The sequence below is a fragment of the Malus sylvestris genome, chromosome 10, assembly GCF_916048215.2.
Source record: "Malus sylvestris chromosome 10, drMalSylv7.2, whole genome shotgun sequence".
Classification (NCBI taxonomy): Eukaryota; Viridiplantae; Streptophyta; class Magnoliopsida; order Rosales; family Rosaceae; genus Malus; species Malus sylvestris.
Genome location: NC_062269.1, coordinates 10,069,073 through 10,141,161, shown reverse-complemented (window position 1 = coordinate 10,141,161; position 72,089 = coordinate 10,069,073). Strand labels below are relative to the sequence as shown.

General features: G+C 37.1%; 4 protein-coding genes and 1 non-coding gene across 6 annotated transcripts; 2 read left to right on the top strand and 3 right to left on the bottom strand.

The window, feature by feature from the left end:
- Positions 1–1,005: 1,005 nt before the first annotated feature.
- LOC126585998 (uncharacterized) lies at positions 1,006–3,114 on the bottom strand. Of its 2 annotated transcripts, none has more exons than XM_050250651.1 (3): positions 2,851–3,114; positions 1,421–1,615; positions 1,006–1,312 (listed from the first exon to the last, which is right to left on the bottom strand). In XM_050250651.1, exons 2-3 carry the CDS (start codon positions 1,601–1,603, stop codon positions 1,220–1,222), a joined length of 276 nt encoding a protein of 91 aa, XP_050106608.1. In that variant the 5' UTR covers positions 1,604–1,615; positions 2,851–3,114; the 3' UTR covers positions 1,006–1,219. The 2 variants fall into 2 exon arrangements, with proteins under 2 accessions (XP_050106608.1, XP_050106607.1); XM_050250650.1 differs by having other exon boundaries at positions 2,861–3,112.
- Positions 3,115–31,649: 28,535 nt separating this feature from the next.
- LOC126584206 (uncharacterized) lies at positions 31,650–32,300 on the bottom strand. Its single transcript, XM_050248666.1, has one exon. The coding sequence runs from the start codon at positions 32,298–32,300 to the stop codon at positions 31,650–31,652; it is 651 nt and encodes a 216-aa protein (XP_050104623.1).
- A 13,905-nt stretch (positions 32,301–46,205) lies between these two features.
- On the top strand, positions 46,206–48,430 carry LOC126585995 (uncharacterized). Its single transcript, XM_050250647.1, has 4 exons — positions 46,206–46,842; positions 46,983–47,072; positions 47,705–47,772; positions 48,104–48,430. The coding sequence occupies exons 1-4, from the start codon at positions 46,225–46,227 to the stop codon at positions 48,240–48,242; spliced, it is 915 nt and encodes a 304-aa protein (XP_050106604.1). The 5' UTR covers positions 46,206–46,224; the 3' UTR covers positions 48,243–48,430.
- A 5,553-nt stretch (positions 48,431–53,983) lies between these two features.
- On the top strand, positions 53,984–58,323 carry LOC126585996 (nardilysin-like). Its single transcript, XM_050250648.1, has 8 exons — positions 53,984–55,365; positions 55,679–55,743; positions 55,958–56,227; positions 56,491–56,694; positions 56,799–56,906; positions 57,035–57,096; positions 57,571–57,670; positions 58,015–58,323. Exons 2-5 carry the CDS (start codon positions 55,690–55,692, stop codon positions 56,814–56,816), a joined length of 546 nt encoding a protein of 181 aa, XP_050106605.1. The 5' UTR covers positions 53,984–55,365; positions 55,679–55,689; the 3' UTR covers positions 56,817–56,906; positions 57,035–57,096; positions 57,571–57,670; positions 58,015–58,323.
- LOC126588108 (small nucleolar RNA Z279/snoR105/snoR108) lies at positions 54,309–54,416 on the bottom strand. Its single transcript, XR_007611332.1, has one exon. It is a non-coding gene; the product is annotated as a small nucleolar RNA Z279/snoR105/snoR108 (small nucleolar RNA).
- Positions 58,324–72,089: the final 13,766 nt, after the last annotated feature.

The window sequence follows — 72,089 nt, the reverse complement described above, 5'->3', positions numbered from 1 at the left end:
TAATGATGGAAACTGTCTACTTTTAGATCACTCTTTAAGGATTAAGTCTGCAAAGGTCAACTAAATAAAAAAAATCGTTTAACCATTTAATTAACGTTATCACAATTTCAGTGTTTGAGTGAGAAACATTGTCCATCTATTTATTGGATAACATTAGATAGCTAGACCATTCCAATTTTAGTTAATTTTTTGCATAGATTAAAATAAACTGAAATGATTGGATTCAAGGAGACATTTTAGAATTACAACCAATGAGATAATTATTTGCCTCGTATATTTATAATCACAATTGGTCAGATGTTGTTCTCGTTCCATTACAAGTTTCACGAGCCTTGAAAACCAATTGACCTAAATTAACCATTTGGACCATTTGATGTAGTTCTTACTTGAATTAGAGATCAAGTGATGTTTTTGTTCTTACCTGAATCAGCCAAAGCTATATTGACGGAGATTCAAAACATCGACGGGTCTCGGCCCTCAGGGTTGTCCACAATATCTAGTGTCTGCTTGTGTTTGAAGGCGAGCGGACTCGAACAACTGACATCCAACACCATAGAGGCCAACCATAGACCAAAACTTCCCCGAAGCACAGCTTACAAATGGTATGAGTTTGGTCCTTATAGCTTGTGTGAAGTTCCATTTTTCACTCATCGCAATTAGATCACTTGGTTTATACGTGCTGCAATTCAAGAACATTGGCTTTGTTTCGTCACTATTTCAAAGTAATTAGCACGTCAAGCCAAGCAGGTGCATGGGGATTCCACACCTCCAACAGGTTCAATCGACCCTAACATGCTAATTCAATTAAAATAATTGGAGTTGTGCCTTTGTCCTTGAGGTACAACAGTACGTAAACCATGGAGTTTAAATTGCGGTAACTGAAACTAATAGAACAAATATGGAACTTCGTCCGAATTATAAGGACCAAAACCATAGTTCGCTATACAAATGCACTCCTGTGCAATCTCATACTACATACTAAAAACTACCCGAATAGCAAAAGAGTAAATCACGAGAAGTAACATCGTTGTTGACACTATGTAATCGAGTTCATAATAGTCGCCACTTAAGCTACAAACTCAAGTTTTCGTACTGGTCAAAATGACAGTGCAGTACCACAATTTTAACAAATTACACATCACAAAAATCTAATTGGTTAAGGCCAGGAGCAAAGTTTGGTTCTCAAGATATATGCCTATAATACGCAATAGAAGATGTCCTATTTTGCCACTGTGGTTTGAAGGGGCAGAGTACTCTCAACTTCCTTGGTGTCAGCACTCCTCTTAGAGACGATCTTTGACATTCCAAACATCTGAAAACAAATGCAAATTATTGAATCAGAAACAGAAGCAAACTGATTGAGCAACGAAAACAGTTGCAGATAGGTTGTATTAGCATTAAATTTGAAGTGGGAACAAACCTTGTTCATGGTCTTCTTGAAGCAAGTTTTGTGTTCATCCATAGATGCATTTACAAAATCATCAATATGATCCTTCAAATCCTCCAAGAAAGTGGCTTGTTCGTTCTTCTTCTTTCGACATGAAGTGGCGGCTGGGTTTGCAGCAGCCGGTGATGGCTCATGTTGAGTTTTCTGTGATTCCATTGTCAGTAGCACCTGATACGCTAGTCATTCGTTATAAAAGATCTAGACAGACGACAGATGGCCTTCAAATTCAAAATAATGCAAACCCATCCATTTCAAACTAAATCCAAGGACTAGTCACAGCAAGTCACTTCAACAAATTCAGTTATACCATCAATATTCAGGGTAGAAAACTGAAGCAGAACCAACGCCTCTCAATTCTTAAAAACACACCATAAATGCAATAACTGGTTCATAATTATGTGCCAGAAACATACAAGACAGAATGAAATACAAACAGAAAGCACACTGATTCAAACTTTTCAGTTGTAACCAATCAGAATCAGAGCAGCTGGATCCATATATTGGAATAACAAACAATTTGGAAAGAATGTATTGATATTTTGTGCAAACAACAGATAAATGTGGGGGGAAAATAAATTAGGAACAAACAAATTTCAAGTAAATATTACATAAGAATATAAAAGCACCACGAAATCATTCACAGATGGCCTCAGAACCCTAATTGCTACCACTCGAGTTATATGTCTCTCTCTAATGACCAATGTAAAATAAAAGCTTCCAAAAAGTTAACTTTTTCTGTGGGCTAGTTCGTTTTATCTTCTTACGCTCGCACTAATATGAGATTCAAAGGTTGATTATTGTTTTAGACCCCAAATATCCCACAACCTCTACAATCACATCTGTGCAGCAGGGACATCTCTTTCCCAAATTTTTAAAAAAGGAGCACGTCCATGTAAAGGCAAAGAGTTCTTCAACTTATTCAGATCAAGCACAATCATTTTCCCTCACCGATCACATAATTAAGATTACTTAAAAACCAATACCCATGATATCATAACATCAGACAGTATTTTTGTTGAATTTACGGTCCATATTGATTGTCTGATTACAAAACATAATAATTGCACAAAATTTACCACATAAAATATGAGGAAAGTATGTTTGAGCTACACAATTATGAATACAGAAACCGCACACCAAGTGTTTGACGAAATGCCACGGTGAAACTACCACCGGAAAACATACCAGTCCACCGTACAACAACGGGTAAAACAATCAGGGCAGAAATATTAACAATTCAAAATTAAGCTAAACGTAGATTTATTTCAGTAAAGATGCTAATGATCACAGCAAAAACATTTCTGATTCGAAAAATTAAGAAAAGAAAAGTAAAGATTTCTGGCAAAACAATTAAGATTAATATTAGGTGATAAAAGATTGAATAAAAAGCGAAGATTCAGAACCTGCACGTACCTCTGATCGCGAAGAAAGCAAGTCGAAAGCTTATTCGCAGAGAGAGCGATGGGGTGTTGTATTTATATCTGGCTGCTAAAGGAGGAACCGCCTTTAGCTAGTGTGGTTTCCAAGCAAACGGAGGCAGGCAGCGTCCGTTGTGGAATTGGGTACGTGGCGTCCAACTATTGGGTGGATAAGTTATGAAGCAAACGGGACGGGGTTAGAGGCTGCCCGTTGTGCAAGTTTTCTCTGTGGGCTTGTGGATTTGTCTAATAAAAAAGTATTTGAATTAGAAAGGGCCTTCTAATGGATAAATGATGTTTCTTGCTATGCACATCTAAAAGCTTTTTTTTTTTTTTTTTTTTTTTTTGTTTTAATAAACGATATTATCTAAATGAAGAGGAAGATGGTGGACCTAGCCTTATATTTGGATAACAATAATATGATTCAAATTTGTCATTGACAAGAATCGCACATAAGACCTCTACTTACAACTTACAAGTAAAAAGAAGTACTATTAGACCATAGTACTAGATGACCACACTTAAAAGTTGTGCATTAAGATTTGGGCCGAAAAAATTAGCATGATTATTAGGTTAAATTCAGTATTAATTTTTTCACTTTTTTTTTCTGTTATATTTATTTATAGTTTTAAAAATATTAGAGATAAATAAAAGTTTTCTAATTTCATGCATTTTTTGAGATCCAATAAATCTACTTATTATTATCGTTTCTCTTCAAAAACAAAAAAAATCTACTTATGATATTTTAACAAAGAATTAATATATTAACATAAATTAATCTAGAGAACATATGATCCTAATTCAAGTAACAAATATATGAATGTATAATACCTATACGCGGGATGTGAAACCTAACTAAAAAATACAAAAACAGATATACCTACAAGCGAAACACATTAATCGTGATACATATTGATTATAAAAAAGAATTTGTCATATAAGTAGATAAATTCAATTAACTTGTTATCTAGGTTGATTAGAAAAACTAAAAATAAAATCTATAAATGAGGTTAGAGCAGGAACAAGAACAAAAATCAAATCCTAATTTGGTCGTTAAATGATGACATGGCATGACCAACTTCTTCACCCAAATTTTAAACATTAAAAAAAATATATGGTTAATCTCAGTTTACTACCCTGATGTTTCGTGGTTTTCAACATTTGGTTCATGAAGTTTTTTTCATCCCAGAGTCATACCTCAAGTTTTAATTTTGAGACAGTTTCGTACATCCGTTAAGTTTTCCGTCAGAACCTCCATTAACTGATGACGTGGCGTCTACATAGACAATGACTTGGCGCCATGTGTCAATTTGGACTCTCTTAAATATTAAAAAATTAAAAAAAATAAAAAGTTAAAAATTCAATTTTTTTTCCTTCCTCTTCCTTTCTTCCTTTGTCTCTCTCCCACTTCTGCGACGTTGTTTAGAAGCTCACCGGCTCTCCCGCCCACGACCTCTTCTCTAACCCATCGCCACTTATCCACTAGCCCAAGTCCCAGATCAGGTCTCTCCTCCAGCGCATCTTCCCTCATTCCTTGCTCAGGTTAACAACCGCCCCCCTCCCTCGCTCAGGTTAACAACCGCCCCCCTCCCTCGCTAGAATCCACTGCTCCACCCCCAAACTCTAGCAATCCAATCATCCCACCCATAGGGGCGTCGCTCTTCACCAGGCTCAGATCCATTAAACGCACCCTCTGCGATATTCATCACAAGAAGAAGTGTCGACAAAGGAGCGAGCCAGTAGTGTCAGCAACCCCGACTACGTCTCCGACGATCTAGATCTCTGGGTCCACGAGGTGTGTGCAAAGGAGAGAAAGGAAAGAAGGGAGGGAGGGGGTCGTGGGGGTGAGGAGCGGCCCAGAAAAAAAAATATTGTTTTGGGGACTGATAGCTAGGGTAGGGGTTGGTACCATACAAAGGTTGGGGTAGGTACTTGGGTGGGTGCTAAGGATAGAAGGGAGGGGGAGGGAGTGGGGTAGATGGGTGGGGTGTGTGGAAGAGAAGGGAGGGAGAATGAGGGAATGTTGAAAACCAATAAACTTCAGAGTAGTAAACTGAGATTAACAAATTACTTTTACCAGCTCAACTTTGGGTCACATAGCAAACACATACCGTATCTTTTGAACATTGAAATGTCAAACATCAACTTATGAATTCGTTGCAATGTTAGACCTTGTTTGCTTGTCCGTCAATTTGTTTGTAAACTGCTGATGTAGTCAGCATGAGGCCCCCTCCCTTACCCGTTAGAATTCCATGCTACTGACTTCCCAACTGCGGAGTGCGGCTATTTCCTTTCACTAAACTGGCGGGAACGGGTATTGACCTGATTGTTGAATCGGGTAGCGCAGCTCCGTTTGTCCTTTGCTCATGTTCAGATTCACATTCACATTCACATTCGTCTCCGTTCTCTCTTTCTTCATGCTGGCCGCTTCTCTGCTTGGGAATCATTCAGTCCCAACTTTTCTTCTCCTCCGGCTTCCTCTTTTGCTTCCTGCTTTCTCAACACCTACATCTCCGACTTCGTCTGTGCATCCAGAAACGCACTCTCCGGCTTTGACGACTCGACTGGCAACGAAGACGGCACGTTCAGTAGGGAGATCATCGTTTGGTGGTCATTCTCTTTGGAAATCTACGTCAAGCATGTTGGCCAGCTTCGATATGTCAGCAGCGTGGAGTTCCAGGCCTGTGAAATTGCTGAGTATGATGATCAAATTTTTGGGTGCGAGGAGCAACGCTCTTCTTCCCTAATTAGGATGAAAACATAATTGTGCCTAGCTACAGTATTGGGCTGAGAGGGTGGTCATGGCCTGGTTGCGTATTTGGTTTGAGAGCCAATAAAAACCTAATGAACAAAAGGAATGAATCCAGGCCTGTGAAATCTCAAGCAATAAAGCCCAATTTGTAGCAAAAAAGGTAATTTTTCACCGATCAGATCTACATATGATTGCATCTTTCTGGTCAGTAAACATGATTGAAAACATGATTGAAAACGTGATGAGCCATATGATTGCAGCGTTTATATTTGAATGTACCAAAAGCGGTCAATGCACTTATTACTTGGACATCATTTTGACTAATCTGTCCCACGAAGAGTTGTTTGAACGAGGATCCTCTGCGGATCATCTTTGTGAGGATTTCAAAAATCTTTTAATTATGTCATTTAATCGTACATCATATGATTATTTTTCGTCAAATACTGTTTGTGTTTAATTGTAAATAAAAAAAATTCTAAATGAATTCTAACTGCACGATGTATGAACGGACATGATTAAAAGATCACAGGATTGAAGAGGATCCTCATTCAAGTTGTTTGCTTTTATACTGGCTAAAAGACTAATTACGTTATGAGAAGTACTAAGGAGACTCTTTATAAACTATCTGTCACTTCATTTTTTTGGCACAATTCTTGTGCCAAAAGGATAAGATGACAGATAGTTCATAAGAGAGTTTTACTTTGAGAGAGTCTCCTTAGCATTTCTCTTACGTTATATTATGAGATATTCAATGTTAGCTCAGCCTCTAAGGATGAATTTATTGTATTTTTAATTGATTTTTTTGTAACAAAAAATCACTAACAAATAAAAAAATTAACTTTCTGTTATCAAATATTAAAAAAAATGATCATAATCACGAAAAGAAATCATACAAAGTCACAAATACTGACATTACAAGTTAATATGAACATCTTATTCGAAAAGAAACTTAGGCCAGTTTGGTATCTTGAATTTATTTATTTTTAACTAATAATGTACTTACATTCGTCATTTCTGAAAGTTACAAATTTATTTCATTTAACAAATAATGTACTACGGTTTAATAGTATTCTTCTTCACTTATAAGTGAGAGGTCTTAGGTTCGATTTTCGCTAAAGGCGAATTTGAACCACATTATTGTTAGTCCATTGTGAGGCTAAATCCACCCTGTCTCCTTTAGTGTAGATAATATCGTTTGTGAAAAAAAAATTTGAATACCCAAAAAACATTTTCTTCCAAAGGTTAAAAGCTTATCACTTTTTACCGACCGAACCATATTGGTCAGTTCATAAAGGTATGGTATAGTTTTGACATTTTTTCATAATCGGTTGGCATTATACCTAACCGACAATTAATGGTATGACTTTGGTATTGGATTTTGTATACCGGCAATATGCCATACCGACCAATATATTTTCTATTTAGATGTTTTAGGTATTTTTTATATATAATTATTGGATTATATATATATATATAATATTTTATATATCGACGATATTTTAGGTATTTAGATATTTTTGATATTGGATTTTGTACACCGGCGATATACCATACCGACCAATATAATTATTGGATTATATATATATATATTTTTTTTTTTTCTATTTAGATATTTTAGGTATTTTTTACATGCTTGACTCCTTAGTTTTAGGGTTTAAAAAATAAAGGTTGTTCAGTTTTTTTTTTTCTAACTCTTGCACGACTTCGAGCAGCCTTGATCTCTCAGTTTTCTTCTTCTCTTCAACGCACACCTCCCTAGTTATAGGAGATCTTATAACCAGAACCATATTTTTGAGTTTTGATTTTTTTTTTGTTTATGCATTAGTTGCTACAATTGAATTTAGACAATTATATTAGTTAGACTTTTGAGTTTGTCAACTTATAACTATTTGGATTATGTTTGTTGACAATTGTTGTTGGCTTATTAAGTTTTGATTTGATTTCCATTTTAATTTTTTAAGTCATGATTATATTGGCTTATCATCAATTGAAAAATAGCGGCAACAACTTTTTTTCCCCTTTTCTGGTTTGTTGTTTACGAGTCGGTGCATAGTCTTGAGCTGTTTTTTTTTGTAGCTTATTTGCAACCACCAGTTATGCCATTTACGACCAACCAATAATTTTGGCTGAACCGATTTTTGGCAATTGTAAGAAGATGGTTGGTTAGAGGTAACTGATTTTCAGTAATTATGTATATATGGTTGGCAGGTGGCACAAGGAAATTGGCACAATTTGCCAACCGAGCCCAGCCCTAATTATACAGTCAAAAGTGAAGGTTTTTATTTTTTATTTATTTTTATTGAGGAATATAGGTATCCGAGTCAACCAGTATGCCAAAACCAAGCTATTCCCAAGCAGTATGCCAAAACAAAGTTGTTAACTCTAAAGAATGTTGTGGGAGTTAATTTCCCTAAAATAGTTACTTTAGTTATGTACAAAGTTCTCTCAAGTTTGTGACCAATAGGGTTGGTTTGGTACGGGATCTCGGTCCAAAAATGAGATTCCAAATCCCAAATAGATCCTTTTCAAGATGGGAGTTTAAATAGCGATATTGAATTGCAATTTCAATATTTCTTGACGGATTAGGACTGGAAAATCTAGTCATAGCTAGGATTTGAAGGTCTCATCCTACACAGAAATCCCAATTCAAAACCCATTGCAAAAGCCCCAATTCGAAACCCACACACTAAGAGAGAATCAGAGACAGTCATTGAGAGAGAATTGTGAGAGAAAGGATTATGAGAGAGAGAGAGGGTTGACCGTGTGACTGTGTGGGGTGGAGGGAGGAGGGTGAAGAGTCAGAGACAGTGTGGTCGTGAGGTGAGGATGAAGTTATGAGGTGTGGTGGTGGTCGGAGTTGAGAGAGTTCGTTAGAGGAATTTGAGTGAGATTGTGAGAGGGTAGGTGGGTGGTTGCTGAGGTTCGAATTCGAGAAGGAGAGACTAAGAGAGAGTTGGAGTGAAGGCAGAGATGAGAAACAAATGAATGATCCAAATTAATCTGAAACCATCCAATGGTTGAAATTAATCCTAACCAATAATTAAAAATATATTTATATATGATTTGTAATTCGGTTCTAAATTATCGAACCAATGAATAGCTCACACCGAATCTTGTACCGAATAATTCGGCACCGATTCAGATTTTTTGGTTTGAGATTATTTCAATTCGGAATTGGGATTACTTCGGTATGATTCGGGGCTTTCGAGATTTTATTCCAGCCATGGTGACCAAGATGATACCTCGGAAAGAGTAGGAACATTGCCCTTTTTACAGAAAAGAAATTATAAGCAAGTTTTGACTAACAAGAGTTTAATACAATATTATAAATTTTCACCAAATCAAAAAGAAAAGAAAAACGAAAAGTTTGGATACATTATACAAGCAAGCATCCCCATTTGTCCTAGTCCCCATCAATAGTTCTCACTCAATTCCCCATCAACATGGGAAACTCCCAAGTCCCCATCAACATTTCTCTTAATTCCAACGTGCAGCGGAGCACGAAATCGTGAAGCTTCCTCTCCCCCTCTCTCTCATGTCCCCATTCGACACGTCCATCTCCCAAATATTTAAAAACCCTCATCCCCCCGAATTTCTCTCCTAAAATTTTATCATTCCATTTTCTTGCATCACTCCTCTTCCTTTCCTCCTAAATCCTAGGCCAAACAGAGACGTTTAGTAGAGTGGTAGCAGAACAAACACCAATAGCACACCAAACCCCTCATAAACCTCTCTCTCTCTCTCTCACCCTCCCTCCTTCTCTCTCACTCCTCCAATCATCATCATATCATTAATCTTCATTTGTGATGATGTTAATCACCTTCTTGTGGTCTATAATCCTTACTGGGTCGTTGTATTAGTTTATCAACTTTCAACTCCTTATCTTCTCCACTCAGATCCGTCTTATTCACATACACACTTCATCCTTTTAGCCAGATATAAACCTCTGCAACCTCTCCGCTCAAACCCCATATCGCAAAACCCCATATTTTAAAACCCAAGTGCCCATTTCCCACAACCATCATGTGCATTTCTCCGGCCACCAATGGAGGAGTTCGGATCCAACAGAGCCGTCGGCTGCCGGATTTCCTGCAGACTGTGAACTTGAAGTATGTGAAATTGGGTTACCATTACTTGATAACCCATCTCCTGACTCTCTGTTTAGTTCCTCTAATGGCGGTCGTCGTCATCGAAGCCTCCCAGATGAACCCGGATGACATTCACCAGCTCTGGCTCCAGCTCCAGTACAATCTCGTCAGTGTCATTATTTTCTCTGCTATGGTTGTTTTTGGATCCACCGTTTACATTATGACCCGCCCGAGATCCGTTTACCTTGTGGACTATTCGTGTTGCAAGCCGCCGCCGCATTTGCAAGTGAGATACCAGCAGTTTATGGAGCATTCGAAGCTGACAGGGGACTTCGATGAGTCCTCGCTTGAGTTCCAGCGCAAGATTCTCGAGCGCTCTGGCCTCGGAGAGGAGACTTATGTCCCTGAAGCAATGCATTACATTCCGCCGAGGCCTTCAATGGCGGCGGCTCGCGAGGAGGCAGAGCAGGTGATTTTTGGTGCATTGGACAATCTGTTTGCTAATACGAATGTTAAGCCCAAGGACATTGGTATTCTTGTTGTGAACTGTAGTTTGTTTAATCCAACACCTTCACTGTCTGCTATGATTGTTAATAAGTACAAATTGAGGGGGAATATTAGGAGTTTTAATTTGGGGGGTATGGGGTGTAGTGCTGGAGTTATAGCTGTTGATCTTGCTAAGGATATGTTGCAAATTCATAGGAATACGTACGCGGTTGTTGTTAGTACTGAGAATATTACTCAGAATTGGTACTTTGGGAACAAGAAATCCATGTTGATACCCAACTGTTTGTTCCGTGTCGGTGGGTCAGCAGTTTTGCTTTCGAATAAGTCCATGGATTGGCGTCGGGCAAAGTATAAGCTTGTCCACGTTGTGAGGACTCATTGTGGCGCTGATGATAAGGCATTTAGGTGTGTTTATCAAGAGCAGGATGATGCCGGGAAAACTGGGGTTTCTTTGTCCAAGGATCTCATGGCAATTGCCGGTGGGGCTCTTAAGACTAACATCACAACATTGGGTCCGCTTGTCCTGCCCTTAAGTGAGCAGCTTCTCTTCTTTGTTACTTTGGTTGCCAAGAAGTTGTTCAACGCAAAAGTGAAGCCTTATATACCAGATTTCAAGCTTGCTTTTGACCATTTTTGCATACACGCGGGAGGAAGGGCCGTGATTGATGAGCTTGAGAAGAATTTGCAGCTTTTACCAGTTCATGTTGAAGCGTCTCGGATGACACTCCACAGGTTCGGTAACACCTCGTCTAGTTCGATTTGGTATGAGTTGGCTTATACAGAGGCAAAGGGGAGGATGCAAAAGGGGAACCGTGTCTGGCAGATTGCTTTTGGTAGCGGTTTCAAGTGTAACAGTGCAGTGTGGGAGGCTCTTCAGAGTGTAAAACCTTCTCCTCATAGTCCATGGGAAGATTGCATTCGCGGGTATCCGGTGGAGACCGTTGTCTAGCAGAGCTCAACCACAATCTGGTCAGGGACTGGGTTTATAGGAAGGAAACATTAATCGATATGCTGGTCAATTTATCGTGTTATTTTTCTGCCTCCCTTATCATTAATGTTCCTTTTTCTTTTTCGAATTTTTGATCTATTGGGCATGTTATGTGGTATTTGGTCATATTAGTCATCGTATTTTTCATTCCCTATGCTCAGGTTAGTCGAGTAGGCTCATTTCCGGAACCTTGGCTCGGCTCATGCTCGTTGATACTTTACCATTCATGCTTCCCCCATATGAAGTGTGATTAGTACGGTTTCCTGCGGGGCATTGGAGGGCAATTGGAAAACTAAAATGTATATGGATATCTGTTGTTTGAAAGAATTTCATGTATATGGATATCTGTCGTTTGAAAGAATTTCTATGTATAAGTTCCGTTGTGAGAAATAATAGCATTGAGATATTTTAAGTCTCATGATCTTTTTCTGTGTGATTTGTATTTCGATATGGCTTACAAATTCTCTCGAGAAACTTCGTTACGGCCTGCAATTGGGTTCGCGGAAACTTTCGAATTACAAGGATTTGCTTCAGCTAGCGCTCCCTTGTGATACAAGACATGTCTAGTGATCTGTGTGTTGATGCTGATGAATTTGGTTAGATACTATAATGCCATGAAGCAGTTACAGGGCAAGGAATATTCGACAAATTAATCGGTGATTATCTTTGAGAAGGGGTTATCTTGTTGAAATATGCCACATCATTCGTATCTTTGAGGAAACAAGAGTTTAGATATCATAGCCCCACTCCAATTAATATCGAGATTTTTTTTGATAAAACCCACACTTGACGGATTGCGCAGGTAATTAACAAGTTGGAGACAATATCGGTATTGTTGGAAGTGAGTATTTGACCCAACTCTCTATAATTCTACAATTTTCCAATGATGCAGGTGAAGATACATCTCCGTTTTATGTCCGGATTGCACGAAACTTGAAAGTGACGTTTTTCTACTCTTTACCTAACTTCCTCTTGCTGTTATTAGGGTTCATCACCAAATCTGTACAAGCATCATTTGCTTTTGATTTCAAATTTTAAAAATAATTTTAAACATTAAAATTATAAATAAATACTCAAACCCAACAGCGTTTCAAGTTTCTCACCTAGCCAACTCCGGCAAACACGGATCCACGCCCGGCGACCAACTGTATGCTACTATGCTGGGTAGGTTGCAATCTCTCTCACAAGTTCTTGCTTCTTTGCATTAAAATTTTTCTCTTATTTTTCTTTTCTCACGAGAAAGAAAAAGATGTTGTCTATCTCCCACGCGTGTGGGCAACTTAACCTTATAAAACTCAGATAAATCACTAAAACTTGGGTGGCCTGGAGCCCTGATATGCATGATTTGAATTTCTTATTCTTTTTCTGGTATACAGATTGAGATATTTTTGGAATCTTGACTAATATGTTAATATATTGATAACTTACATACATGAGTCTATTTTCTTTTCTTGTTTGTAAATTGTAAAGTTGTGTTTAGGGATAACTTTTTATTGTATATTGTTCTCTTCTTGGGCAAAGTTTGGGTGAGTGAAAATTCAACCATTTGTATATAGAAAAGGGTGGATTATATAAAAGTTGTTTATTCATTGCTAGATATAAAGATGTGAGGATGACTTGTGTGTTTTACTGATAAGCTCATATTTATATATATTTTACATCAAATTCACTTATCTTTTCTTAGTTAGTTCCTTATATTTTTAAGCTATTTACTTTGTTTTTGTGTTTTGTAGGATTTGTCAAGCAAATAAAAGAAAAATAGCACAAGTGGGATTTTAAGTAACAAATTCGTCAAAATTGCCTGTGCAGGTCAGCTGACTTTGGAAGCAAGTTGCGAACAGCTCAGAATGAATTAGAGAATGAGCCTTATATGCTTGGAAAGCTACGGATGTCTATTTTCTGGAACATTTGCGGATTGTTAATATCTTTTTTCTAGAAGAAGTTAAGGCCGTTTTAACACTCAAAGGTTTCTAAGATGCTGAGCAGTTTGTAACTGCATTGAAGGCAATAAATCCAATAAAACTAGCAGCCAAGGCTGCTGCGTTGAGAAAGGAAGGAAAGGAAGGAAAAACGGCAAGGCTGCTGCGTTGAGAAAGGAAGGAAAGGAAGGAGGAAATCTTGACATTCTCTTCTCTCGGTTTTATCTTCTCAAACTCATGTATTTCTTTTGGTTTATTTTGAGAACTATGTGTAACTAATTTTTTAGAAGTTAGGGGCTGTTTTGAAGCCCCGAATATGATTGCAATTTTGTTATGACATTTCGTTGAATTACTTTTATGAATGGATGAAACTTGGTTCACTACTTGTCTCATTGATGAATTCTTTATTTGTTTTCTATGGATGCATACATAGTAAGCATATCTAGGATTCTAATGCTATGAATATGTGTGTGCCTGCCCTTGTCGAATGAGGACCTACATATGTTCTAAAGTAGTACTTGTTAATTGCGATTAACATGTCAACCAATTTCTAGGATAAGTAAGACAACGCCAGTACTTACGATGCCTTGTGATGACTCAAACTCTTTTCGTTCTTAATGATTTCTACTTGTTAAATCTATGAACACGCCATTCTAGATTGCATGCTAGGGACTAAGTTAAGTTGAAAACGCCATTCTCTTAACATACTACGTAAGAAAGAGTAATAGGTTGAGTTCTAACATTGAGCCAACTTGAGCATCTTCATTCGGAAATAAAAGAAATTTGAATGAAACATAACATGTTTGCATGATTATTTGGTGGTGGATAGCAATACCCCTAACTCGTTTTTCTTAATTTGTGAACTATATGTTTGCATGATTATTTGGTGGTGGATAGCAATACCCCTAACTCGTTTTTCTTAATTTGTGAACTACTTAAAATTTGTCTGTTTTTGTTCGATTTAATTTAAATAGAAAATCAACTCCAAAAATCCCAAAAATTTGTTTGAGTGTAGCTTTGTGTGTCTAGTATCTTCATATAAAATTTCGTAGACTTTAGATAAGTATAAGTCGGTCTAATAATTAGTTTTCGGTGGCTGATCAGTAGGGACAGCAACCCAGTTTTTGTGACATTTTAGGTAGTTAGATAAAACAATCTTCTGCGGGAAAGATCCTTATTTTCATATGCTACAATTGACAAATCTTAGTGTTAATAAGGAAAATCAATAGGACATTTGTGTGCTACTTTGTGGTGTGCTTTTAATCTTATCAAATTTTTGGCGTCGTGTCGCTGGGGATTGTTATTTCTAATTACTTATTTTTCTATTGTTTTCTTTTCTTGTCTCATTAGTGTTTTTCTTTTTGTTTTTATTTCAGGTACTCTTCGTAGTATATGCATACTCGAAGGTCCAAGAGCATTGATCTAGCTTCGTACGATCCTGAGCTTGAACGAACACTTCGAAAGCTTTAGAGAAAAATCAAGCCGAAGCGTGCATCAGTGTCCTTACCACCATCTTCTGCACTACATTTGAGTTCTGGAGAGGAGGAAGAACCACAAGAAGGCATGGCTGATAGCCGTACTTTGAGGGAGTTGGCAACGCCGAATACGGATCAACAACCATTGTGCATCACCTATCCAAATGCAGACGGAGGATTTAAGCTCAAGTCCGGCATGATTCACTACTTGCCTAAGTTCCATGGCTTCTCAACAGAGGATACCAACAAGCATCTCATGGAGTTTCACGTGGTATGCTTGGGAATGAGACCAGCAAATGTGGATGAGGAGCAAGTCAAGTTGAGGGCATTCCCATTTACATTAGAAGCCAAGGCAAATGAGTGGCTTTACAATTTACCTCCGGGATCAATGAACACATGGAACCAGGTGAAGCAAGCATTTTTGGAGCAATATTTTCCGGCCACCAAAGCTGCAAGCATAAGGAAGGATATATGTGCAATCTGACAACAACATGGAGAACCCTTTGGAGATTATTATGAGCGATTCACACATTTGGTTGCATCTTGTCCTAATCATCAAATTTCAGAGCATCTTTTAATACAATATTTTTATGAAGGATTGTGTGGTACTGATCGTGTAATGCTTGATGCAGCAAGTGGAGGAGCATTCATGGACAAGACACCAACTAATGTTAAGGCATTGCTAAAGAACATTGCTGGCAACACACGACAATTTGGAGGGAGAGATGAGCTACCTCTTAAGAAAGTTAACGAGGTAAGTGCTAACTCTAGTATTGAATTACAATTAGCTAACTTGACTAATCTTGTGCAACAGGTTATGGTGGCTCCAAAACAGGTGTGCGGTGTATGTTCAATGATGGGACATGCCACGGACATGTGCCCCTCGTTAATAGATCAAGGTGGTCTTGAGCAAGCTAATGCGTTAGGAGGATTTCAAGGGCAACAAAGGCAAAAGTATGATCCATATTCCAACAACTATAACGCAGGATGGCGCGATCATCCACACTTAAAGTGGAACAATCAAGACAATGGACAACAATCTGTTCCCAACAACTATAACCGTCCACCTGGCTTCTTTCAAGCAATACCGCAGACACCATTTCAGCCTCAACAACAACAAGCTCCAAGTAAGTCTCTTGAGGATTTAATTGCTTCTCTAGCTAACTCTACTCAATCTCATCAACAGAAAACAGACAAAGCAATTAAAAACCTTGAGCGCCAAATGAGTCAGTTAGCAAGTTTGATGGGGCAACAACACCAACCAGGAAGGTTGCCTAGCCAAACCGTGGTGAATCCAAATGCGGAGCAGATGAATGTTGTGACTTTAAGGAGTGGAAAAGAAGTTTTTGAGCAGTCGAGGATGCAAAAGAGGACTAGAAAAGACACAATTGAACAAGGGGAGCTACAAACCAAGAATCTTGAGCAAGATGAAGCTTCAACAGAAACTGAAAAGTCTCCTAAAGATACAGAATTGAACAAAAAAGATTCTGATAAGGTAAGTAAAGAAGTTCAAAATTCATTTAACTCATGTGTCCCTGTTCATTTTCCTCGTAGGTTTATGAAGTCTAAGAAAGAGCAAACTGATAAGGAAATCTTGGATACTTTCCGGAAAGTCCAAGTGAACTTACCTCTTTTAGATGCCATAAAACAAGTTCCCAAGTATGCAAAGTTCCTTAAAGAGCTTTGTACAAACAAGAGGAGATTCAATGATCAAGAAACTATGGCATTGAGCGAGGAAGTATCAGCTGTTTTGCAGAGAAAGCTGCCACCGAAGTTGAAAGATGCCGGTAGCTTTACCATTCCATGTGTAATCAGAGGGAAAGAGTTTGGGAGAGCATTGTGTGATTTGGGGGCATCCATCAATTTGATGCCATATTCAGTGTATGAGTCATTGAACCTTGGAGACTTGAAGGAAACAAAGGTAGTAATCTAGTTGGCAGATCGTTCAAATAGATATCCCAAAGGCCTATTAGAGGATGTACTTGTGCAAGTGAATGAGCTCATTTTTCCCGCTAACTTTTTTGTTCTTGAGATGGAACACGACCCTATGCCTACTGCACTTCCTCTTATATTGGGAAGACCATTCCTTAGAACGGCACGTACGAAGATTGATGTCTACGATGGTACCTTAACCATGGAAATTGATGGGGAAAGCGTCAAGTTCAGAATCTTCAATGCTATGAGGTATCCTAGTGAATTAGAATCTTGTTTGTCTTTTGATGTGTTTGACTATTTTGTGCAGGATTGTTTTAATGAAGGTGTGGGACAAGATACTTTAGAGAAGGCATTAGTGCATAGCATTACACATGGAGATTTTAATTATTCAGAGCACATTGAAGAAGAATTAATCCAAACAGTGGCCTCTCTTGAGTCTCTTTCACCAATTCGTGGTAAGCGTTCTTCCTATTTTATTTCTCTTCCTACTTCTAATGAAAAAACTCTTCCTTCTGTGATTCAGGCACCTAAATTGGAGCTTAAACCGATTCCTGAACATCTGAAGTATGCATTTTTGGGAGAGGATGAAACATTACCGGTTATCATATCATCACAACTCATAGCAGAAGAGGGGGAGAAACTGATCCGGGTACTGAAGGATCATAAAACTGCCATAGCTTGGAGCATTGCAGATATCAAAGGTATAAATCCAGCTACATGTATGCATAGGATTATGTTGGAGGAAAGTGCAAAACCAACAAGGGAAGCTCAACGCCGTTTGAACCCACTTATGATGGAAGTTGTCAAGAAAGAGGTTATCAAACTTCTTGATGTTGGCATCATATATCCTATTTCGGACAGCAAGTGGGTGAGCCCTATTCAAGTAGTTCCGAAGCGATCCGGAGTCACAGTTGTTAAGAATGAAGCTAGTGAGCTAGTGCCTACACGTGTGCAAAATAGTTGGCGAGTCTGTACAGATTATCGGAAGATAAATAACACCACACGCAAGGATCACTTTCCAGTCCCATTCATAGATCAAATGTTAGAAAGGTTAGCTGGTCATTCTCATTATTGCTTTCTTGATGGCTATTCTGGATATAATCAGATTGCAGTTGCTCCGGAGGATCAAGAAAAGACGACTTTCACATGTCCATTTGGCACATTTGCATACCGGAGGATGCCGTTTGGACTTTGCAACGCTCCCACCACATTTCAAAGGTGTATGGTAAGTATATTTTCTGATATGATTGAGAAAATAATTGAAGTGTTCATGGATGATTTTTCAGTTTATGGTGATTCTTTTGATACATGTCTACATAATCTGTCCCTAGTTTTAAAACGTTGTCAAGAAACTAATCTGGTGTTAAATTGGGAAAAATGCCATTTCATGGTTTCGCATGGATTAGTTCTAGGGCATATCATATCTGGAAAGGGAATTGAAGTTGATAAATCTAAAGTAGAACTTGTTAGTTCTTTACCCATCCCTACTACTGTCAGGGAGGTTCGTTCTTTTCTTGGACATGCAGGTTTCTACCGTAGGTTTATGAAGGACTTCTCAATGATTTCTAGACCCTTGTGCCGTTTACTTTAAAAGGATGTAACATTTGATATGAATGAAGAGTGTGTGGTAGCATTCAACAAGTTTAAGGAGTTGTTATCCACGGCTCATGTGATCATGCCACCAGATTGGAGTTTACCTTTTGAGTTGATGTGCGATACTTCAGACTATGCTATTGGTGCAGTTCTAGGGCAGCGTGTCAACAAAGTGCCATATGTCATTTATTATGCATCTCGAACACTCAATGATGCACAGTTGAATTATTCAACAACAGAGAATGAGCTTCTAGCTGTTGTATTTGCTTTAGAAAAATTTAAATCTTATCTGATTGAGACTAAAGTTATTGTGTTTTCTGACTATGCAGCTTTGAAGTATCTACTCACAAAAAAGATGTAAAACCGCGACTCATTCGATGGATACTTCTGCTTCAAGAGTTTGACTTGGAGATCAAGGATAAAAAAGGGAGTGAGAATGTTGTAGTACATCATCTTAGCCGACTTGTGCATTCAAACACAGAGGAAGATCTCATCCCTTTACGTGAAAGTTTTCCAGATGAGCAACTGTTTTCATTAAAGATTACTGACCCTTGGTATGCAGATATTATCAATTACAAGGTCATCAAAAGGATTCCGGATGATTTTACACGTGCTCAAAAAGATAAGCTTGTCAAAACCGCCAAATACTACGAGTGAGATGATCCTTATTTGTGGAAATATTGCACTGATCAATTGATTAGAAGGTGTGTCCCCGAATCTGAGTTTAAATCTATTCTAACTTTTTGTCATTCTTATGCATGTGGTGGCCATTTTGGAGCAAAGAGGACAACTCTTAAGGTGTTAGAGAGTGGTTTTTATTGGCCTAGTTTGTTTAAGGATGCGTACGAGTTTTGTGCAACATGTGTTCGTTGTCAACGAACAGGTAACTTGGGCCTAAGAAACCAATTGCCACAAACCCTTATTTTGGTTGTTGAGATCTTTGATGTGTGGGGCATTGATTTCATGGGACCTTTTCCATCTTCAAATGGTTTTCTTTACATTTTATTGGCTATGGATTATGTTTCTAAATGGGTAGAAGCGAAAGCCACCAAAACTAATGATTCAAAAGTTGTTTCAGATTTTATTAAGACTAACATCTTTGCAAGATTTGGAACACCTAGAGCAATCATCAGCGATGGAGGGAGTCACTTTTCAATCGAACATTTGAAGCGTTGCTTAGGAAGTACAATGTTGATAGGAGCATATTTATGCACCTTAGTTAGCTAGTTCTTATGCATTTTCATTATGTTTTCTGAGTTTAAAGTAGTCTTTTAAACTAGTTTCATGTGTTTTCAGGTTTTAAGGGCATATTACATAAAATGATGCAAATTGGAGCATTTTAGAGCAAAATTGAGCTGGAATGGAGTGTATGCATATGGAGCACAAGGAATGGACGAGTTTGAAGGTCAAAGGAGCCTAAGAGATGAAGAAATGAAAGTGAAGAACAAAGAATGCAAAAGTGGAAACCAAAGTTTCTAAAGTTGGAAGTTTCTATTCTTGGAGGTTTCCATTTTTGAGAGTTTCTATTCTTGGCTTTGGGCTTTTAGATGACCTATCCTCATCCTCTTAGACTTGGGCCGCACCTTCCTAGACCAATCCCTCTTGGATTCTGACTTGTTAGGCCATTTCCTTGTGGATTTTCACCCATTGCCGCACCTAAACCCTAGCCCATTGCCTAACCTGATTTCTCTAAGGTTTGTGGTGCCTATATATATGTGTTTTCACTCTAAGTCACGAGTACCACCTCCCATATTCATCATTCATCACAGAAATTCGTCCATACACACCCTAGGCAGCAAAACACCCCAAAAACACCATTCTAGCGCCCAGAAAATACAAGCAGCCGCTCCACCTTCTTCCACCCTCTTTGCCGAGTTCTCCACCACCTTCCAACCATCAAACACTCTTCCACACTCAACCTACACCCCTTTCCGTGCCTCTACACCCCCCAAAATCTAGTCTACATCATCAAAACAGCCCAGAAACCATCAACACCCAATCTGCCGCAAGCAAGGAAAAGGGACAGATTCACTCAATTGTTTGGCTCTTCATTCTGAGTTGTTGAACAATTTTATGTGTATTCTATCTTATATTTCAATGTCTAATTCATGTAATCTTTGTTTTTCTTTAAGTATGATTGGCTAAATTCGTTTTGGCTAAGGGTGTATTCAAAACCATGATTATATATGTGAAATAAGTTGATTACTTCCAGCTATCGTTGCATAAGTTGTGAATACAATTTGCTTAACCGTTTGATTTAGAACTTATTCTTGTATGTTGATTGAGAGTGCATGCTTGAATTTGGTGCTAGGATATAAGTTTGTTTCACCTAATCGTTATGAATTCATATTCGCAAGTAGTGAAGGTCGCTAGTCACGATCGTGTTAAGTAGATTCTTGGCAAGAGTATCATGCTTTTCATAGTTACAAATGCCTTGTCGATGCTTATGATTTCGAAAGAACGTAATGATTCTAACTTGTGTCTTTATCATGCTGTTCATATAGAGAACTTGTTAGGAATAATTTGTTTGCGATGCATATTCATCCAATTCAATGATTCTAGGGAAATCTGAAGGTTAATTTAAGCGGACCTAATTAACTTGGAGTGTCGAGGTTCATAACTTATTAAATTGATAACTGGAAATTGATTTACGTTGCATATATTTCATGTGTGGAGAAGAACCCCTTAGCTATTCCATCATCCATTGATTCATCACAATTTTGTCTTACAATCTGTTTTCTTTACAATTTGCCCATTTAATTTAATTTCGTCCAAACACAATCCCCCCATATTTTGTTGAGTCTTAGTCATTCAAATATGTTTTATTTTGTGTTTGTAAGCATTTGGAGTCATAAACACTTTCAAATTCGTCCAAATCAAGTTCTAGTTTCTTTTTGAGTCAATTTGATTGTTTTAGGCAGTTTTGAGTGTTTCAAATCTGTTTTGAGTCATAGTAGTCTTGTTAGAGTCTTTAAGTTTAGTTTTTGTGTTTTTAAATCAATTTATATTAGATTAGCACCCCTAGTTAATCCCCGGTTAGAACGATCCCTACTTACATCATTACTACAATTGTCACAAATAGGGTTTAATTTGTGTGTCAACATAATTTTCACATCAAATGTCACACATAAGGTGTCTACACCTTATCATCCGCAAACTAGTGGTCAAGCAGAAGTATCAAACCTTGAGGTGAAGCAAATTTTGGAGAAAATTGTGAGTCTCAGTAGGAAGCATTGGAGCATGCGCTTAAACGATGCATTGTGGGCTTATAGGACTGCTTATAAGACTCCTATTAGAATGTCCCCATTTTGGTTAGTTTATGGGAAACCATGCCGTCTTCCAGTATAGTTAGAACACAAAGCTTATTGGGCGATCAAAGCCTACAACATGGACATGAGTGTTACCGGACAGCATAGAAAGCTTCAATTGAATGAGTTAGACGAAATCCGGAATGATGCATACGAGTCTAGTCGAATATACAAGGAGAAATCAAAGGCATTTCATGACAAGATGATATCAAGGAAGAGCTTTTCCATTGGACAAAAAGTTCTTCTATTTAATTCTCGCCTTCGGTTATTTCCAGGTAAACTTCGTTCTCGATGGGTTGGTCCATTTGTTATAACTAATATTTTTCCTCATGGTGCAGTGGAAATCGAAAGTGCAAAGACCGGAAACATGTTCAAAGTGAATGGGCATAGACTCAAGCCATATTATGAGTCTTTTGCGGAGCATGATGTGGAGGTTGTACCCCTCCAAGAACCATCTCCCCTTGGATGATTGCTCTTGGTACCGTTCGGCTGCGGACATAAAAGCAAGCGCTTATTGGGAGGCAACCCAATATTTCTATTCATTGTCTTTTTATGTCATTTTCAATTTTTAGTTTGCTTTTTCTGAATTTTCTTGCGTGCTAAGCTGAATTATTTCTTTTCTTTGTAGGAAAATTTGATCGTGCCCACCATTAGAGTTGATTGCAGAATTGGAGTTTGGGGGTCACTGCTTGATTTTACTGCAAATTGGGGAAGTTTTCAGTCCAAATGCTTTATTTTGTTTATTATTATTTATTTTATTTTTATTTTTATTTTCATTTTCTGACATTGAGGACAATGTCCAGTTTAGGTTTGGGGGTAAGGATCTAAAAAATGACCAAATTGAAAATGTTCATCCCTTTGACTAAGAATTGGTTTGATTTGTTTCCTTGTTGTTGCTTTTTGTTTTCGTAATTGGTTTTGTTTACTCTAAAAAAAAAACCCCAAAAAAAAAAAATTAAAAAAAAAATTTGAAAATCCAAAAAATATTGTCTTATTTTATTTATCGCTTTGAATTAGATTTTTGTTAGTTTCCCGACCCAATGATATAATTGGATTGAATTTGAACTGCAGGGATCAAGAATTTAGTAAGCATGTGTTGTGTGAAATTCCTTATTCTCTTGTTAGCCTTGTACATGTTTAATCATCTTTGAAAAACCAAATGCACATAGCCTTGTTGATGTGAAACTAAAGTATGACTTAAAACTTCGCATGTGAATATAGTGACCATATACAACCTATGTGAGTTTTTGAGCCTATTGAAAGTGTGTGCATTTTTCATACACTCATATTCTTTCATGTGTGATGAACTTATGTGACTTACATCTCTAGAACTTGCGTAACGATCTTTCGAAATGTTTGTCATTTGATTGCATGAACTTGAAAAGGATAGAGGCATTAGGTTTATCACCATAGCCCAAATAAGCATGTTTCCAAAAGAAAAATAATATCATTAGATTGCCAATTTGAGCCGTATATGTTGAGCCTTTTATTTCTTATCACCAGATATGTCTATCCTTATACCTTAAACATTTTTCCTTACCCTTTCCAAGCTAGCTAGTGAGCAATGTGAGATTGTCTTATGAGAAATGTTGTGAAGTACTTTGAAGGAGTTTGGAAAAAGAATAAGTGTGGGGGTATTTCATGTTTGTATTTAGTTATGTGCAAAATTGGTTTAAAAAAAAAAAAAAAAGAAGAAAAAAAGAAGAAAAAAAAAGTATACAAAGCAAATAATTTTTTTTTTTTTTCAGTTTAGGGGTGTGGTTGGAGGTATTAGTAGAGTGGTTGGAGAGCTTGAGTTCTTGTAAATCTCAACAAGAGAATTGCTTGCAATATAGCTTGGAACTTGTGTTTACCTATCCTTTCATTTCTATAACCCTCTTCCTAAGCCTCATTACAACCAATAAAAGTCCTCTTGATTTAAGTTTTGCAATTATGATTGTAGAGATGAAATCTTTATGCAAGCTTATGGTAGATCTTTCACATCTGATTCTTTGAGCAAAACACGTTAAACTAAACATATGTGTGATTGAGTGTATGTCCCGTGAGAAGATCACTAGTTAGCATGTGGTGTTTTTTAAAAAAAAAACTTGAAATTGCATTAGCATGGCTATTACACACACTACACTTCATGGATGATTAAAAAGTTACTGCTAACATTTGAATAAGGAAGATGAACTTGGATTAGCTTGTTTGGTGATAGCTAAGGTTCTTGATGATTTGTTTTCTTGAATGAAATTCTATGAGGGTCACATAGGGCGAAGCTATTGTTTTTCATGTTGCTACTATTTCATATTTTCTTCCTTTTGCTCGAGGACTAGCAAAAGCTAAGTGTGAGGGTATTTGATAAGCTCATATTTATATATATTTTACATCAAATTCACTTGTCTTTTCTTAGTTAGTTCCTTATATTTTTGAGCTATTTACTTTGTTTTTGTGTTTTGTAGGATTTGTCAAGCAAATAAAAGAAAAATAGCACAAGTGGGATTTTAAGTAACAAATTTGTCAAAACTGCCTGTGCAGGTCAGCTGCCTTTAGAAGCAAGTTGCGAACAGCTCAGAATGAATTAGAGAATGAGACTTATATGCTTGGAAAGCTACGGATGTCTATTTTCTGGAGCATTTCGCGGATTGTTAATATCTTTTTTCGAGAAGAAGTTATGACCGTTTTAACACTGAAAGGTTTCCAAGACGCTGAGCAGTTTGTAACTGCATTGAAGGCAATAAATCCAATAAAACTAGCAGCCAAAACTGATGCAGCCAAGAACAAGCCAGCTGACACCTCTTCAAATATCAGATGAAATGGAATTAAAGCTGAGGATTAAGTGGGAGTAATTGGCATAAAGGTTGCCCAAAAAGTTACAATTGTTTTACCATTTCCTCTCACTTATTGTCATCACTAAATGGCTGTTAGTGGGGTGAGTTATGGAGCAGAAATGGGGCAACAAGCGTGGGCATAAAGGCTGCAGGTTGCAGCAGCAAAAGAGAGTTCTTTAGAGGAAAAAAAATAGAAAAAAAGGAAGGAAAGGAAGGAAAAAAGGCAAGGCTGCTGCGTTGAGAAAGGAAGGAAAGGAAGGAGGAAATCTTGGCATTCTCTTCTCTCGGTTTTATCTTCTCAAACTCATGTCTTTCTTTTGGTTTATTTTGAGAACTATGTGTAACTAATTTTTTAGAAGTTAGGGGCTGTTTTGAAGCCCCGAATATGATTGCAATTTTGTTATGACATTTCGTTGAATTACTTTTATGAATGGATGAAACTTGGTTCACTACTTGTCTCATTGATGAATTCTTTATTTGTTTTCTATGGATGCATACGTAGTAAGCATATCTAGGATTCTAATGCTATGAATATGTGTGTGCCTGCCCTTGTCGAATGAGGACCTACATATGTTCTAAAGTAGTACTTGTTAATTGCGATTAACATGTGAGCCAATTTTTAGGATAAGTAAGACAACGCCAGTACTTACGATGCCTTGTGATGACTCAAACTCTTTTCGTTCTTAATGATTTCTACTTGTTAAATCTATGAACACGCCATTCTAGATTGCATGCTAGGGACTAAGTTAAGTTGAAAACGCCATTCTCTTAACATACTACGTAAGAAAGAGTAATAGGTTGAGTTCTAACATTGAGCCAACTTGAGCATCTTCATTCGGAAATAAAAGAAATTTGAATGAAACATAACATGTTTGCATGATTATTTGGTGGTGGATAGCAATACCCCTAACTCGTTTTTCTTAATTTGTGAACTACTTAAAATTTGTTTCTATCCTGTTTTTGTTTGATTTAATTTAAATAGAAAATCAACTCCAAAAATCCCAAACATTTGTATGAGTGTAGCTTTGTGTGTCTAGTATCTGCATATAAAATTTTGTAGACTTTAGATAAGTATAAGTCGGTCTAATAATTATTTTTCGGTGGCTGGTCAGTAGGGACAGCAACCCAGTTTTTGTGACATTTTAGGTAGTTAGATAAAACAATCTTCTGCGGGAAAGACCCTTATTTTCATATGCTACAATTGACAAATCTTAGTGTTAATAAGGAAAATCAATAGGACATTTGTGTGCTACTTTGTGGTGTGCTTTTAATCTTATCATTTACTTGTATAAATGATGGAAAATCAACACAAGCTAAATTAGGCGCCTCCACGCATGTCTCAAGTTTTCGCAAAGGTTTTATAATTACAAATTTATGGTATAATTTTTTTTGAAATGTCATATAAACTTATTCATATTATTTAATTTGTCATACGAACTAAAGTTTAAGCATTTGGCATTTGAATTTTCTGAAATCATAATTTGTCATCTCATCTTAACTCCGTTAAGTTTTTCATCCAAAATAAGGTTATTTTGGACTTCTAACCACATTTTTCACAAGTTTATTTATTTTTTATTTTTATACAAAGGTATATGTAGACTAGGGGTGGGCAATCAATTTTGCTCTCCAAATGTGTTAGGTGGAGCAAAATTAGTCTCACTAATTAACTACGTGAATGGTACTCCTCAACAACATTAGTCGAAACACCAACAAGTGCATAACCATTGATCTCTTCCATCAAACAGAAGTAGATTCCACATGGTTGATGCTTGGGAACATTATCCATTATTCTTGAAGTTTTAGGTCTTAGGTGACAGGGATCACGCTTCTGGCTATGATGCCACCTTTGGGTAGACCCTGATTTTACCATATGTTGTAAAATAAACTCGAAAGTGTGTCGTGAGAGAGATAAGGGGTCTGTTTGTTGCACCTTTGCCGAAGCAAAGCATACCCTTCGGCCTTCAGCGCATCTCTGCCCGAAGCAAAGCATACACTTCGGTGCACCTCCACCATAGCAGGGTACCACCATTTGGTAGACTCCAGCCGAAGCTGAGCATATATCATTCAGTACCTCCCAACAAAATCACTCGGGTACCTTTCTCTCACAGTTGTAGTAGTATTCAGATTTAAGATTTGGAAACTTCTCCTCATTACATTGCTACTTCAAGAGCAATTTAGAGACATGGAACGACAAGAAAAAGAAAATTCTCCAGTCAAAATTCAATCGGACTCCATAAAGAAGCTTCTCCATGGATAGTCGTTGGGCAAAGTATAAGCTTGTCCATTTTGTGAGGACTCATCGCGATGCTGATGATATGACATTTATGTGAGTTTATCAAGAGCAGGATGATGATGGGAAAATTGGGGTGTCTTTGTCCAACTATGATACAGATACTTCACTTTGGTCGTGTATCTTGTAGCTGATACTTTTCGGAAACGATACTTGCTGGATACTCTTTGATACTCATCAGATACGTATCATGTCAGCGGATACATTTTGACTTGATGGATACACGTATCATGCTTTTAGGATACTTTTACACTTTCAAATAAGAAATTAAAAGTAAAAAAATTAACAAGAGACTAAGCTTTATTTGAAATCTGATGTATATGAAGACCTAACCTCTAATTCATATTATATATGAATACATTTCTGACACTTCTTCTACTTATAAGAATACCTTTGCCTTTGAATGATCCTTCAAAACATCTATTCTCAGCAACTCATCCATGCTTGGCATCTTCAATGTAAAGATCTAACATCATATCAACTGTTCTGAGGTATTTGCTGAGGCAATTAGTTGAGTATTTTGAGTGACTTGGTTGAAGAAGTATTCTTGGAGAGGAAGAAAACTGAGTATTTCAAGATGTTTCGTTGAAAATGCACTCTCGGAGAGGAGGAATAGTTAGGCATTTTTACAGGCTTGCTTTGCCATGGAGGATAAAGGTCAACATATATAAGGATTTCCCAATAACAAGTAGTGGTGCTATTAGGATCATTTCTTTTACACTTGTCAGCAACAGTGGTGTAATTGGAATTGTAAAATTCACACGTTCCAACTTTGTTAGAGATCTTTAACAAAGTTGCCCGTGGTATCCAAAAAGCTAAGATTGTGTCTGAAAAAGGTAAGAGATCTTTGATACTATATATGAATACCTTTTTCTTTGAATGATCCTTCAAAACATTGCTTCTTAGCGACTCATCCATGCTTGGCATCTTTAGTGTAAAGAGCCAACATCATATCAACTGTTCTAAGGTATTTGCCGAGGAAATCAGTTGAGTATTTTGAGTGACTTGGTTGAAGAGGTATTCTCGGAGAGGAAGAAAACTGAGTATTTTGATATGCTTCATTGAAAATGCACTCTCGAAGAGGAGAAATAGTTAGGCATTCTTGCAGGTCTGTCTTGCCATGGAGAACGGATGTCGACATATATAGGGATTTCCCAAAAGCAAGTAGTGGTGCTGTTGGGATCATTTTCTTTACGCTTGTTAGCAACAGTGGTGTAATTGGAATTGTAAAATTCACGCGTTTCAACTTTGTCAGCGATATTTGACAAAGTTGCCTGTGATATCCAAAAAGCTGAGATTGCGTCTGAAAAGTGTCAACGAACTTTATTCAAGAAAATCTAGCTTTTGAAATTTGGAGAGCGGTGCCTCTTCAATTTGTGAATGAATGGCAATATTGCCTCTAATGTGAAATATTCTAACACTCAAATTAAAACCCTATGATTGTAGTATATGAAAGTAGGGATCGTTTTAGGCCGGGGATTTGAAAGGCTGCTAATCTACACAAATTAAACTCTAAAACACTAAACTAGACTCAAAAACACAAAACTAGACTCTTATGACTCAAAACTAAACAAACTGACTTAAAACAGCACAACTAAGTGAAATTGACTCAAAACAGACTCTAGGGAGTTATTTGGACGAATTTAAAACTAGTAAGACTCAAAACACTAAATTGGACAGATTTGAACACGTTTCTAATAATCTAACACACTTAATAAAAAAAAGGGGGGGGGGATTGATTTGGATGAAATTAATTAAACTAAATAGATTGCAAAACAAAGTAAATTAGGTACGAAATTAGGTGATTTGAATGGTGAAAAACTAGCCAGAGGGTCATTCTCCACACATGAAACATATGCATACAAATTGATTTCCAGTATTATTTCTTTAAACCATGAATGACAATGCCCTAAATTAATTGTGAATGCGCTAATTAACTTTCAGATTTTCCTAAGTTCATTGAATTGAATGGACATCGCATCATAACCAAATTATTCTTCTCAAGTTCCCTATATGAACAGCATGATCGAGATACATATCAAAGATCATTAAGTTCTATGAAAATCATAAGCACTGACAAAGTATTCGTAACTATGAACTGCATGATACTCTTGCCAAGAATTCACTTAACACAATTGTGACTAGCAATCTCTACTACTTATAAATATAAGTTCACAACGATTAGGTGAAATTCTGTAGCATCAAATCCCTGCATGTAAACTAAGTATGCATCCTTAATAAACACACAAGAATAAGTTCTCAATAAAGCAGATAAGTAAATCACATTCATGTTTTACGAAACAATAACTGGATGTAATCAATTTATATAAAACATATGTCCATGGCTTCGAATTCACCTTTAACTAAAAAGGAATTAGTTCCTCATGTTCATAATAATTGAAAAGCAAAATAAAATAAACATGGAAACGAAACGAGGGAAGAAAGAACTTTGAAAGTCTCCAATGGTTGCATGTGGCTTGCAGCACAACCCTAATCTTCTCCAATGGAAGCCACGACAAAGTCTTCTCTCCTTCAAGGCTGCGGCACAAGGTGTGGAATTCTGATTCTAGGCTTTTATGTGTGTGGTGCGAAAATAGGGTCAGATTTATGTATTTATAGGCTAGGGTTTACAGCACCAATTCCTTGGAGAACAAGGTCAAGGCATGGCCCAATCTAAGAGGGAAAAGGATTAGGGTTTTGGCAGATTTTTGGACTTCAAGAAGAAGGAGGGTGCGGCACTTATTTAGGGCTTCTAGAAGGAATGTGTTATGGCAGGTTCCTAAGCTTCTAGAAGAGGGAATAGGCACCACCTTTCTAGGGGTTCTAGAAAGGATGGTGTGGCATAAGTTTAGGGCAGGGATAAGCTTTCTAGAAGGGTTGCTTCTAGAAAGGGCTTCTAGAAATTTGAAAAGGTTTTAGATAATGCTCCTTCCTTCTTGCTGATTACTCATCTTCCAAGACTTGAATTAATTTTTCCATCTCTTTAGCACATTCCTAGCTTCATTTGATCTTAAAAAACGTCCATTCCTTATGTTCCACATGCATGCAATCCATTCTAGCCCAAAATTGCTCTAAAATGCTCCAAAATGCACTTTCTTACCCACTTTGCCAATTGGACCTACAAACACACAAAAATAACTTAAAACACTCTAATAAGCAGAAAATAACTAAGTAAATACGAAGAAACAAGCTAACTAAGTCGCATAAATATGCTCCTATCAAATTCCCCCACACTTAGCTTTTGCTAGTCCTCGAGCAAAAGAAAAAAAAAACAAAACAAAACACAACCTAAACCTTCCAACTTTTGCCTCATGGATTTCCAATGGAACATGACATGTTAAAAAATCACTACTCACATAGATTTTAGTCATCCCTACCCTCGAGTGCATACTTAATCGTAGTCACCACTCACTAGCTTGCATTTAATCAATTTAAAACATGGTTTTGATGGTAGTAACATGCCTTAGAGAATTCCCTCAATTCCTCACTGGATATACTCTCTATTTTCACACAGATTTTCTGACTACACTCCATATACTAGGTATATGTGAGAAGATTGATGTAAACATGTAGACTAGCCACTCACATATGTTATAATCAAAGAAAGCACTTTCTGGAATTATTAATACATGTAGACTAGCCACTCATGAATGGAATGCCACTACTTAGACGCGAGAACCAGGGATCCCATATGCTCATACCAATCCCAAACTCCACAGATTGAAACACATAACACCCAAGATAGAAGTCTAAGGGTTGTAACGAGGCTAAGGTATTGGCTAACAAAGAATGGTCAAGGATAAACAATAGTTCTTAAAGCAATAGTAAGCAAAGTAATGAAATCAACACCTAGAATTTCCTTTTGAATGCAGCAACTAACTTTAAACACAAGGGGAAGATTCACACAACACTTAAGGTCAAATTCAAACTTTTGGACCATTTCTTCAACAACCAAAACTTGTGAGTTCATTCTCACTTATTTCTCAATTCTTTTCCTTCGTTTTCTTTTCTTTTTCACGCTTTTTTTTTCTTTTTTCTTTCTTTGGAAATAACCTTCCCCCACACTTGTTTTCTGCAATATGTTTGACCAAAAGGAATTCCCTCTAAGTCATGCTCCACTATACTTTAAGAACAAGGGTATGGATAGTCCTATTCTAGGCAAGGTAGGGATGATGTGGCTAACAAAGAAAATAGGCTCAATAAGGCTCAAAGGGATTAAGGCTTTTTGGCTCTGGTGGTAACTACTAAACAACTTCATCTTGTTTTATGTTATGCACTCAATTTTAAGCTTTGAATGACACGGGCATGAGTTCTAGTATTTGGAATTATAATGATGAAAACGCATTCTAAGTAGCAACCAAGCAAAGAAATAATGAGATCATGCAACGACTTTAGAAAACAAAAACATCACAGATTAATAACTTTCCAAACAAAGCTTAGGCTTAAATCTCTCAGGGTTGTAGCGTTAGTTTGAGTTCCTTCCTTCAAGCATGTTACAAACACTGATTTTTTTTTCTTTGTGATTACATGTGAATTCGTAAACGTCAACTACAACCAAGCATAAACCAAAAAGCATATCAAACTTCCACCCATGTTTGTAACTTTCTTTAACAGTCATGTAATTAAAAACCAAATCCTCATCATTGTGTTGAAAGGTACCCAAAGACACAAACAAACACACAAAAACAACTTTAAAACCACTCTTTTTGGGTTTTTCAAACGTTTTCTACTTTTTTTTTCTTCAAATTTTCGTATTTTTCTTTCAAAACACAATAAAACACTTCAAAACACACTAAAAACACTTAAAAACAATGAAGAACAACTCTAGTGGTGCTAGGTGGTAATATCACATGAAAATCATGCAAAAACAACTTGTTTACCCCCCCCACACTTACCAAACATTGTCCTCAATGTTTCAAATATAAACTCACACGCAAACAATCAAAACAACTAACAAACACGACAATCATGGTAGAGTAAAAGCAATAAAGAGAAGGGGTTAGGAACGCAAATCTGGTTGTTGGAGCTATAATTCCATTATGCCTTCATTTGAACACATGGGTTGCCTCCCAAGAAGCACTTGCTTTAACGCCTTCTAGCCGGATGATACCTCCATTTAAGCTTTAATAGAGCCAACGGCATGGAGGGGTATATCCTCCATGACATGCTCCTCAAAAGTCTCATAGTAGGGCTTCAAACGGTGTCCATTGACTTTGAATTTGGACTGCACCATAATGAAAAACATAGTAACAACAAAAGGGCCAATCCATTTAGAATGCAACTTACCCGGAAACAAACGAAGGTGGGAGTTGAAGAGTAACACTTTCTGCCTTATAGAGAATGTCTTGCCATAAATCATCTTGTCATGGGCTGCCTTTGTTTTCTCCTTGTAAATGTGAACGTTTTCATAAGCCTCATTCCGAATCTCTTCAAGCTCGTTCAATTGAAGCTTCCTATGAATTCCAGCGGCATCAATGTCCATATTGAATGTCTTGACTACCCAATGTGCACGATGCTCTAACTCAACAGGAAGATGATATGGTTTCCCATAGATGAGCCAAAATGGTGACATCCCAATTGGTGTTGTGTAGGCTGTATGATACGCCCACAATGCATCATTCAAACGTAAGCTCCAATCCTTCCGAGTGGGTCCAACCGTCTTCTCCCAAATCTGCTTGATTTCCTTATTAGAAACCTTTGCTTGGCCACTTGTTTGAGGATGATAAGGTGTTGAAACCTTATGCATGACATTGTACTTCTTGAGCATCGCCTCAATGGTTCGATTGCAAAAATGGGAACCCCCATCACTTATAAGTACTCTTGGCATTCCAAACCTTGCAAATATGTTAGTTTTAACAAAATCTGCAATCACTTTAAATCATTAGTACGGGTGGCTTTTACTTCCACCCATTTCGACACATAATCCACAACAAACAAAATATAAAGGAAACCATGTGAGGAAGGAAAAGGACCCATGAAATCAATACCCCAAACATCAAAGATTTCGACAGAATAGATAGGATTATGTGGCATTTAATCTTTTGCGCTTATATTGCCCGTTCGTTGACAACGATCACAAGTCATTCAAAATGTTCTACCATCCTTAAAGATAGTAGGCCAATAAAATCCACATTCTAAAACCTTAAGTGTTGTGCGTTATGTGCCAAAATGACCACCACATGCATAAGTATGACAGAAAGTTAAAATTGAATTAAACTCCGAATCATGCACACATCTACGAAGAATCTGATCAGGGGAATATTTCCATAAATAAGGGTCATCCCAAACATAAAATCGTGCATCCTTTTTAAGTTTATCATGTTGGTGCTTGTTTATGGTGGTTGGAACTTGTTTAGTCACTAAATAATTCACCAAATCAGCATACCATGGCTCACTTACCTCAATGGATAACAACTGCTCGTCTGGGAATGCTTATGGAATAGGTAATGGGTCCTCATCATGCACCAAACGACTCAAGTGGTCAGCCACCACGTTTAACTTCATTTCTTGTCTCGAATTTCCATGTCAAACTCTTGGAGAAGTAACATCCAGCGAATAAGCCTTGGCTTGGCTTTCTTCTTTGTGAGCAAATACTTCAAAGCTGCATGATCAGTGTAAATTATAACTTTAGCTCCAAGTAAATAAGAATGAAACTTATCTAAAGCAAATATAACAGCAAGAAGTTATTTTCAGCGGTAGAGTAGTTCAATTGAGCATCATTCAAAGTCCGAGATGCGTAATAGATGACATGCGGCTTCTTGTCTTTTCTTTGTCCCAAAATAGCCCCTAATGCATAATCTGAAGCATTGCACATAAGCTCAAAAGGCAGGCTCAATCTGGTGGGACTATGATGAGGGCCGAAGTTAGCATCTCTTTAAGGTGATTGAACGCCTTCTCACATTCATCATCGAACTTGAATGGCACATCCTTCTGTAAGAGTCGGCATAGAGGTTGGGAAATCTTTGAAAAATCTTTGATGAATCGCCTATAGAATCCTGCATGTCCAAGAAAAGAATGAACCTCTCTCATCGAAGTGGAAGAGGGTAAGTAGCGTACAAGATCTATTTTCGATTTATCAACCTCAATTCCCTTTGCTGAAACTATGTGACCTAAAACTATGCCTTGTTTTACCATAAAGTGACATTTTTCCCAATTCAAAACAAGGTTAGTTTTGATGCATTGTTTCAAGATTAATGTGAGATTATCTAAACAACCATAAAACGAATCACCAAATACGTTAAAATCATCCATGAAAACTTCAACGATCTTCTCAAAAAAATCTGAAAAGATACTTACCATGCAACTTTGAAACGTGGCTGGTGCATTACATAAACCGAATGACATTCGACGATAAGCAAAAGTACCAAATGGACAAGTAAAAGTGGTTTTTTCTTGATCATTTGGAGCTATAACAATCTGATTATATCCTGAATAACCATCAAGAAAACAATAAAAAGAATGACCAGCTAACCTTTCAAGCATTTGAACAATGAACGACAAAGGGAAGTGATCTTTCTTTGTGGTGGTGTCGAGCTTCCTATAGTCAATGCAAACTCTCCAACCTATTTGGATACGAGTGGGCATTCTCTGCATTCTTTACCACGGTGACTCCAGATTTCTTGGGAATAACTTGAACCGGCGAAACCCAACGACTATCCGAAATCGGGTAGATGACTCCGCAATCAAGAAGCTTGATAATCTCATTTTTCATAACTTCCATCATTTAAGGGTTGAGTTGGTGTTGAGCCTCTCGAGTTTGTTTAGCCCCCTCCTCTAGAAGTATGCGATGCATGCAAGTGGTAGGGCTAATTCCCTTAATGTTGACCAACGTCCATCCAATGGCTGTCTTGTGCTCTTTTAACACCCGAATCAGTTTCTCCTTCTCCATTGCCATGAGTGATGAAAAGACTATGACGGGCAACATCTCTTTATCTCCCAAAAAGACATACTTTAAATGATCCGACAATGGTTTAAGCTCAATGATGGGTGCTTGAATCACTGAAGGTAACAACTTGTTAGTAAAGATGAGAATTGGAATTGAGGGCTTACCAACATGGTGGGGCAATGACTCAAAGGCAGCAACCATCTCGACATTTGCTACAAGGATAAGCTCGGCCAGATTGGATTTAAACCTAATTCCTTGTGCAATAATTGTTTTAAGGGCATCCTCATTCAAGAAATCAAGATAATCATGCGCCAAAGAATCAAATACATCAATAGAGAAACAAGAATGATCATCTTTAGGATACCTTATAGTCTCAGAAATATTAAAATCAATAATCTTGCCATCAAATTCCATTGTTAATGTCCTTTTGAACACATCTATCTTGGTGCGGGCTGTTTTTATGAAGGGTCTTCCAAGTAGGATCGGCAAGGGTGTAAAATAGGCCGAATCCTCCATCTCAAGCACATAGAAGTCTATTGGAAATATTAAGTTGTTAACCTTGATAGGAGCATATTTATGTGACTTAGTTAGCTTGTTTTCTTGCATTTTCATAGTTAGTTTATGTTATTATAGTGTTTTAAGCTATTTTTGTGTGTTTGTAAGTCCAAATTAGGGCTGGGCATGGGCCGGGTCGGGTTGAAATTTGGAAGAACTTGGCCCTACCCGTTTTAAAATGTAACAGGGCGGGGCGGGCCGGGTATAAGTATTTTGAGTTTGGGAACCGGACCTAACCCGACCAGTTTCAAATGGGCCAGTTCAGGACGGGTCCACGGGTCCACGGGTCCAACTACTTTTTTTTTTTTTTTTCGGTTTTGGGCATACTACCACCAGCCCACGACCCCAGTTTTGCATCACAAAGTCCACTGTGTAAAGGCATCGCCGCCGTCTACTTGCCACATATCAGCGATCAAGAAACCACATATTTCCAAAACATGCGATTCATCTTCTACTTCCTCTTTCTATAAATGCAAGATAATTAATTAATTAACTCCCAGTTAATTAGATTTGCAACTGCAACCCTTCTGATTTGGGTTATGCAGGGGATCAAAGACCAGGCTTCCCAGAAAAAATCCAATATTTTTCAAGCATTTCTCACACCCCAACCTAAATCCCCAAATAGAACAAATTAATAAAAAAACTCTTCATATAAAATTTCGAATTCATCAAAAAATAAAATAAAACTGAATCCCTAATTAAGCTAAATCCCCAACATTTTTATGAAATTTTCAAGCAAATTAACTGAATCCCTAATTCCTAAATCCCCAAATTCAAATTTAGTACAAAAATGAAATTACATGACGAGAAGAAGAGTAGTAGGAGCCTGGGAACATCGTCTTCCTCACGGATCTAAGAGGGCTAGGACAACGTCGTTTTCCTCACTGACGACTGCGATGAGTTCCGGTCCATCGTCCAGTGCCCACTGCCTTCGCTCAATTTCTCCACAGCCATTGATTTGCAACGGCGCGATAGTTACGACTCGACGGCTGGACTAATGGCATGGCTTCTCCATGGAACAAGGTGGTTTACAAGGCGGTTATGGAGTGGTGTCTATGGCTGGTTAAGCTGCGTTTAGGGCAGGTGAGATGGGAAAGAGAGAAAAGACTGTGAAAGAGAAAGACCGAGAGGAAGAAGATCGAGAGAGATGAGAGATCGAGGGAGGACTGGAGGAAGAGACTCGGAGTGGAGTCTGAGAATAACAAAATGAATGAGAGGGGAGGGTTGAGTGAATTAGGTCTGACTCTGAGAATAAAAGAGAGAGGGTAATCAGTAGGAATGAACGGTAGAGATTTAATCAGTTGGAATGAATGGTCCGGGCTGGGGACTCGTTTTCTCTAGTTTTTAGAACTGGCCCACCCCGTTATTTACCAGGAACCAGCCCGGCCCACCCTATTTTATATTTATAATTTTTGGACCTGCCCTGTACCTGCCCCGAACCGCAAGGATCCGCCTCAACCCGCGGGTCTAGGACCCGTTTGCCCACCCCTAGTCCAAATGACAAAGTTGGTAAGAAAGTGCAATTTAGAGCATTTTAGAGCAGTTTTGGGCCAAGAATGGATAGCTTATGAGTGGAGCAAGATGGATGGACAAATTTGAAGATCAAAAGGCTAGGAAGATGCTAAGGAGATAAAGAAAATAAATTCAAGACAAAGAAGATAAGGAATCAGCTCAAAAAAAGGAAACATTATCCAAAACCTTATCCAACCTTATCTTATCCAAACTAACCTTATCTTATCTTATCCTATCCTAATCTTATCTTACCTTAAATCCAGCTGGAAGGGGACCTAAATATCTGATTTCTAGAGGTCTTAATCCTCTCCTACAAAGGTGGCGCTTCATTTCTTTCTAGAAGACCTTGTGTTCTTTCTAGAAACCTGCCACAACATGTTCCTTCTAGAACCCTATTTTGGTGCCGCACCTTAGCCTTTCTAGAACCCTTTTTCATAGTTTATGTCGCACCCTATATCCTTATTCCTTATGGTTTTTGATGTGTAATCCTTTTTCCCCTTGGTTTCTGCCAAACCCTAACCTTTTCCTATAGGATTGTGCAATCATTTTCCCTTCAGAAATTGTGCATAACCCTAGCTATATATACATGATTTTGCTACATAATTCAACACCACCGCCCATATATTCCTACACCACAACTCACTCCAATTCCCCATAAATTCATCAAGTGACGCAGCAAGGAAGGAAAAATGAGCTTTTTGCCGTGACTTGCAATCCAATGAGGGTTCGAATCTGCCATTGGAGTTGCTGGGACATTCATGGTTCTTTCTACCTTTAGATTTGTTTCAATGTTGGTTTTAATATTGTTTTCAATTATCATGAACATGTGGAACTAATTTCTTTTTAGTTAGAGGTGAATTCGAAGCCATGATTATATGTTTTATATGAATTGATTACATCTAGTTGTTGTTTCTTGAGTCTTGAATGTGATTTGCTTATCTGAGTTATCAAAACTTGTTTATGTATGTTGATTGAGGATGCATACTTACTTTGCATGCATGAATTTGATGCTAGAGTATAAAGGAGTTTCACCTAATCGTTATGAACTTATATTCACAAGTAGTGGAGATTGCTAGTCACAATCGTGTTAAGTGAATCCTTGGCAGGAGTATCATGCTTGTCATAGTTACGAATGCCTCGTCAATGCTTATGGTTTTCAAAGAACTTAATGGCCTTTGATATGTCTTTCTAACATGCTTTTTATAGTTAGGGAACTTGATAAGGATAATTTGGTTGCAATGCGTATTCCATCTAATTCAATGAATTAAGGAAAATCTGATGGTTAATTTGTGCTATCACAGTTAACTTGGGGTGTTGTCATTCATAGTCTAAAGGAATAATAACTGGAAATTGGTTTGTATGCATATGTCATGTGTGGAGAAGGACCCTCTAACTAGCCTTTCACCCTTTTGAATTCACCAAATTCGTTTTATTAAAGTGTTTTATGCAAAGTTTATGTTTTAAGTTTTAAATTCGTCAAAAACAATCCCCCTTTCATTAAGTGTTGTTAGTTGAGTCATAATTTGTTTTTTTTAGTCTTTTTAGTCAAGTTAAGTCTTATTTTCATCAAAGTCACTTGTTAGGTCTAGAATTGAGTCTTTTTTTATTGTTTGTTGCTGTTTTGAGTGTTTTGAGTCAGTTTTAAGTTTATAGAGTCTAGTTTAGTGTTTTTGAGTCTTATTTGTGTTGATTAGCATCCCTAGTTAATCCCCGGTCTAGAACGATCCCTTCTTACATCTTTACTACAATTGTCAACAATAGGCTTTAATTTGTGTGTCAAGTTAATTCTCACATCAAACCTGCACCAAAACATCTTCCAAAACTCCTTTTGGATATGCATTAGAATGATCGGCTAATTGAATTATAACACCATCGTTTTTAAGCTCTCCTAAGTTCATAGATGCATAAATAGAGTATGGCATGACATTAATGGAAGCACCTAAATCCAACATGGCATGTTCAAACTTGGTATTTCCAATAACACAAGGGATTGTAAAACTACCTGGATCTTTGCATTTAGGTGGTAGTTTTCTTTGCAAAACAGCAACTACATTTTCACTTACCTGAACCACTTCTTTTTTCGAAATCCTCCTCCTTGTTGTACAAAGCTCTTTTAAAAACTTAGCATACCTTGGAACTTGCTTTATTGCATCAAGGAGTGGGATATTGACTTGTACCTTCCTGAAAGTCTCTAAGATGTCTTTTTCATTCTCTTCCTTCTTAGATTACATAAACCTGCGAGGGAAAGGCACATTTGGTGGAATTAGGTTATAATGGGTCGAATTTGGAACAACCTTACCTGAAAGTGACGGTTTAGGGGCCTTGGAAGGATGCGGTAAGGTTTGTTCCACCCTTGCCGCAACTTTGTCCACTTCATCTTCCTCGAGCAGCAGCTTTTTGTCCTCTTTTTGACTTGATATGGACGTGTTTAGCTTGGTTCCAATCTCTTTACCACTTCTCAAAGTGATAGCCTTGGCAGTTTCAAAACCTCCTTTTGGATTGACAATGGTTGAGCTAGGTAGTTTACCTTCTTCTTGAAACTGCCTCATTGAGCTAGGCTTTCATCTTCAGAATATTCCCATCCACATTGATAGGTGTCATACTTGAGCATACTATTTCAAATTCCTTCAAATGCTTGTTTGTATCTTCCATGGACAACCCATGGTATTTGGGAATATGATGCAACAAGCTTGACTTCAACTCGAACTCATCGGTTTTGCCTTGGGTTGCTGTAGGGTATTGAATGCAAAGAGGCACAACATTGTCCAATCCCAAGGCTGAAAGTTCCTTGATTGTTCGATTATCCATAGCCATGACTTGTTCCTCTTCCTCTATCTCTTCAAATTCAAATTCAGAACTAGAACTAGGTAGACATGGTTCTGGTCGCCTTCTTTTCCTTCTCAATGTTCGTTCAAAATTATCGTCAAACTCCAATATATGCTCACGAACAGCTTGAGAACTATGAGTCATAAACTAGTACCTAAAACAAAGAAAACAAGACAAAACAAAATCAGAAAACAAAACCAAATAGAAACAAAACTAGAATGAAACTCACGGCACAAAGGGGAAGATTAGCAATTTTGCTAATCCCCGGCAACGGCGCCAAAATTTGATGTGAAATATTCTAACACTCAAATTAAAACCCTATGATTGTAGTATATGAAAGTAGGGATCGTTTTAGGCTGGGGATTAGAAGGGTTGTTAATCTACACAAATTAAACTCTAAAACACTAAACAAGACTCAAAAACACAAAACTAGACTCTTATGACTCAAAACTAAACAAATTGACATAAAACAGCACAACTAAGTGAAATTGACTCAAAACAGACTCTAGGGAGTTATTTGGATGAAATTAAAACTAGTAAGACTCAAAACACTAAATTGGACAAATTTGGACACTTTTCTAATAATCTAACACACTTAGGGGATTGATTTGGATGAAATTAATTAAACTAAACAGATTGCAAAACAAAGTAAATTAGGTACAAAATTAGGCGATTTGAATGGTGAAAAACTAGCCAAAGGGTTATTCTCCACACATGAAACATATGCATACAAATTGATTTCTAGTATTGTTTCTTTAAACCATGAATGACAATGCCCCAAATTAATTGTGAATGCACGAATTAACTTTCAGATTTTCCTAAGTTCATTAAATTGAATGGACAACGCATCGCAACCAAATTATTCTTCTCAAGTTCCCTATATGAACAACATGATAGAGATACATATCAAAGATCATTAAGTTCTATGAAAATCATAAGCACTGACAAAGCATTCGTAACTATGAAATGCATGATACTCCTGCCAAGAATTTACTTAACACGATTGTGACTAGCAATCTCTACTACTTATAAATATAAGTTCATAACGATTAGGTGAAATTCCCTTATATTTCAGCATTCAATCCCTGCATGCAAACTAAGTATGCATCCTTAATAAACACACAAGAATAAGTTCTCAATAACGCAAATATGTAAATTACATTCATGTTTTACGAAACAATAACTGGATGTAATCAATTTATATAAAACATATGTCCATGGCTTCAAATTCACCTCTACCTAAAAAGGAATTAGTTCCTTATGTTCATAATAATTAGTTCCAATAGTTGCAGGTGGCTTGCGGCACAACCCTCATCTTCTCCAATGGAAGCCACGGCAAAGTCTTCTCTCCTTCAAGGCTGCGGCACAAGGTGTGGAATTCTGATTCTAGGCTCTTATGTGCGTGGTGCGAAAATAGGGTCAGAATTATGTATTTATAGGCTAGGGTTTTCGGCACCAATTCCTTGGAGAACAAGGTCAAGGCACGTCCCAATCCAGGAGGGAAAAGGATTAGGGTTTTGGCAGATTTTTGGACTTTTAGAAGAAGAAGGGTGCGACACTTATTTAGGGCTTCTAGAAGGAATGTGTTATGGCAGGTTCCTAAGCTTCTAGAAAAGGGAAGAGGCGCCACCTTTCTAGGGATTCTAGAAAGGATGGTGCGGCATAAGTTTAGGGCAAGGATAAGCTTTCTAGAAGGGTTGCTTCTAGAAAGGGCTTCTAGAAATCTGAAAAGGTTTTGGATAATGCTTCTTCCTTTTAGCTGATTACTCATCTTCAAAAACTTGAATTAATTTCTCCATCTCTTTAGCACATTCCTAGCTTCATTTGATCTTAAAAAACGTCCATTCCTTATGCTCCACATGCATGCAATCCATTCTAACCTAAAATTGCTCTAAAATTCTCCAAAATGCACTTTCTTACCAACTTTGCCAATTGGACCTACAAACACACGAAAATAACTTAAAACACTCTAATAAGCAGAAAATAACTAAGTAAAAACGAAGAAACAAGCTAACTAACTCGCATAAATATGCTCATATCAGCCTCTTCTTTTATAGAGGCATCAATTGTGTTTAAAAGCAAGCTCAGAAAGTTGCTGCTTGTATAAATTTCCTCGTTTTGCATTTATGAGATTTCAATTTATCTAACCTTTTTTTCCTTCATCATTTCTGAAAATGGCTTGCCTATCTGACTGTCGTTTCAATTTGAATGTTGTGGAATATGCAAACATGTCTCCTCAAGACAATCTATGTCATCCATCCTTCTTATCCACTAATGGTCATCTTACGGTTGGGGACTCTGTGATAAAGAATAACATAATTGTTACAATGATAGCTTGGAATCTTCTCACTCCCAAGTATAAAAAGATACTTTCAAAACAGTTCGACAAATTAGTTGTTCAAGACTCTCTGGTTTTCAGTGTTCAGTGTGTGAGCTCTGTATCAAATATGGGCCAACGCCTACTTACTCGAACTCACTAAGTTGAATCATTAATGACTGAGGTGGCAAATCTTAGATGAGAGATCAGATTGCTCAAGTACATAAATAGAGGGTTGCACATGCTTGCAAATAATTACTCAATGAGCATGAAAAGAAAGCTTGACTAGTTGCAGGAATCTGAAAGTCGGATTCAAAGTGACCATCAGAGGTTTGTGGCTTTATTCCAAAGGCACCAATTGCAATCGTCGTCTGGAGTTTTACCAAGTATTGAGGCTCCAAATAATCAATCTTCGGTGCCTCTTCTTTTTGGAGTTCCGCCAAGTACTGAAGCTTTACATGATCAATCTCTAGTGCCTCCCCCTTCTAGTGTTCTGCCAAGTACTTGAGGCTTCACATGATCTGTCTCTAGTGCCACCTCCTTCTGGGGTTCTGCCAAGTAATGTATAATCCTTGTGTCTCTGAAATTTTTTATTCCAACTTGTTAGATATAGAAACCCATGAAAACTTCTGGTTCCATAATCAATAAATAAATGAGCAAACGATGAAATATTCTAGTTCCAAGAATATAAATCAATGAACCTTTTAATGGATAAGAATAGTGTTGTGCTAAATACAATAAAGTATATACTTCACTAAGATGTGGAAGAATAATGTTGTGCTAAATATAATAAAGCATATACTTCACTAAGATGTGGTCCTTCTGGACCAAATATCAATTTATCTTTTCCCTCATGAAGATAAATGATCATTCTTAGTGTCTAAACATTGGTTAATTATTTGAGTATTTAACTCATAATCTTCAACCCATATGGTTCTTTAATATCATAAACATCATGGATAAGATTCATGTTGGCATACTGTTCGATCTGCAGCTCGAGATAATATTCATTTCAACACTTTATAATCTTTCTAGACTATTCAGGAGTTCAAATCTAATATCATCAACTCTTGCAAGAGATTTTAGTATGTTGCAACAATATCATAATGATAGTACTCACTAAGGAAATTTATACCATCCACTCGTATTGAGTATATAATTTATGCTTTACCGCTTACTTCAAACAATTTGAATCATTCATGGATTTTCTACACTTCATGACACATTACCCTTTTAGAACTTATACAGAGCAATTTGCTCCCATGTATACTTGAGGGATTTACTTATGGAGACATAATTTGGGTGACTCACAACCCTTCATATATAATTCTCCATTTATATGAACTCGTTTATAGGAGTATAATTTCAGGTTTCAATTAGTAACCTTATGTTATATCATGTGAGTGTATTTCACTGTATTACAAATGCCCATATGTAGCCTCCTTGGTTCAACATCATTTGGCTATTTGTATTATAGACATATAAATAGGTCCATTTTTCCACATTCTTACAAAATTGTAATGGAATTTCCTTTCTCCATTTTGGCCAATAATTGGAGAGTTCAAGTCACATGTTTCTCTGATGAGAGTGCTAGAAGGTTTTGATCAGTGAGAGTAATTCGTTTGCTGCTGCAATATTGAAAAGGTCTGATGCAATTAGTTTATTCCTAATGAAGTTATTGTTTGAGCTATTGGTTATGAATTGTTTTTTGTTTAATTGTTAGACATGCTGCTTTCAATTGTGATTAATACACATTGATCTTTTGAAAAGTGGGAGCAAATTGTTGAATGACTCTTTATATATCGGTTTGATCATGAGTTAAATTTGCAGATTGAATATGTGTGGACTTTGAATTAATACTGTATTTGGTTTGTAGTTGAAGGTTCTTAGTTTCTATATTTTGAGATGCAATGGAGCATTAGTCATGATGGTAAATTCTTGAATAAGGCTGTGTGATCACTTCTTTGTAATTGGTTAGGTTGTGTCTAAAATTGATCTCATGCTCAAGTGGGATAATGTAAGAGTATGAGCATGAGCATGAGATTAGATGTTTTGACATTTGATGTTTAAGTCCAATTAGTCTAAAGAATGCCTTATTAGAAGATGAATGCAAACTCTTGTTTATGAAGGATTTTACTATAGTATTGAATTGAGAAAGGTGAGAAAACACATACAGTTTTTTATATGGATTGTAACAGGGAGTCCATATTGGGATATGACAATGATTGTATATGCCTATATATATTGGAACCTCTATTCTCACAGTACTACACTCTTTTACGGAAATAAGTCATATTATTAGTTTGAGCATAAAGTGTACTGACAGAGAGAAGAAGGCTCGGCTAGCAATTATTCACTTTCATAGCTTCATGACTTCATCAAATGGGAATTCTTCCGGTTAGTTTGCAATATTTGATTAATGGATTAAGGTTTTGTGTTTTGTCTAGTTGTGATTCATGAAACTAAACCTTTGTTGTGGTTTGATGGTTTATAGAGCTCAATCACAATTTGATCAGGGACTGAGCTTATAGGAAGGAAACATTGATAGATTTGCTGGTCAATCTATCTTGTTATTTTTTTGCCCCTTTTTATCATTTTTTTTAATTATTTATTTATTGGGGAAAATTTTATAGGACAACAATAAGGCTAGCAATGCTTTAAGGCATGGAATGTTGGGATGTGAAAACATCAACACGTACATAAAATAGGTGTAGTGGAGATGAGAATGTTTCGTTGGATGTGTGGGCACACGAGAAATGATAAGATTATGAATGAGGATATCCGAGGTAAAGTAGGAGTAGCCGAAATTGAAGAAAATATGAGAGAAAATCAGTTACGGTGGTTTGGACATGTGAAACGAAGGCCTACTGACGTTCCAGTTAGAAGATGGGATTACGAGACAGAGGTTTAGGGCCAAAGGGGTAGATGAAGACCTAGGAAGACTTTAGAAGAGACTATAAGAAAAGACTTAAGAGTACTTGGATCTAATGGAAGACGTGACACATAACTGAACACAATGACGTTCTAGGATTCATATAGCCAACCCCACTTAGTGGGAAAATGCTTTGTTGTTGTTGTATTTATTTATTGGGCAAGTTATGTGGTACTTTGTTATGGCATTCAACTGGGTTCGTGGAAACTTTCGAATTACAATGATGTGCTTCAACACTCCCTGTGATATAAGACATCTTGTGATCTCTGTGTTGATGTTGATTAATTTGGTGATACACTATAATGCCATGAAGCAGTTCCAGCTAGGGGCAGCTATAATTTTATTGTCAATTATTCCTTGCTCTTGAGAAAGGGTTATCTTCTAGTGATGCAGAGGAAGACACGTTTCCGTTTTATGTTGGTATTGCTCACAACTTGAAAGTGACGGTTTTATACCCGTTACCTAGCTTCCTCTTGTTGTTATTAGGGTTCATTACCAAATTATAGCTCATCATTTGCTTTCGATTTCGGGTTATGGATGAGGATCTGGATTCATCTCATTTGTATATTTTGGCAAGTGCCAACTAAGCTTTCGATCTGTTTACTGCTTTCAGACAATATAGACTCAGGTGATTATATGCTTCTATATAGGGTGCATTTTTGCTCACCCACATTAACTTTAGTGTATGCTTCCATACACCTATTTGTTTGCTTCATATTCTAACCCTAAACAAATGAAAAACTTAAACCCAACAACGTTTCAAGTTCCCAATCGAGCCAACTCCAACAAACACCCATCTTAGAAGTTCTTACTTCTTTACATTTCAATTTTCTTCTCATATTTTTCATCAGAAAAACAATGTGCTATAATCAGTCTCTTAAGTATGTGGGCAACTAAACCTTACAAAACTCAGAGAAATCACTAGAACTTGGGTGGCCTGAAGCCCTGATATGCATGAATTGAATATCTTATTCTTTTTCTGGTATACAGATTGAGATATTTTTGAAATCTTGATTAATATGTTAATATATTGATAACTTACATACATGAGCCTATTTTCTTTTCTTTTTTGTAAATTGTGAAGTTGTGTTTAGGGATAACTTTTTGTTGTATATTGTTTTCTTCTTAGGCAAAGTTTGGGTGAGTGAAAATTCAACTATGTGTATATAAATAGGTTGTTATTATTTGCATCAATATTTAAAAGCCCTTTTTTTTGTCAATTATTAAAAGCCATTTATTTTGATAAGGGTTTTTCCTCATAAATGGTCCCTAAAATGACCCTTACCATCAAGATGGTTCCGTAAGCATGTGGAGATACACTGCCATTTTATCAGAGAGAAGGTTCTACAAGAAGAAGAAATTGAGATGCTGCTAATTAATTAAGATAGATGATCAAGTTGCGAACCTGTTCACTAAAGGTTTGAGTACCGGTAAGTTTGAAAAGTTTTATCATCAACTCAACATGGAGAAAAAAAAAGGGGTCTGATATCCACACACCCCATTTTACTTCTCATACACATTTTTAATTTTCGGCCGTCGGATCGGATGAATTGAAGAAGATCAACGGACAAAAATTATCAAGGGGTGTGTGAGAAGTAAAATGGAGTGTGTGGATAACACATTAAAAAAAAGGTGTGGTGTTAAGGGGAGAGAGTGGGAGAGAGATGGGGAACATTTTTGCAGTCTGCAAGTTTATTCTGCGCGGGGTTATGAAGCTAGTAGGGATGAGATCCCAAACTGTGGAAATCGAGCCAGGAACTGTCATGAACTTCTGGGTCCCCAACAAAATTACAGAAAACCAAAAATTCAAGCCAGCCGTGGTATTCATCCATGGGTTTGCAATGGATGGCATCACAACATGGCAATTTCAAGTGCTATCTCTTGCCAAAGACTACGCAGTTTACGTTCCGGACCTTCTCTTCTTTGGCGGCTCCACCACGGATAAACCGGATAGGTCACCGGAGTTTCAAGCGGAGTGTGTGGCAAAGGGTTTGAGGATGCTTGGGGTGGAGAGGTGCACCTTGGTGGGGTTGAGCTATGGAGGCATGGTTGGGTTTAAGATGGCTGAGTTGTACCCTAATTTGGTTGAGTCTATGGTGGTGACTTGCTCCGTTATGGCTTTGACCAGATCAATCACCAATGCATCTCTTGAGAGACTGGGGTTCAAATGCTGGTCAGATTACTTGCTTCCCGACTCAGTTAAGGGTGTGAGAAACATATTTGAAATTGCTACCTATAAATTTCCACATCTCCCCGATTGGATTTGCAAACACTATTTGGAGGTATGTTATTTGGAGTAATTAGATAGTTAATTATGCTAACTAAGTAACCCACGCATGTTGATCTGGATTAGTACTAGGTTCATGCTTCTTTTGACTCTTAAACATTTGAGTCAATGCATATATGGGCATTGTGGCTGCAGGTTATGTTTGAACATAGAGAAGAGATGGAGGAACTTTTGGCGGCATTGGTTGTGGATGACAAGGACTTTACAGCTGCTCATTACCCACAGGTTTTCTTCATATACACTAGCACATAGCACACACACAAAGTGTGTAAATTATTTCTCTTAATAAGTGCATATTTTTTTTCTATACTATTATTTGTCTGTGAACAATTTCTCTTAATAAGTGCATATTTTTTTTTAATATTACATAATTACTGTTTTGTCTTCCTTATGCAAATATTGTGTATCAATGGAAAAATAAGTAATTGTCAGTTTTCCATAAAAAAAAAAAAAAAGGTAAAATAGTAAAAATAGGGATATGATTATCATTTTGTCAAAAGATACAAAATTACTATTTTTCCCTCCTCATGTCAATATTGTGTATTCAAAAGTGAGGGTAAAATTGGAAGAAAATGGGGCAAAAAGTTGACAAGCCCTCTTCTCTTAATAGAATAGATTACAAACAATCTGATAATGTTAAGAGTTGTTTGATAACCATTTCTTTTTTTGTTTAGTTTTTATATTTTTAAACTGAAAACTTGTTTAGTATTGAAAACCCAACACTGAAAACTATTTTTGTGAAAGCTGAAAACTGAAATGGCTATTAAACGGATCGTAAAGCAATCAAAGAAAGTGATCTATCTAATTTTTTTTTCTCCAAAACTTTCCTTTGATACAAATGACTCGTTTTCTTGCAGCGGGTGCATCTGTTGTGGGGAGAGAATGACAAGATTTTCGACATGGAAACTGCCAAAAATCTCAAGAAGTATGCCCAACTTGTCTTAGACAATGCATTATTTTACTCATTCAAGAACTTTCACTTTGATATAAAACCTAAAATGGATCAAATCACAGAGAATGCCAATGGACCATGTTTTTAGACGATACTTTATATACGATATGATGTGACGCTGTTGATGATTGGATTCCTTCTATAGTGCTTATAAAATGAAATCCAACAATCAACTGCTACATCATTTGGCCTAAAAAATATGTTCAAGACTTCATGTAGCCTCTCTAGCAACACTTAATTTGTTATAGTCATAAAAATCTTTCTGATAATCCATTTATTTTGGGGTCTTCTGATTATATTACAGCCAACTAGGAGACAACGCAACTCTAAAGTCCATTGAGAAGACCGGCCATCTTGTTCAAGTGGAAGGACCATTTGTTTACAACGGGGAACTCAAGAGATTTCTCTCTTCTCTGTTACAAGAAAATGTGCACGAACAGTAAGCAAACTTTGCAAACACTTAAACTCTAATAGTTCCCAGTTTGAAATTAAATCACTGTTTTAAGAAGGCTAACGTGATCGATACGTGGTTCATTTCGCGTTGTAAATTGTTAAGTTGGCCAAAAGGCCCTTCGAAAAAACAAAATACAAATATTGTGTGCTGATATCATGCAATCGATTTCTTTCTTTCCCCAGTTTTTGTTTATTTTCTATGTAATAAAATATTTGAGACACAGCTGTGTGAAAGTATATTCTACACTTTTGCTAACGTTATTGATGATGAAACAAATATGATATTTTAGATGTCAATATGTTATTAGTTTACTAGAGCATCCCCAACAGTTTTTCTTTAATGTGATTTTTTAAATACAAATTTATTGATCAACTTGGCATTTTGAAAACTTCAATACAACAGACTCACAAGTCTTAGTATTCTTCTATTACTGTTAATCATGTGCTTTTTTTTTTAGTATTTCATTTTTAAGAAAAAGTTAACAATGACACACTACCATAATAAAAGGAAAGGGTAAATTACCCTAAACCACCTCAATTTATGTTTGCACCATAATTTCATATCTAATCTTTAAAATATTGTAATGTCATACCTTAACTTAAAAATTCGTTTGATACATTAACTGTCATTCAAGTCAATTTTTTCCTTTTTCTTCCCTTCCTTTTACCCTTTTACACTTTTTTTTTCCTTTCTCTTTTTTATTTCTTTTTTCCCTCCCGACCTTTGCAAAATCCACATCGACGCCCATCCTTCTGACCAGCCCCCCATCCTTAACTAGATGCCCCACCTCTCCAACCCCAAAATCCTCACTGCCATTCAACGCGCCGTTTTCGACGTTTCCTAAATCTGTCCCATCCTCAAAACCCTTGGCGACCGACTTGACCACGAGCTCGTCGACACCAGCCTCTTGGTGACTGACTTGACCACGAGCTTGTCGACACCACCCTCTTGATTCCCTCGAGGACTACCACGGCTCCCACCAGCCATTCAAATCTCATCCTATCTAAAACCCCACCTTCCACTAGCCTCCAATATGGATATGTAGGTGGCTAGAGAAAGAGATAAATGGGTAGGGCTCAAAAAGAAAGGGAGAGAGAGGTGAGGGCAAAGGAATTGGATGTGCACAAGCAATCTTGACTTATCTTATGTTTGTCTTTAAATTTCCCGATAAGTTATGCAAAGAAATTGATGCAGTGCTTGCAAAATTTTGGTGGGCCAGAAGGAGAAGGAAAGAAGAATACATTGGATTTGTTGGGAAGAAATGGGATATGCTAAAGGTGAGGGGGGAATGGGTTTTAGAAATATGAAGGATTTCAATCTTGCCCTACTAGCAAAGCATTGTTGGAGACTTATTCATGAACCTGATACTCTCTGGGCTAAAGTGCTGAAGGAGAGATATTTTTCTCATGCTTCGTTTTTGGAGGCAAAAAATGATGGGCAAGTATCTTGGATTTGGTCAAGCTTATTGGAAGGTAGGGAGATACTTATGGAGGGTGCCCATTGGCAGGTCATGAGCAGACATCAAACCAAGCTGTCGGTTGATAAATGGTTGCCCGAGATTACAAATGGACATCCGAATCCTATAGATGGAGTGTGTGTTGATAAAAACCAGAATGTGGCATCAATTATTCAGGAGGACACTAGAATTTGGTGCTTAAACTTTATTCGGAATTTAATTTCGAAGGAGGAGTGTTTGGCAATTGAAGCAACAAATGTAGGAGATTTTGAATCTAATGACAAACTGATATGGCCAATGGAAAAGAAAGGAAATTTCTCTGTGAAGTCAGGATATAGATGGATTTGAAGCAAGAAAAGGAGGAGCCAGAATCAGTGGTCGTCTTCTTCGTGCATCACGGATCCGTTAGTGTGGAAGGGGATTTGGAGTCTTGAGGCCCCGTAAAAAATTAGGAATATTATTTGGAGAGTACCGAAAGGGGTGATTGCAACGCATGCAAATTTATTCAAGAAGAAGTGTGTTTCATCACCAGTATGCCCAATTTGTAATGAATATGAGGGGACTGTGGATCACATGCTCCTTACGTGCCCATGGGCCCATGGGTGGAGCTAGTTTGGTTTAGAGGTCTGCTTGGCTACAAGATTGATAGATGTTCAGTGACAAATATCAATGCTTAGTTGATGGAAAAGCTGAAAGTGAACTATGCAACAAAAGAGGATAGGAAGAGATTTATAACATTAATGGCTTTCACGTGTTGGCATATATGGAAAACTCGGTGTAAAGCTGTTTTTAATCATCAAAATCCATCTCCTTCTCAAACCATTCATGCTATCACTTGTACCAGTACGACTTTCCAAACGGCGAAGGAATTGATAAGTGTCCAGCAATCCCCAGGTATGGAAAATCAGAGGAGAAGGATACCCTGGTCTCCTCCCCCTTCACAAATAATAAAAGTGAATGTTGATGCAAGTTGGAAACTCAGGAGTACCGAAGGATATGTGGGCATTGTGATTAGAGACTCACAAGGAAGATGCAAGAGCATGGAAAGGAAGAAAGTCCGTGCTTCGAATGCTTTGATTGCGGAGGCTAAGGCGGTGCTTCAAGGTTGTCTAAGTGCAAAGCAAAGGAATTATCCCTGCTTAATTGTGGAGTTTGACTCAAAGCAGGTAATTTCGACTCTTAATGAAGGAAAAGGAAATTGTAGCTGGGAAATTTTTCCCATTGTCAATCATATTGTAAATGTTGGGAAATCTTTCCAGATTTGTAAATGGTCTTGGATGGCAAGATCAGCGAATGAAGCGACAAATTTCGTTGCAACCAATGTGGGTACGGAGATGAGCGAGTAATGTAGGATTAACAAACCACCATCTTCGTTGGTTAGAATCTTAAACAAGGATGGATTGCCATGTCCACTTTCTTAAGTAGTTTATTGGAGTGGGGAATGACGCTTGGTTTGTAGTATTGGTGTCTACTTGTATTCGATGCTCCTTTTTGTTTTGTTAATCCTATTAGCCTTGTCTGGCTTTCTTAATGTACTTCGGCCGTTGCTGTGTTTTGGAATGCATTTTCAGTTTCTACCAAAAAAAAAAAAAGGAAAGGGATGTGGGTTTTTATTTTATTTTTATTTATTTTAATATTTTTATTTTTTAATAAAATATTAAATGAATTGAATAATCTTTAATAATTAGATAAACTTTTATTAGTTGTTTGGCCATGTTGCACAAGTCAGTTGATATGTTAGCACAAATATAGAATCCATTGTTGCCGTATCATTATTTAATGACTACTTAACAAATTTTTAACAGAGGTTTGACATTGTAATGAATTTGTAAGGCGATGTATGACATGCAATTTCAAAAGATGTGGTAAGAGTTTGTTATGTGGCCAAAGTTGAGGTGACAGAATATAATTTATCCTAAAAAGAATGTTTGAAGTGTGTGATATATAGTCTATAAATCTAGAGTCTAGAGAGTATAGGCATTTTTAAAATTTGAAGACTTATCTAACAACTTTGTTGGACTACTAAAAATCCTACATGGCACTTCAAATTTAATTTTATAGACTCTCTTGGAGATGTTCTTACATGCCTCTATTAAATTATGTGATGTGGTATCTTGTTACATGAGGAATTGAGATTATATATATATATATATATATATATATATATATATATATATAAACATTATTTAAATTTAACTATGTGCAAGAGAATTCGAATTAGATATAAAAGAAAAGTATACTATTGTGGTCAACTTAACTATGATCAGTTCTATTAAGAGGAATTGAAATGTAAAACATGGAAGAAGTGGCTACTTAAAACTTTGGAATGTTTATCCCGATCCGTTTTGCTTATATTAAAGAAGAAGGAGATTCATATACATTGTCACTGTCACAGGGTATTAGTTTAGCTAGCTAGGTGCCAAATCATGTCACATACATTAGTATATGTGGTGAATAAATTTTTATCCCACAATTGATTAATAGTATATTAACTGATTAATATTCCTCCACTTCCAAGTATTATTCATTTTACAATAATGCATGTTGACATTTTGTAACCATACATACAGATCGTATTAAAAAAAAAAAACCATTATTATGTAGAATACCTTGGTGTATCTCTTGCCAGCATGATTCTTGCATAACATGCATAAATCTTAGATAAAATTGTATAGATCTGAGTTTATTAATGTTGATATGGATGAAGGACCACATCTTACTGTCATGTTCAAGGATAAAATAAAGGGTGACTTTGGATGCGGTCCCTATTTATCAACGTTCTTTGATTGAAACCTTGTTAATTTTTAATTTTTGATTGGGGTCCCTGAAATTAATACAATAATGCATTTCTATGTAAGTTATTATAATTTTAAATTAAATTTGATATTTGTAGTTACTTATATTAATGAGATTTTAAATAAAATCTATGATTTGATGGGTTGAAAATTTTAAAATATAAATTATACTTATATAAAAATGTATAATTTATCTTAATGACATGATTTGTCATTAAGATATATTATATTTAAATAAAACCAATTATTTATCATTACTTATATTAATGACATTTTACATATAAAAAAAATTGGTAATTTTTATGCTATACAATTTACATACAAAAAGTTGATACATTTCATACAAAAAAGGTGGTACGTTTTACATGAAAAAATTCGTACATATTATATACAAAACAATGGGTACATATTATATAATAAAACAATGGGTACATTTTATATAATAAAACAATGGGTACATTTTAGAGTAAAAATATAAATACATCTTACATTAAAAAATGGGTACATTTTACATAAAAAAGGGTACTTACAAAAACAAAATTGGTATATTTTACATATAACAAAATGGAACATTTTTAAAGACAAATTGGTACATTATCAATAAATTATTGGTACAAAAAAATGTTAAAAAAATGTGTAAAAATAAAAGTTTGAAATATATGGACACAAAAAGAAATTAATATATGGGTACAAACTATAACTGAAAAGAAAATTGGTACAATTTAAAAAAAGGGCTGCAAGTTAAAATGGGTACAAACTAAACATAAAAATATATGATACAAAATTTAGCCATAAGTATATATATATATACACAATATCAAATGTAACGTTTCTAACACTAAATGAATATATTTAGAAATAAAATTTAATTATTTTGCATGTAAAATATTTAATTATGGAAATAATTAATGATGTTTATTAAAAACAAGGGACCTTGATCAAAAATTGAAAATGAATAAGGTTTTAATCAATGGAGTTGAAAAAAGAGGGATGTGAATCTAATTTCTCCTAAAATAAAATACTGAATTATCACTACAAGAAAAATGGTCTTTGGGCATTAAATTAGGGACACAAATGAGGTGTTTGTGTTTGTTTAAACATCAATAGGGTGGAACAATGTTCATTTCGTAATGGGCACCATGAATTGTGCCCAATGTGAAGAAAAATAGACACAAACACATTATTGGGCACATAACTATGACTTTTGTGCCTTTACTATCAGCAATGGAAATTTTTTATTAATTTGCAATGACACCATAAATATTATCGTGCCCTGTAATTTAATATATTTAAAGTAAGATCTTGTTTAGCACACCGGATAGTACCACCAGATAGTATTAATAATACGAAGCAGATGTTTGGTGAGCTTTGTATGAAATAAGCACCGAAATATTTAATCTGGACCCACTTATCTTATACCCCTCACATCCGGCTATTTATCCCGTCTAAAACCACCGGACAATTTAGTCGGGCTAGCTCTCTCCTTATCCTCCCAGGTTCTGCCCCACCATCATTCATCTTCTTCTTCGTCTGAATCCAAGTTCATATTATCATTCATCTTTTTCTTCTTCCCAGGTTTCACCCCTCTGTTTTATGGAATTTTGCTGTAATTTCTAATTTCTGGGTTTTTTGCATCCGCCATTATCTAACACAACAGAGCTTTAAATTCTACAACTTTCTGCCATTTTCTAGAGCTTCAAAGCTTGTGAGTAATTTACGGGGTGAAAATCAAATTCAACTTTCTGCAACTTTCTGCCTCGTTTTTTTTATTTTTTATTATTTTTTTTATTTTTTAAGTAGAATGGGGATTAGATGGTATAGGAGGAGAGTGCCCAATTGTTGTAACAGGCTTTGGGGCGGACACCCATCTCTCGCATTTTCATTTGCGAATTATGACCATTCATCACATCCCGTTTTTGCCTGAAGGATCATTCTCCACCATTTTCTAGAGTTTCAACTGTCTGCCAACCTCTATCCTCGAAACAAAGCTGTTTTTGGACCTCCGAACCCCTTCTTGTCTGAATCAAACACCCATAGAACCCAGAAATCTGGGGACGGAGTGATGGAGGAGGAGGGAGTGGGGGGAGGAGAATCGGAAATCTGGGGAGGGGAGAGAGAAAAGTTCATCAAACATAAAAAAGATTATTTTTCTTATCCGGTTCAGTACCAAACACAGTATAAATAATACGATCATTAGTCTGATACTGCATCAAACACCTGACTAATTTAGTCAGTACTATCCAGTAACTATTTATCATATCCGATATAAATAGTCAATACAATCCAAGCTACCAAACGAGACCTAAAATAGATTTTTTGTGTCCTTTGTTCAAAATAATGTTTTAAACAAAATAAAAAACATTTTCCTCAATCTTCACCCCTCACACATTCCTCACTTTCCTTCCTTGTGCCTCTCTATGTTTCCCCATCCAAACCCACCCTCTCCTCAGTTCCTCCGCCTCTCCTCTCTCTCTCGATTTCCCTTTCCCAATCGAACCAAGCCTCTCTTCTACCCCAAGCTCTCTCTCTCTGTATCATTTTGCCCAAATTTTTCTATTTCCCTCTCTTTTTTGCAGTCGGTGGTATCAACGGCTATGTGGGATTTGGTGAGGGGATGGGTTACGAGAGAGAGCCTTCGACTTGCAGTGAGGAAGAGAGAGAGAGAGCTTACGGCTTGCAGAATCACGATGATAGAAGAAGAAGCTCAGAGGTCTGATACGCCACTTCAGAGGAACCCTAAAAACCAGAAAAGGAGAAGAGGCTAAGAAATCGAAGCATTCAAATCATGAGCCGAGGAAGATGAGGTGGATACGATCGTTAGATCACGATTTTCTCGCTCGAAGGTTACCTCTTCCAAGTTGGTATGTGATAATCTCCAATCCCTTCTGTGTGATTTCTCTGATTTGAATCTCGGATGGTTCCTTAGGGAGGGCATATTTGTGGGTTTTGTTTTTTAGGGTTTGATGTTTTGAAAATTTTCTTTCTTTTTCGGGTATAAAACTCGGGATTTTGGGGGTTTTTACAGTAGTGGGTTTTTGGAAATTCAAATTCTTGCATTCGCAAACCCATGTAAAACCCTTCAATTTTGTTTTTTTTTTAACCTTTTGACGTATGATTTTATAGAAATTAACGGTTGGAATTAACTTTGGAAATCTTGATTTTGGTTTGGTTCAGCTAGGGTTTAGATGAGTCCACTTGCTATGGTGAAGATGGAAGATGCTAAATTCTGCTTGATGGAGGTAAAGTTTTCTCTATTTTACTTATTTGTTATTGTGAAAAGTGTTGTCAAAAGTGTTGGCAACTACCAAAAGTTTCATGCCAACAGATGATTGTTTTAAGGTACATGTGTTGCCTTTTGTTTCCATCACTCCACTCTATGTCTGGTTTAAATTTGATTTTGCATACCTTGTTTGTTTCTTTTGGCTTGTCCATTGCTAATTGACACTTTAACAGGTCGTTAAAGAAGATATGAAGCGAAGGTTAAAGAACACTAATATGAAGCCTCTGAGTCACTCATCATACTTAAGACTGCAAGTTCTGTGTCAAATTTTTTATGATGCAGATGAGAAGTTGCATGTTTTGGATGAATTGTCTATTTCTGATTTGAAGTCATTCATTCCCGAGCTTTGTTCCCAGATACACTACACAAATGTACCTATATTTGTTATAGGTTACTACTATCAATTTGTAAAACTCAAGTTCTTAACATCATCCTCCAGCCGGGTATATTTTCAAGAGAAATCCATGCGGTTCAGGCTTCTTGACCTCATATTCTTTCACTTTGACATGTAACTTGATAAGTGCTGAGTAGTATGTTCTAGTAAGAGAATCGGACAGTTTACAATACTTAATTTTGACTTTTATTTAAAAATAATTTTTTGTATTTGATTTTAGAATTATTCATTTGTTTTTTTTTTTGTCAATGCTCTTAGAATTAGTTTCATTAAGGCATTTGCTTAAGCTTACCCTCCCTTTAATATGTGCAGCTATACATTGGGGGCCTTTGCCATGGAAATTTGTTAGAGGACGAAGCAATTACCCTGTCAAATATATTCAAATCGAATTTTTCTGTACCACCACTGCCTATCAAATTGAGGCATGAAGAGTACGTTATTTGTCTTCCTCCTGGTGCTAACCTGATTAGAGTTTCCAATGTGAAGAATAAGTCGGAAACGAACTCTGTGATTGAGGTAACTCAAAATGGAACATTTTCGTTTTGGTTTCCCTTTATGAAGGTGTACTATCTTTGTTTGTACTATGATATTCTTCCCTTGGTTGTGGTTTCATATTGCAGCTGTTTTTTTCAAGTTGAGCAAGAAGCAGGGATTGAGTCAATCCGATTGAAAGCATTGATAGATCTTTTCGATGAAATTGTGGAGGAACCACTTTTCAATCAACTAAGGTGATTTTATTTGAGGATGATACTTTTACTTGCATACTGCCTAGCAAAAGAATCTGAGATCTAATAATAATGTTTTCAAATATATTTGAATATATGTTCATATAATTGTCTGCTATTTCTGGAAATAGGACGAAGGAGCAGCTTGGATATGTTGTTGAGTGTGACCCACGGGTAACATACCGTGTATATGGTATTCTCTCAATTCCCCTCTCAATTGATGCTAAAGTATTTGTTAAAATTCTTAGATTTAGGGTTTGGATAAATTAATTTTAGGGATTTTGATTGTGGTTGAAATGTTTTAGTATTTCTCTGCACATTGCAAAATTTTGGTACTATTTGAGAGTTTTGGTGTTGCAATAAGGGGTGGTTTGGGAGTGAGGTGCTTAAAAAAAAGCACCCATGAAAAAAAGTTGTGAGGGTTTTAGGTGTTTGGTAAACTGAAAAAAATGACTTATTTTGGAAGCTGCTGTGAGAATAAGCTGAAATCAAAGGAAAAAGCTAAAGCTGCTATTTGCAGCTTTGGAAAACTGGTTTTTTTTCAAAGCACACGGAGCTACAGTGCTCCTTTAATGAAAAGACCCACTATCAGACTGCTTTTTTTTTTTTTTCCAAAAGCACTTTTTACAAAAAAGTTTACCAAACACTCTGTTGATTTATTTCACAGCCGCTTATTCTCACAGCAGTTTTTTTTCAAAGCACAGCAATACCAAACCAGTCCTAAGTCCGGTGTTTGGCTTAGATGTGGGGTTCCAATCTGAATTCAGGTATTTCTTTACAATTTCGATATCCTCAGATCAAGTTTATGAGTTCTAATGTAAAAACCAAAGCACCCCATTTCTTTTTTTCAAAGGCTTCCTAAAAGCTTGGTTTGACAGTTGCTAGTCCATATTAAATTGGAGGAGTTGTTTTGATGCCACCCGTCCCCCATTATCTTAATTATTTATTTGTTGTTAACTTTTCTTTTATGGTGTGGCAGCATTGAGAGAAGAGAATTTAGTAATTGGATCCATGGTAGAGATGCATGAGGATTATCTTTCAATTTCTTTTTCTTTTAATAATTTTGCCTTTTATGCAAGTAGGTTGTTGATGAACACTAACCAATGGACAGGCACCAAGAAGAGGGTAGCCATGAGGATTATCCTGATATGTTCACTCAAATAATGTTTCTACACCTCCATGGCTTGGAGGTTCTGTTTTCTGTATGTGCTGGAGATCAGAATATGTTGTAACTACCTTGCAGCTGATTATTTTTTCCATAACGCATGATATGAATTTTCATGCCAGAAAGTAAATAAGGAACTTGAGTAAATTTGTTTTCTCTATTAGGTTGGAAGTATGTACTAGAGATGCATGGATTGCTTAAGTTTTGTTGGATATATCAGTTTTGCCGGGCTAAAGTACACGTTTTTTATTTATTTTTTTTTTATGAGGATTTCAGCTTGTAGCCTGTTTTGATTTTTCAAATTTTTGAAACTGTGCCTGTCAGCTGGTTGTTAGATTGTTTGACAGACTATCAGAATGTAGGCACAAAAAAACATCTCTTTGTCTGTTTGAGCACAAAAAGTCATATTGTGCCCTTTCATCAAAGGTAACGTCCATAGGGGGCACACATAATATAATAGTTGTTGCACAAATAATTTATTGTGTGCAATGCCCATAGTTTTTGTAGTGTATGGAGGTGTTGGTGGAAGAAATCATTCATGACATTTGTGTGTTAGCTTCTCATTTGTGGTCCGTCGTATTCAAGTTTTGTTCTTGGAATTGCAACGTCGAAGCACATAAGGTGCCTGCTTATATTTTTGAAGAGAGATAGGTGTTTCAATGGGTAGATTGATAACCAATATGGCTTTTCAACACCTTCGCTGATGGTCTGATGTATCGTTCACACTTAATTGTTAATAAATTTCATCTATCGTTTGAAAAAAAAGTTGACTAGTTAACTAATTGTTAGTTTAGTTCATTAAAATTTCATCTATCGCTTTGAGAGGACGGGTTCTGATTAGACTGATTTCGAGCCACCATGGCTGAAGCTTTAGATTTTCAGGCTTAGCGTATGAAGATTCAGTGTCACTAATAAGACTTCGTTATTTTTCACTGGAAGAACTGTGCATGTGCATGTACATGTACACTTTGGATCTAGAATTGGAAAGATCACAAATATAATAACAAGGGTCGTTGACTATGAACCCAATATTTAAACATGTACAAGGGTCGTTGACTATAAACCTAATACTTCAACATGTGCACAAGCACATTTATAGGTTAAATCAGATTTTATTTCGATATGGGAACAATTTGAAACCTAGGAGTAGTGCCTGTTAGCTGCGCCGATCTTTTATTGAACATCAAGAGAAAGTACATTGGATAACCTTTTAAGTATCCGAACTCAAATTTAAATATTAGGAACTATAGTTCCATTTTCATAAAAGATATGTGATATGCTTACCGTCACATTGCATAAAATACAAAAGAAAATGTTCAACTAAAAAAACCGAACTGAAAGTACAAAACATAATTGAACCGAAATAGTTTGGTTCAGTTTCGGTTTTTAGGGTTCGAAAACCAAACCGAACTGAACCAAATAAATATATATTATTTTTATATAAAATTTTAATTATTATATATAATGGGTATTTATTTCCAAACTAATTCCAAGCTCAAACTTCAAACCCTTCAAGCCCAAATAGAATGTTAGGCCTCCTTTTAGAAAGTTAGAAACCCTAGCATACTAATTATTCCTTCCTTTCTTCTCCCCAGCCGTGTTCCTTCTCTCTATTTTTTTCCTCTCATGCCGCCACCTTCCTCTCTCCCATTTCTCTCTTGCTTTTTTCTTTTGTTCTCTCATCTCCTTCTCACCCATTTCTTTCCCTTTCTTTTTTTCTCCATTGCTGCATCTCTCTCTATCCCACTATCCAACTCATACCTCTGCCGAAGTCAGCCATGGCTTTTGCCATCGTCGACAATAAGGTGGTTCTCGCTCGCCATTGTTGACGTGCACCAGATCTAGCCACCTTTCATCACAACTGTTATGATGGACTTCTTCTCCTCGGTCACTAAGCTTCTATCTGGAAGATTCGACAAAGTGTGGTGCAAATTATATATAATTCTTGTTGATGTTATTCTTTGATATGGGTCAATTTTGATAGATATGAGTGACTTGGGTTTGCAATTTTATTGATCTAGAATTGAATGGATTTCAAGTGTTATATTTTTAGCTAAAGATTAGTTTTTCTTCCAATTTCTTCAACTTTCATTGTATTCGGCATTATTTGTATTATTTTAAAAAAAATTGAATCGAACTGAAACCGAACCGAAAAAAATCAAACCTGCACAAAACCGACAAAAAACCGAACCAAACCGGACCGAATAGTAACTTCGGTTTGATTTTCGGTTATGGTAAAAAATCAAACCGAATGGAACCGAATCTAACCCTACTTAGAGGTATACATAGTTTGGAATGAATTAATTTTTTGCTCAGAGTTTTGGGTATTGGATATTTAAACTTTTACTAGGTCCCGCCATGTTCAAGATACAGGTATGTTATATGAAATATGTTGGTTATGACTGTATACCAGACGTACAAGCCAACTTCCATAAGCATATATGTGGTACGAGATGTGTGAGGCCATGGTGTTTCAAAGCGTTAGTTAAGATAGTTTACTGACAAGCCATTGTTGTGAAGTTGTTGTAAGCATGGCCACTTCATGTTAAAGCATTTATACTCTAAATGGTTGGAACATAAACATATTATGTTGTGCCACATGGATTATTGTTGAATTTTGATATATTTTAGTAACCTCTAATGTGAAGTATATATAGGGATTACAGATATTGTTTTATAGGTCATTTACCGAGGTGGAACAAAATTCATTTACAACTTTAACTAATATTTAAACTACAAATTCGCAACACTCCTATTAAGTTGGAGCAAAGATATCACACATGCCAAACTTGTCAATCGAGTTCAAAAACACACTAGTTGACACTGGCTTAGTTGACACATCTGCGAGTTGGTCTCTAGTTCTCACAAACGGAAAAGCAACGAGTTGATCTCTAGACACTGCCTTAGTCACCACATGTTTTGTACGATCATGTTGAATCGGATTATTAGAAATCTCTATAGTAGATTTTAACAAAGATTCATAGAACCTTTGTGTCCAAACCCAAAATCTCTAAATAATTTCTTAAACCACAACAAATTGCAGACACCATGTGACATACCATGATACTCAACTTCTACAGTAACCAAATTACAACCCAAAAACATAATGTGTCCAGACGTAGATCGCCAATCAGTGATAGAACCTGCTTAATCTGCGTCTTTAATTATACCCATCAACATTTAAATGAACTTTCTTGGCGAAACCAAGCCTTTGCCATGAGCCCTCTTCAATCATCTCAAAATACAAATCACTACATTCATATGAGCTTCATCAGAAGAGTGCATAAACTGGCTTACCACACTAACAACATCAGGGCATGTATTAGACAAGTAGATTAATTGCCCTATAAGCCTTCGATATCGTTCCTTGTGAGTTGGAACTTGATCTAAAAATAAACCCAGATAATGATTTTGCTTAATCAGAGTATCAATAGGTTTGCAATCTAATATGCATGTTTCAGCCAACAAATCAAGTACATATTAACACAGAAAAAGACCTTGTTTGGACATGCAACCTCAATTCCAGGAAAATACTTCAATTCACCTAATTACTTCATCTTAAACTCGGTAGCTAGGTACTCCTCAAGGCGTTGTACCTATTCTTGATCATCACCAGTTACCATCATATCAACATAAATAATGAAAGCAGTTAGCTTACCATTTCGATGCTTGATAAATAGAGCATGATTTGAATGTCTTTGAAAATACCAACATGTATTCATTGAACTTATGCACATCTCAAACTACGCTCTAGGGGACTACTTCAAGCTATACAAGGCCTTTCACAATTTGCACACGATACCCTTTTCAGAGGCTATTCCAATACCTAGTGGAAGATCCATGTGCAATGACACACCCTAACCCCGATTTCAAGTAGGCACCAAAATCGAGGTTTGCTAAATGGAATGTGTGATACACGTCATATTTGGGATCACCATGAAGGAAGTATTTGTGACATCAAATTGCAGTAGAGGCTAATCCAGATTTGCTCCTAAAAATAAAAGGACACGCACAATATTAATGTTGGCAATAAAGGCAAAAGTCTCCTAGTCCACACCATAAGTTTGTGTATAACTTGGCAACTAATTTGACTTTGTACCGATCAATAGAACCATATGTTTCATGCTTAATAGTAAACACCAATCTACATCCAACAATTTTCTTTCATTTTTGTAGAGAAACTTAATCCCACGTGGAATTATTTTCAAGTGCTTCCATCTCCACATTCATATCATAAATTCACTTTGGACCATGTAAGACATCTTACAATTTTGTTGAAACAGATACAATAGACAGTTGACATATATAAGATGCATATGGTTTGGTCAAATGATAAGTAGACACATAATTTTTGATGGGATACTTGGCTTTGGCATGCATATCAACATCATATTGTACTTTAGATCTTCTACGATTAGCTCGTGGCGGCAACTGATATGTGTACGAAGGCAAAACATCATAATTTACCTCATGTGTGTCACACTCTTGTCCTGAATCATTAGTAGGATAGTCACTGATAGCCACTCGCTAGAAAAACTAATACATGCAAACTTTGCAAGATGTGTATTAGACAAAGCAACAGCTTGCGACCAGTTTGTAGCAGAAAGTGACTCTGGAACTGTGGTATCAAACATGCGCGGCTAGTCATTGGGTTCGACCGACCTGTAGGATAACTTAAATGATTATAGTCATAATACACATGTAAATTCATTCAATTATATAGTACCAAAATCCATCAAACAAACAAAAGAGTAAATAGAAAAAAAGTAGTAAATAGAGAAAGAGTATGGAATAATTTGGATTGTGATACCAACGAGACATTTTGTCACTATCCTAAAGTGGTAGACGCCTCCCTATGTGCAGGTTATAATGGCTATCTACAAAGTATCAGATCGATAAGCATGGTTAGACAAACGGGTGCCAAGTAGTGATCAACCCCAAGGTATTAAATATCGGTAATATCGGAAATATCGGTAGTCCGAAAATATGGAAATATCGATGGAAATATCGGGATAATATCGATATCAATAAAAATTACATGGAAACCACGGAAATTGTAAGAAAAACTTGGAAATTTTTATTGAAACTTTGCAAGATGTTTATTTAATCAATTATCTATTAGTTTATCACAAAAAATTGGAAGGAAATGTATTGCTTGATGGATTTAACTGATTTAAGTTGATTATATAGCGAGCTGTCATATGCAAATCTGTTTCTTGCAAAAAGAATTCAAAACAAAACCATATATATAAATATTTTAGCATATTTTCACGAAAACATAAGTGATATGGTGGTCAAGGTGTTGAAGGGTAGCAGTTCCGTTGGTTTAAAATCTCAATCCATTAACCGAGTCCAAGTGTGCTCAAAACCCTCAACAACAACAATCTCCCATTCTCCCAAAATACCCCTACTGCACCTCCCATTCTCCCACCCCACCACCAAACAATCTCTGTCATTTCAGTCACAACCCAAGTCCTCTTTCGTCCACCCAAAATTCCCCCACCCTTCTACTCTGTCTGAAGTGAACTTCACCGAAAACCAAGAAAGGCAGAAAGGGGAGTGAGAGAGAGAGAGAGAGAGAAGAGAGGGCGAGGGCGGAAGCGGAGAGCCGTGAAGCTACTGTCGGCGCATGACTTACAGGAGACCAAGACCTTCGTGATCCGAGCTCGAGAGACTGACCCTAGGCTCGAGGCCACCAAGCAGATAATCGCCGTCGCCGACACTCTTCTCGCCGCTGAATCCCAGATCAACAACCAAAACCAGCAGCCCGACTGGTACGCTATTCTCCAACTCGCCCAGTACACTCAAAACCTCGAAATTGTCGCGACTCAGTACCGTCGACTCGCTCTTCTGCTGAACCCCCACCGGAATCGCTTCCCTGATTATGCCTTCCGGCTGGTCTCCGAGGCCTGGAACGTCCTTTCTAACCCCACCAAGAAGGCCATGTACGTCCACAAGTTGAGCATGTTCAACCTGTTCGACTCGCCATCATCCGGGTCAACTCAGCTGTTCGAGAGGCGATATTATCGGTTCATCTCGCGATATTATCTGTAATATCGCAATATTATCGATATTATCGATAATATCGCGATATTTGGACGAAAACCATCAGGATACCTATTTAAATATCCATTGCGCGAAAAACCGATAATATCGGCGATATTTCGCCGATATTATCGGCATTTTCTTCCATGATCAACCCATTGATGATGGAGATGAGTGGGAGAATAATAATGAATGTGGAAGAGTACTATAGTAGGAAGAGAGGGAAATATTTGAATATATATGTTTTGTTTGAGGAGTTCACTAGTTATAAAACTCTATATACCTTGGTAAAAGATATAACTTATCTTATTAGACATGACTTTATATATTTATTATTTAAAATAATAATAAATAAAGTTTTGAATATTTAATTAATAAAATAAAGTAAATAGCCAACAATCCTCCACAAGATTCAAAACTTTATAGAAATGTAGAAGATATAAATATATATATGTATGAATGGAAGAAATTTGGGCAACTTGTATACCATACAAAGGGTGTAGGTGTCTTTCGGGACTTGAACCTACAATTAGTATTAACAACTTCATGAAGGAATCATAGTGAACTATGTTTTGAACTAGGACCCTTTTGACTAGAATATTAAATGGAAAATACATGGTACCAATAAAAAACTTAGCACGGGTTACAACTATTTTTGGCCATGTACTTAATCTTGATTCTCATGAGAGTTTTTAGAAAACAACCTAATCCTCACAGTTGCGGCCTCGTGATTACTTTCACTTAGATAAGCCTTCCAAGACTGCGTGTGACCTATACCATATATACTAGAGATTGTGCCTCGAAACTCATCGAGGATTAATACCCTTCCTAACACCACAAAAAATAATACTAACATCCTAGGGATGAAAGGAAGAATATCTCATGAATATCTTCATAATAATATGAGTGCATATTGAGTCACGCAGTATAGATTACTTGTCCAATTTGAACTTTGTTCATGAAATCTCCAAAGTTGGATTTCTCCGCTAAGTGACACCCTTACAGGCCTAAGCACATATCTGACAATTTTGCAGTTAGCCTCTGCGAGGCATGCAAATAATGACTATTTTTTTTTAAATTTTAAAAGGGGACAACTGGTGGCAAGCCACGGTTATCCACCCCTTCCAGGGACCGGGAAAACTCAACAAACTAAAATCATTAGTGAACTGTGAACTAATTTTTCATATTAAAGCATATTCATAAACTCTGATGGGTTATATGCTGAATTTTTATTATCCGGTTCTTTTGTTTTGATACTTCTCTCTGGTTTGATGCTTCGTGCTGTGAAACTGATTGACTGCCCTTTGAAATACACACAAAGAGTAAGGGCATATTAAAAATTTGGAAATGGATAAAAAGGTGAATACAAATTGGTTTAGATTTTAGGAGAGATTACAAACCCAAACCCCTACAAAAAAAAAAAAGGAAAAATGAATATAGGACAAATACGTTTTGTAAAAGAACAATTAGAAACTCTCGTGTTTGTGTGAACATGTGTTGGAGTTTCTAGTTGTTATGTGTGGATGCAAATTTCCGCCTTCTTCTCCTTTGACGAAAATGCACCTGCAAAATAATAACACCTAAGATCAAGGCCAAAAGCCTCACGTGCCCACGATGAACCGGAGGGGGTTCTTTGGCCGAAGAATCTCCGATGCCAAAGTTAGAATTTGAGAGAGAAAGTGTTTAAAGAATTTCAGGGAGAGAATGAACTTAGGTTTTTGGAGTAATATGGGGCTATATATAGGGGTGTGGCCGGCCTTATTTGGAGAAATAGGGGATGGCCACTTATGGTGGAATTTTGGCTCTAATTGCAAGATATTATGTCAAATAATATCTTGCAATTAATTTGGTAATTAATCCCAATATGAAAAGAATAATTGGGAGTTACCTTGTGGGTGAGGATTTGATGAGGAGTGATGAGAGGGTTTTGAATAAATACCATTTTGATCTCCTTTGACCTCGATTGAGCCATTATTGTCTGTTGTATGTGCGTGGAAATCCCGGTGTGCCTTGAGGTAATTTTGTCTTTTTCACCCAAAATTCCATGTATCGCCTTCATAATTTTCTTGATTATTTTTGGCTCCACAAATGTCCTCACACCTGTTAGGCTGCTCGCAGCAAAGGGCAGCATGTGTATAGATCTCCAACTTTGATGCTGATTCCCACTTGGACTTGGAATTAGATTCTTCTAGGAAATGGAAATAAATCGCCTTCAAAACCTATTTAAGCCTACCTTAAGTAGGGGATTAAATCAACTTCGAAGGGTAATTATTTATCTCTACAAGAAAGAGAGAAAGCTAGAGGATATTTGTTCCCCCTTCCCTAGCACTCTTATTTGCTTGACCGTGCAAAGAACCGCCTTCCGTTGATTCTTTATCATGTATGCGCCACACTAATGTAAGAAAAACTTAATTTTCTTTGTCTTCTTCTTGGGTGGTGTTGCAACGGGGCAGTCGTTAGGGTGGTGTAGTTCATTAGCTGGTAGGGGCTAAGAGTCGGCTTGGCATGGGCCACAACTTGTGCTACTCGGCTTGACTGAAGCCAAGGGCTAGCTTGGTATGGGCTAAGGAAGTGGCATGGCATGAGCCATGATTTAGGCTGCCATGTCTGAGCTGTTAAAGATGAAGTGTCAGATGAGCGAACTGCTGAGTGTGAAGTGATTGCTGCCTCCTGACCATTTGCCACTTAGTTGGTCTTTGAGTATTCGATCTTTTGAGCTGTGTGGCCTTCTTGCACTGGAGAGCAATTAGTTTACCCTATCGCATTGGAAAGTAATTAGTTTATCCTCTCGCACTGGAGAGCAGACCCATATGGGTGTCGGGGAATTAGTTTACCTTCTTGCACTGGAGAGCAATTAGTTTATCCTATCGTACTGGAGAGTAAATCCATATGGGTGTCGGAGAATTGGTTTACCCTTTTGCACTAGAGAACAATTAGTTTATCCTCTTGCACTGGAGAGCAGACCCATATGGGTGTCGAGGAATTAGTTTACCTTATCGCACTAGAAAGCAATTAGTTTATCCTCTTGTACTGGAGAGCAAACCCAGATAAGAGTTTGAGTAGTTGTGTAGACAGCAGTTGAGCCAGGCTTATGAATAACTTCTTAAATCTTCATTGAGAATAAAGAAATAGAGCAACTGTGTTGAAAGGTAGAAACTACGTAACAAACTAGATAATCCTCCCCTTGCAAGGTCTTGTTAGTTGAGTTGCTTAAGACTTCGAACTTATTTGGAAAAGCCCTAATAGGGTTCAAGGGGTGATGGAGACTTGCCCTGCTTGTGTAGGCCGTGTCCTTGACCTATCAAGATACTCGTCGCACCGACCCTCATTTGTCAGCTTCTTAAGATACTGCTTCCACTTCAGGCATCCATTGGTAGTGTTGCCAGGTCCTTGATGAAATGCGCAATACTTGTCTGATCCAACCTAGTAAGATTACCCTTCATAGGTGGCAACAATTCGAAGCAAGGTTCGGTCTTGAGCTTACAGAGAATTTGGCCAATTGAAACTATGAACTTGGTGAATGTTTTAGGGGTTGAGTCTTATCTAGTCGAGGAACGTTCCATATGCTTCTTTTCTAACTCATTTTTGTTAGACTGCTTGGCCTCTTCCCATAATGCGTGCTTCTTTGCCAAAGCATACGAAGTTGCAAGGGTCAGTTCTTCTCCCATGATCAGTTTTCTAAATAAAAGGGTGTTCGGCGGGAAACCCATTTCTGAATAATGCCGTTGCTATGTCTTCGTTGCAGCTAACAATCTTGGCCTTTTCCGCTTTGAACCTCTTGACATAGTCGCGAATTGTCTCCTAAAGGTTTTTTACGATGCTGAAAAGATAATTAGATGTCCTTTTGATTGAGCGATTAAACGAATACTCCTTAGTGAAAACTAAGGAAAGTTCGTTGAAATTTCAAATCGACTACGACATTAGGGTGTGAAACCAGTCATGCACCTCGCCTTGTAGAGTTGTGGTAAAAAAATTTCATATAAGCGCGTCGTTGTTCCAGTAGAGGATCATGGTACTGCAGTAGTGCTTAAGATATTGATCTGGATCTTCGTCTTCATTGTACGGAGTGAAGTGAGGCATAGCAAATTCGTGAGGTGGATATGTCCGCTCAATCTCACCTATGAATGGTGACATGCTTATATTGGTCATGTCTCGTTGAAGCGCATCGTTAGTAGCCTCATTGCATTGGAAATTGAGCAATTGTTTAGTCAAGAGCCTCTTAACTTCTTCTTGAATTTGCCTCTGCTTGGGCAGTGGAACTTTTGGCTGCCCCCAGTCGTGACCTATTGGTTTAGGCCGCTCTTCCTTATGGTCGACCCGTCTATGATGCAGTTGTGGTGCATGTGGCATATTCCTGGTAAGCGAACAGGCTGCTCGTAGACTGCTGGTTAAACTTGAGTTGGATTGAGTGACTACTTCTCTCCGTCTACCGTGCTGCCTACTCCGATATAAAGTAGAGAATGCTCTTTTACGAGCTTAGTTGTGAATGAACACTTACCCTGGAAGGTTGTCCATGTTGATAATCAGAGTGTGGCCTTAACCATGAATGTATGCTTGTCCGTAGGCTTGATTAGGAGTGCATGTTCCTCCGTACACTAAGACGAGAGTATACGCTATCCCGAAGATCCAGGTGGGAGTGTAAACTACCAGAATGCTTGGATCGTGGCTGGTTGAGGGGCTGCTTACCGGGACGCCGTTGAAGAGGTTCGTCATCTGCCCCTGTCTTGCTTCGGGACACCTCGTCTGGGGCACGCTGTATCTCAGTACGCTGCAGAAGTTGATTGACCAAGGTCGTCTGCTGTGCGAGGGCACTTGTCAACTCTAGACTTATCAGGACAACTGTTGTTCGCCATGAAGGATGAAAGGGCTTGGATAGTAGGGTTCTCCAGAGATAGTAGAAGTGTAGTGGACTCCGAGTGCAAATTTGAGCCAGGATATGTCAAATCTGTAGAAACTCGGGGAGAAAATGCCCCTGGCTCAATCGTCGGCCCATAAATATGAAGTTGGGACGGTTGAACTGGTCTTGGACCAGTTAGGGTTGCCAAGTAGGCCACGAGAGCGGGTTGGGACACAAAAGTGGGTTGAGGGGATGGTCGGCGTAGCTCGGGCTTGCAATGCATATCGGGCATAAGCTGCTTGGGCAGCGGTTTGGGGCTGCTCAAGTTGGGGTTGGCTCGGCTGCCCTACGACGTGGGCTGCAAATTAGGCTACTTACGCAGCTTCTGCCTGCGCCTGGGCTTGGTCCTGGGTTTGGGCTGCTGTAATGGCAGCGCATAAGGCCATGGTTTGCTACCATGGAGTTAGCCTATTCCTCACTACCATGGTGGTCCCCGTGGCTGCCATGGTGGTGGTGCTCTATGGTGGTAAAGTTGCTCCTCTTGCCATCGCGTTGAGCCTCGTGGATCGTCGTGGTAGGGCTACGTCTCGTCCTCCATCATTTGATTTGGATCTTTGAACGTAGGAAGTTCCGTTGGTCGTGGTTTTTGAATTTCCCGTCATTGTATTTTTCCCTTACCTCTATTCAAAGAAATAAAAAATTCTAGGAATAAGAAACTATGAAAAATTTACGAACGAATGAGAAATAAGAAACTTTGAATGCGAGAGTCTTCTTCGAACGTGTGAATCAAGCTCTCAATGAAAGCACCAATTTGTGGATGCAAATTTTTGCCTTCTTCTCATTTGACAAAAATGCACTTGCAAAATAATAACACCTAAGATCAAGGCCAAGAGCCTCACGCGCCTACGATGAATAGGGGGCTTTGGCCGAAGAATCTCTGATGCCAAAATTAGAGTTTGAAAGAGAGTGTTCAGAGAATTTTAGGGAAAGAATGAGCTTAAGTTTTTGGATAAATGTGGGGCTATATATAGAGGTGTGACCAGCCCTATTTTGAGAAATAGAAACCGCCACTTATGGTGGAATTTTGGCTTTAATTGCAAGATATTATATCAAATAATATCTTGCAATTAATTTGGTAATTAATCCCAATTTGAAAAGAATAATTTGAAGTTACCTTGTGGGTGAGGATTTGATGAGGAGTGATGAGAGAGTTTTGAATAAATACCATTTTGATCTCCTTTGATCTCGATTGAGCCGTTATTGTCTGTTCCATGCGCGTGGGAATCCCGGTGTGCCTCAAGGGTAATTTTGACTTTTTAACCTAAAAATCCACTTGTCGCCTCTATAATTTTTTTTGATTATTTTTGGCTCCACATTATGCATAGCAAGGCATCCCAAGGAACTTTGGAGTCATCTATAATCCGGTCTTTGCCAAATTGAAGGGAAATTCAGTTTGTAACTGTTTTGTCCTCTGCAATTGTTCCACTACATTTATTTGGCCTATTGGATTGGGACAAGACTGACTGTTCACTAAAAATAAGGACACAAAGGGGTTAAATTTTATTACATATTGTTAAATTTGGCGTCATATAGGCACAAGAGCATTTGGACAATATTCTAATAGAAGGAACAAAGCTTTATTACCTTAGTTCAATTTTTCCTTCCTCCTTGATATCTTTTTTATATTTGAGGGCATTTCTTCTTGCCAACACATCTGCAAAAGGCAAAGAAAAAAGAAAAGAAGTGAGCAGAATAAGAAACATAACATGTAGAACTTGATGTTTCTCATTGATTATTCATAAGTGATATTAGAGTTTAATGAAATCTAACAACTTGTAGTTTAGAAGAAAAATCAAGTTCTGAAATGGGTATTGAGTTATGATATTCATATATGGCTTTTATTTCTTCTAAACTACAAGCTGTTACATTTCATTCAACTCTAATAGCATTATGAATAATCAATGAGAAAAATCAAGTCCTACATGGTATATGTTTCTTATTCTACTCACTTTTTTTTTCTTTGCCTTTTGCCGGTGTGTTGGCAAGAAGAAAGGCCCTCAAATATAAAAAAGATATCAAGGAGGAAGGAAAAACTGAATTAAGGTAATGAAGCTTTGTTCCTTCTATTAGAATAATGTCAAAATGCTCTTGTGCCTTGTATGACGCGAATGAATTGTAAGAAATAAGTTTTGAGACCTCAATATTTACTAAGAAATGTGTTGTAAGAGGAACTAAGTTGCGGATTCCAAAACACAGGTGAACTATGTCCACCAAATGAGAATTTCAAAAATTTCCAATCATAACCTCCTTTCTATACGCTATCGCAGTCTAGCAGTTCAGATCTGAAATTTTGAAGTCCTTCCACCCAGCTGTAGTCATTCATCTCTCTTATCTCCCAGGTCGCGTCCTCCCTCCAAGGTTGTGTCCCTACTCTGGTAAGCTGCCTTCTCTTGTTAGAAAATTTCAACCAAATTTCATTATTATTGGAGATAAAATAGAGATTAAGAGAGGCGAGAGAAAGTGGAGGAGAAATCAAGGTGCTATTTCCTTCTCATTAGATTGCCTATTTATAGGTGTAGGATTTACAAAGAAAGGTGTTCAACTATTGGGATATTACATATTGATCCAGAAAGTAAACAATCACATAATAATTATTATTTATAACACTCCCGCTTGGATGTTCACCAATCAATGATCATGGCCTCGATAAAACCTTGCTTGGTAAGGCCTAACTAGAAAAAAGCAAAAGGAGAAAAATCGGGCACCAAGATTATGAAATATTGATATGGTGTTGGACATGCTTAATGTTGCCTTGCTAAAACCTTTACAGGAAAAAACCCATGGGATAAAACCTAGTCGAAGAAAAAAGAGAACAGCGTGCTTATAAGTCCATTACAGTACATTGTCAAGACTTTCCCTAATGAATAAGTTTTCTTATCTCCTTCCGATGATAGTAAGCCTATGTGTGGCTAGTCATTAGTAACAAGTTGAAATAATTAGACGATTTTGGAAAATACGGAAGTTATCGAGACTGAATGACAATAGTCTTTTTATGTTCCTGCAAAAATTTTAGAGAAAAACCAAAAGAATATACACTTTGAATATATACAAGCATTCGATTAAACTTCATGGCAACTGT

Coding starts and splice junctions, on each gene's coding strand:
- LOC126585998 (XM_050250651.1), bottom strand. CDS start 1,603: ATGGAATCACAGAAAACTCAACATGAGCCATCACCGGCTGCTGCAAAC. Junction 1,313..1,420: donor TCAAGAAGACCATGAACAAG/GTTTGTTCCCAC, acceptor ATTTGTTTTCAG/ATGTTTGGAATGTCAAAGAT.
- LOC126584206 (XM_050248666.1), bottom strand. CDS start 32,300: ATGCTCAAGAAGTACAATGTCATGCATAAGGTTTCAACACCTTATCAT.
- LOC126585995 (XM_050250647.1), top strand. CDS start 46,225: ATGGGGAACATTTTTGCAGTCTGCAAGTTTATTCTGCGCGGGGTTATG. Junction 47,073..47,704: donor CAGCTGCTCATTACCCACAG/GTTTTCTTCATA, acceptor GTTTTCTTGCAG/CGGGTGCATCTGTTGTGGGG. Junction 47,773..48,103: donor ACTGCCAAAAATCTCAAGAA/GTATGCCCAACT, acceptor ATTATATTACAG/CCAACTAGGAGACAACGCAA.
- LOC126585996 (XM_050250648.1), top strand. CDS start 55,690: ATGAGTCCACTTGCTATGGTGAAGATGGAAGATGCTAAATTCTGCTTG. Junction 55,744..55,957: donor CTAAATTCTGCTTGATGGAG/GTAAAGTTTTCT, acceptor ACACTTTAACAG/GTCGTTAAAGAAGATATGAA. Junction 56,228..56,490: donor TAACATCATCCTCCAGCCGG/GTATATTTTCAA, acceptor TAATATGTGCAG/CTATACATTGGGGGCCTTTG.